This window comes from Acartia tonsa, chromosome 3, assembly GCF_053477335.1.
Source record: "Acartia tonsa isolate MP-2025a chromosome 3, ASM5347733v1, whole genome shotgun sequence".
In the NCBI taxonomy this organism is placed as follows: domain Eukaryota; kingdom Metazoa; phylum Arthropoda; class Copepoda; order Calanoida; family Acartiidae; genus Acartia; species Acartia tonsa.
In genome coordinates, this window is record NC_137262.1 from 8,744,388 (window position 1) to 8,805,335 (window position 60,948).

At 31.6% G+C, this 60,948-nt stretch overlaps 2 protein-coding genes across 2 annotated transcripts; one reads left to right on the top strand and one right to left on the bottom strand.

Moving 5' to 3' along the window:
• Positions 1–28,708: 28,708 nt before the first annotated feature.
• Positions 28,709–41,115, top strand: LOC145313220 (platelet-activating factor acetylhydrolase 2, cytoplasmic-like). The gene is made up of 16 exons (XM_080152518.1): positions 28,709–28,903; positions 29,286–29,366; positions 29,666–29,721; positions 30,141–30,216; positions 31,913–31,991; positions 33,253–33,382; positions 33,707–33,770; positions 34,135–34,239; positions 34,768–34,874; positions 35,579–35,649; positions 35,960–36,051; positions 36,422–36,474; positions 37,164–37,227; positions 37,710–37,811; positions 40,342–40,424; positions 40,952–41,115. The coding sequence occupies exons 2-16, from the start codon at positions 29,289–29,291 to the stop codon at positions 40,998–41,000; spliced, it is 1,209 nt and encodes a 402-aa protein (XP_080008644.1). The 5' UTR covers positions 28,709–28,903; positions 29,286–29,288; the 3' UTR covers positions 41,001–41,115.
• Positions 41,116–41,601: 486 nt separating this feature from the next.
• LOC145313487 (outer dynein arm-docking complex subunit 4-like) lies at positions 41,602–60,435 on the bottom strand. Its single transcript, XM_080152922.1, has 9 exons — positions 60,383–60,435; positions 59,756–59,845; positions 51,672–51,728; positions 49,126–49,190; positions 48,124–48,168; positions 47,922–47,977; positions 43,096–43,243; positions 42,546–42,629; positions 41,602–41,694 (listed from the first exon to the last, which is right to left on the bottom strand). The coding sequence occupies exons 2-9, from the start codon at positions 59,810–59,812 to the stop codon at positions 41,613–41,615; spliced, it is 594 nt and encodes a 197-aa protein (XP_080009048.1). The 5' UTR covers positions 59,813–59,845; positions 60,383–60,435; the 3' UTR covers positions 41,602–41,612.
• Positions 60,436–60,948: the final 513 nt, after the last annotated feature.

Below are 60,948 nucleotides of genomic sequence, written 5' to 3' on the forward strand. Positions count from 1 at the left end.
ACAGCAGTAAGCGTTTTTCTTAACGTCTCTATTATGACGCATGTGTGTTAGGCTCGAACCTGATAACTTAATACCCTTATTTTACTACAAGCTGCGCCTCCAACATCTGGGGACTCTAAAAAATATGTTATACTATACCAATACTTAATTGTAAAATTAAGTAGCCTAAAAACATCCAGGACCAATTTGAATCTTTCCTAAAATGGAAAACTTTATTGATTCAGGGGTTAGTAAGATTTTAATGAATTATATAGGAGGATGACAAATTATTTTAGAATCAGAGGTTAGCAGAAAATAAAATTTGCAAAAAAAATTATTTGCAACAACGAATGCACAGTTAGACTGTCTGGCACCCTCAAAAAGAGATGGATGTCTTTTGGTTATATGAACTTTCCTGTTATGACCTGGTAAAAAGTTGTATGTGTTATGTAATATCAAAATACCGTTTCCCTCATTTTTACCAAAAAATTTCTCGCGGATTTTTTTTGTATTTTATTTTACATTAAACGTACTGTTATAAAGTTTTAAAACCATTATAATATTTGTTACATGATCAATAATGGGTTTTCAGTGATTGTTCATTTTAGTTTTTGCAAGTAAGTGATATATAAGTATTATGAATGGGCCTTTCATTGGTTTAAATCAAAAATTTCAACTTTGTAGTAGAATGTAAATCAATAGGTTGAAAGCAGAATAACAGCGTTTTCTTATTCCTTAGCTTTACAACTTTGGTGAATTTTGATAGTTTGGTAAATTAATTGATTGTCAAACGTTTTAAACACTAATTGTAATCTACAGTTTGGGTAATTTTGTGTAACATAATTATTTACCAAAAAGGTATGTCAATTTATAATCTTTAAAATTTACTGCTATCAATCTATCCATCTATTGTTTGTTTATGTATCTATTTGAATTACATCTGCCTGACATAACATTACATAACCTCTGTGCGACACATAAACTGAAAACAATGGCACCCAAAAACAATTCCATACATTCTTTTCAAATGTAATATTTTTACAGTTTTAAACTAGAATGATTTTATTCATAGCTAGGAACGTACAAGATTTTTATTTTTAAGTGGGGTAAAATAAGGGGTTTAAAAGGTTAAAAGGGGAATCTAATTGATTGTATTTACAACAATATTCAATAAAGGGCAAGCTAGTAATAACACAATGCAGATAATTTGTCAACATAAACAATTTAAATTCGAAGTCAACACATTTCTACAATTCAACACCACCCTTTAAAATAAAATTAAAATTGGGAAGGCCTGTCTGGCCAGCCTGTCCTCCCAATGGTTTCAGTCCCCACCCTGGTGAATTACTGCAAACGCCACTGATTTAAATACTTCAAAGTCTTTTTTTGTGGCCCATATGCGATATGAGTGAAACCACCAACTTATGTCCATTTTAAGCGTCTTTTTTTATGTTTGACTAAAATAAACTAAAACTAAAGTGATGTTTTCTCGGATAAATTGAATTAAAATTCAGTCTGAAGTAATTGTTTCCCAGTGGGTAGCAGGATTTATGCCTTTTTACGTCAGCTTATCCATTTATCATCAAGGTCTTTTTTATTGTTTTTGGATTTCTTGTGTAGAACAAATTTATTACCTATAATGTATATTTTTAAAACCGAAGCTTTTCTATAATTAGGGTCGTTCCGTCCGTCCGTCCGTATGTGATTTTATGTGATCTAATCATCCGATTGATCTGATTTTTGGTATATTGATTTCTGGAACAACAAAGTATAATGTTATAAGCGAAGCAACTCTTTATTTAAGTTCTAAATATGTAAGTATGTCCATAAACATTATCCTGTATAAAGCAGTTTTCCAACAAATTTACTTACAATTTTGCTTCGACTCCTATACATTTATATTTTGATTATTCAGTTCTGACACTATATAAGTGTTTATGTCCGTTTGTCCTACCGTTTTAATGCTTCGCTTTTATGGATGTTGTCATCCTTGTTTGTATGGTTTTACAGAGAGTTTTAGAGAATATCAATATTTTACCTAATAAAGCAACGAAAATTAGTTCCAGTATGGCTTCGAAACCGATTATTATCCAATGGATTAAAATTGGTTCTCAAAAATTCTGAACAATCATGTATATCATCGTATTATAGACAATTTTCAACGATTATAAAAATAAAAACATAAGTTTAATACCAGTTTTGTTAGTTTGGGCCTTGGGTCCCTCGGTCTAATAAAACTGGTTTTAATCTCATATTTAATAATATTCGCGGAAAGCTGTCTATAATACGATGCGATAAATAACTATTAAAATTTGAAGAGTTTTCTTTTCAATAAGCTTTGAAAGTGCATGATAATATACAATATACAATACATACTTATGGGTAGTTATGCCTTTAAAATATGCATATTTTCTCATAGAAATTCTTTTTATATATACACATAAAATATTTATTTATAAGAATCGTTTTATGGAGAGATAAAAATTCGTGAGATTCTCATCTGATAATATGAGTTTGATGGCCACTTCTTTATTCAATGAGACTCAATATCAAAAGCCGCATTTCTATGTGTGTGTGTGTGTTTGTGTATGTGTGTGTATGTGTGTCTGAAACGAGTGTAAATCAAAGACTACCGCCTCGAGATTTATGATTTTTTTCATGGCATAAATGGAAATTGAATTTCTCTTAAATTGTGGAAAATATGTATATACAGATATTATACATGCTAGCATAACATAGATATATACTTTTTGACAAAAAATTATAACAAATGTAAGTTTGATACAATATGATAAATCCTTATGATAAAGTAACAGGATGTCTGTTTGTCTGTCTGTCTATCTGTTTGTCTGTCTGTTTGTGTGTACCAAAGGATCTCGCTAACCGCTAAACCGATCGGGTTCTCCTTAACAGGGTAGCTTCTCATAGATCCCAAGAAGGTTTATAAATATTTGTGGGGAAGGATACCACCAACTGCACAAGAAATATCACAAAAAATCGAAAAAATAATTTTCACCTAGATACTTTAACGCAACAAAAAGAAGTCTTAGAGACTTGAACAAAAAACATTTAAAGTGCCATTAGAGGCCTCTAGGGGCGTAGCCGCTAGTATAAGTTAAAATTTAAAAAAAATCTGTCCTCAAATTTGATAAGCTTTACAAGCCATAATATTGCACATTTATTTCAACGTCATTAAAATATCGATTGATTTGTTTAAAAAAACTTAGCTATTGTAAGTAGATTTTTTTAACAAATTTTTTATTCAAAGTATTGTAATTTGCTTAAAGAGGTATAATTTTCACCCTATTAGGTAAAGTCGAGGAGAAAGAAGCTATTTCAGATAATTTTATAGGCATTTTGCATTGAGAGAAAATTGATTTTATTCATCTTGTAATCGACTATATTGATAGATCTTTTACTTTTGCAAATTTCAACTTATTTTTAAGAAAATTCATTATGAAAGTTCATTAAAACATTTTATTTTTTGTGTAAAAAAGCATAAAAAGTACCAAACATAATCTCTGTCATAAAAAGTTTAGCTATTAATCATAATCATAAGATCTCTTCTAAGATTCAGCAAAAAATGTAGCAAACAATATTATCAGCTAATATATAAAACAAATCAAAACATCATAAATTAGATTTTTCCTTTCTGTAAATAAACTTTATTTGAAGCTCATAAGTTTATCTATATTATCTAAGATACTCTGTTTGTTAAGATTTAATATTTAGCATGTTTCAAAGTTAGGAAATGTTTTCCCAGTTTCATATGAACACCAAAACTAAATACTAAAAGGACATCTATGAATAAAACCCATCATTTGACCAAAAACTTATTTACTTTTTAAGGTTTTAATAGCACAAACTTTTAAATCTACGGTTTGTCCTTAAGTTTGTAAGTCAGTCCACAGTTAAATTTAGCAGCTTTTGATTAGATTTATCTGAAAGTGCTAGGAAATCTAGAAATCATTATCTTTTTTAAATGTTTAAATTGTTTTTTTTTAAGATATGAAAAAATGTTTTAAAGAAAAGAGCATTATAACATGTTGCATAAATTTGTTAGGCATAAATAAACATAAATATTTTATATTTAAATAACCTTTGAACCACATGCATACACAAAGCTTTGTTTAAAATTTTAGTGAAAAAATGCCTAAAAATTTGAAATAATGAGATAAATATGTACAAGTATAGTATAAACTAGTAATGTTTTTGCATAAGGATTTACGCTTTTTGCCCAAATCCGTAGAATAATGGATGGAGAATATAGATATTATGACAGGGAGAAAATGGCATCAATTTAGGTTGCTACTTTCCCTGTCATTTATTGGTTAGTTTGTTCATCCAGCTGCGTGTTTAACTTTATTAAAAAACATGAAAATTTGATGTAAGATCCAAGTAATAATATATACTTTCGTATAATTGACTCTAAAAGGTAAAGGCGGCGAAGCAACAAGCTGAAATATATAGATTCACAAAAAGGAATCAATTAAGAAATCTTTTAAAAATTTAATAGCTTTAAAAGTCAATTCCAAAAATTTCTTTGGCCAAAGAAAACTTTTGATAAAATCATTCTGCTTGTCCATTCAAATAAAGACATTTTTGTTAACATAGCAATGATGATGGCATTCATATGAGCGAAAGCCTAAAATTTAGAATTGAATCTAAAAGAAAAACTAGTCGGTTGTTCTAAGGTTAAACATGAAATTTAAGGTAGCTTTTTATAGTGCCTATAAAAAATGACGACATACTGGCCTACCATAAGTCAATTAAAATGTATACTGGCATGCCATGAGAAAGACTAAACTACATAACTTTTGTGTCACTTTTGAGGAAGACGATTCCTATATGACGTCATATAAAGGGAAAAGAAAAAGGGAAGGGGGGAAGAAAATCTCTTCAAAAGAGATGGGAGAAAAGGGACTCGTCTTCCTCAAAAGTGACACAAAAGTTATGTAGTTTAGTCTTTCTCGCATGCCATTGGTGATTTAGTCTGTGTATTTGCCTATAGTTGGTATTTTGTATTGTATGAAGTAATATTAAATAGGCAAAATATAGAGCTTCAAGTTAAGCCTTTTGCTATAAAGTATCTATATATATGTATAAAAGCTTCGCTTTAAAAGAGAGATCTAGAAAGGAGATGGGCCTACTATCTAATGTCCATAGATCACTGATCAAGAAAAGGTGAAATGGACCATTTTTTTGACAATTGAAAACGCCCCTTTAATAGTTGCTGGTAATAGTACATAAGGTCACTCATTTTATCCCTTTAAAAAGATAAAATTTTAAAGGTTTTGCTTAGATGTTTAATTAAATTAAAAATGGATATTTAAAAGTGTAAGTTAGATATTGTATATTAACCAAAAATATGTGAAATGTATCTGTAATCAGTGCACAGGTCTTTGCCAAGGGTGTGCGCGAAGCATACCTGAAATTTTGACACCCTTCTTAGCCCAAAATCGAGGGTGTGTAAACTGTAAAGGGGTGTGAGTTTTAGGGAGGTGTAATTCAGAGGAGGTGATATACCCTCCTATTGCCCATTCCCATACATAATCAGCAGACTCAAAAGTCCAAAAAGCGTCTTTGACTTTTAAACTTACGCTGAAAGCTCGCAACTTCTTTTTTTGTGTGGCGTTTATTTGCTATAAAACCCTCTTTATATTTAGGGTGCTGTTTTCCCGAGTCAAGGGGTTTTACCCAAATTAGGATGCATCTCCCCTTTTGCTATATGGGGTGGATACAACCCCCTTTTGCACGCCTCTATCTGTAATAAACTATATTATTGATAAAATAAGATATATCTATTGTAAACTATTTTACTATATCATTTCTATGCTTTACAAGGACTGTTTATTCTAAATTTTGAATATTTTTTTTAATTAGTCAAGAAATCACTGTAAGATATTTCATATGTATATAACAAATTGATTTATTCATATGTAGCCTAGCTTTGTGAGGCTAAAAATACTTAAAATTAAAAATAAGAACATTAAGCTTTCCAGAAATGATAAAGAACATATTAGAGACTGAAAAAATATATACTGAAACTATATAGGAAGTTAACTCACCAAGAAATTATGAATGTGAAAATCACAATATCCTCGTGTTCTATATCTATTATACTAGAGGAAATATCTATATCTTGTTGAAATTTAAAATAAAAATCTAATACCAACAGTCCTGTTACGATATGCCTTGGTGTAAATTAAATTGATTTTGCATGCGGTAGATTTACTATAAGCTGCCGACACAATATTTTTATCTGTATGAGATATGTATGTTAGATGAACATTCATAAATAATACAAATGTGTACTACATATGCATAGAAAAAGTCAGTGGCGTGCCCTGGGTTTTACAAAAAAAAAATTACACCCCCTTAACCATAATCTAAGGGAGTGTTTTTATTATCATGAAGTATCCACCACACCTACTTTGGCTTTTTTTGAGGGGGTGTAGACCCTTATCAAGGGGGGTTGTAGGGATATGTATTCAATACAATCCAAATATTTTTTCCAGTGGGCTTGAAACACACCCTTTTGTATGCCTCTAGTATAAAGTGACTTCATTTTATAAAAGAAAGGTATCGTAAATGTAAAAACATATTTTGGAGGAAAAAGTAAAGTAAATAGTTGTACAGTAACAAAATAAAATAACACACGCATCACTAGAATGTAGGTGCGCTATTTCTATAAGAGAGTGAAAGAATCAAAGAGAAAAGAATGGAAAAGGAAGAGAGAATAATTCTTTCTCATAATTTTAGTATGCATTTAAAAGTAACTATTCTTAAAATAATCCAAAAGGCTTATAAAAGAATGAAATAATAAAATATGTACATTTATTTACAAGGTATTATGAATGAATCACTAAAGCTTATATTGTTAGTAGATAACAATCAATGTATTTTAATATTTAAAATCCGTCTTAATTCTTAGTTTAATATTAAAGATATCATTTGCGTTCTTTAATGAATTGGGCCTTGATTGAAAATTTCCAAATATTAAATAGTTAAACAGAACTGCCCTTTGATTGAGTTCGATTAGATACTTACATATAAACATTTCTAGGTACAGAGTTACTCTTTAACTCTATTTTCTTATCCGCTGTCTTTTTTTTACTTTTTCACACAATAATAATAATACGACCTTAACGATTTAGTCAGTATTAGTAAATTCTAATCCAACAATTTTTACCATATAGTTTTCAAATTATGGAGATTTGACCAAACATACCAATATTAAATTATTGTAATTTCTGCATTTTACCATTTTTCTGAAAATAATAGTTTTAATGATCACAAACAAAGCATTTGATAATGGGAAATCGAAATTTTTATTTAAAAAATTCACCTAATCTAAAAAAATAAGTTCCTATCAGAGAGAGAATAAAACAATTGGCTCTTTATTACACACGTTCCCAAAGTTTTAAGCTAACGTTTTCTAATTCGTTGGCTTGGAAACTTTAGGGACTTTAGTGAATTTTGACGGGTTGATTCGTTAAGTTAAGTGTTTAAATGTTTCAACAATTACAATCTCCAGAAGTGGTAATTTTTTGTATCAGCATTGAGGATGTACTTCCATTTATCGGCAAATGTTCAAAGGTTGAAAAGGCTTCAATGGACGTTGTTATCCCTGTTTAAATTTGCATGATATCTATAAATAAATGCATATTGCATTTTAATATTTTGTCTATAACAAAATAGTTGTCTTATTTCCTTATTGGATATAGATTGGTGAGTTTCCAAAGTACAACATGAAAATACGTAATCAATTATTTTATTATTAAGAAGTGGCTATGCCTGAAGATGCCTCTAGGGACACTTGAGGGACTATGAGAGAGGGGTCCACCTTAAACTTACAATTTAGTTTTAAAAGAAAAAATCTCTGAAAAAAAATCGACAGGGTTCATTTTATTCCAGGTGCGATATCTCTTCAGATGATTAAGGTACCATCAAAAATGTTACTAACTTTTCCTGGATCTATGAGAAGCTTCACTGTAAAGGAGAACCGTATCAGTTTAGCGGTTAGCGCGATCCTTTGCCACAGATAGACAGACACTCAGAAATACTGTTACTTTGGACGATTTTTTTTATCACCTCTGTCAATGTTTTATAATAGGAGTGGAAGGATAAGCCGCATTTAACTTTCTAAGATTGACAGACAGACGAGAATGACTTTTGGAGCAACTTCGCTATTTGCAACAAACATAAAGTTTATCATTAATATAATGGCAACATTTAAATCTATTTTTAATTGCAGAAAGGTTATAATTGGCGCTCTATAAATGAAATACTCACTAATTGGGTCTCAGGATTATTTCAACACTTTAGCACCTATTCAAGATTATTTATCGAAGAAAAAACAATGTTGAAATCAAAAGGGGAGGGGACATTCAACTGAAAATGAGACTGACTCTCAAAGTTTATAAATACATTAGGTCGATGTACAATTTGTATGTACAGTGTACCAGTGTCCAAACTTTTCAAATAATGATTTAAAAATATATATGACGGATAATAGTATTTACCATAAATGGGTGTTGAATATATTCATCATCCCTTTGCTTTTATTCCTGATCGTCCTGGGAAACACTGGATAATAGGTCAATTAAAATATCAAAAGCTAACCATAAAAACTTTAAAAATGAACGCAACTGCTATGGTCATACAGACGTACCCAAAATGCAAAGAAGCTTTGCTTTTGAAAAGTATAGGGTGTATATGAGCATATACATATGTACATATATATGCTAGTATGTAATTATATACTTGTATTCCGGAAAGGGAAGCTAAGTTGCTACGACACACACAGACACACAAGTTTTAAGATATATGATGAGTTAGAGATAGAGAAGATGTATCACACAAAGTACCCTCTTGAGCAATGATAAACCCACCACCACCTTTTTTTGAAACAAGTTAAGGGTAGTTTTTCGATAGTTTATTTATTAATGTAAAACAGGCTAGGTTAAGCTTCATTGGATATTTGGAAGCCCAACAGGGCTTAGGGGTGGGGGAAAAACTACCCCTCTCCCTTTTGTTTTCAATTTATTTTATAAAGAGGGGGGTGGTATTAGTGCTCAACCGTCCATTTGTGAAAAAACACCATGAAGAGACACAAAAAAAAAGAAAAAAGAGAAGTAGATTTTTAAAGAATTTAAAAAGTTAATTACAAAAAAATTATTTTCATTTAACCTTTTCTAAAGCTTTGAAAATCAACAATAGAAAAAAGAGATTGGGGAAAGACAAAATTATAATTCAGTGTCCTATTCCTTGGTAATGAGTGATGCACTTTACTAATGTTCACAATTGCATTTCTGTTAAAGAAGGGACAATAAAATGATATATTGCTCACTCTTTACATTTGTACTAGTAACTAAATTAATAATTTACAAAAAAAAATATTCATCTGTATACGTAATCGATATATTATAACCTAGATGTTGCACCAGATTTTCATGTACTTAGAAATACTCGCAGCTGGCTAAAATAACACCACACCCTTTACCCAATCCCCTCCCCTCCTTCTGGATGAACGAAAAGGTCAGTAAATGAGGTCCATATTAGCAAGCTAAATTGATGTATAAGTAGACTTCTAAGACCAAGCATTCAAATGACACAGCTTAAATTTATTTAAGTCAAGGACCGAAAATTAAATTTAGACAGTTATGGCTAATAGATCAATAAATAATCAAATGTGAATTTTTTGATAGAAAGTATTTTTAACTTATTTGGACTGAAAAAAAGCTCGGAAATGTCACGTAAGATAAGTAGCTTAGTTGGTATACACATTTTCAAGTAAATTAAGTATAGACATAGTAGTTTTGTATTATTTGTTATCGTTTTATTTAATCTTTTCTATTGGCCAATTAAAAATTATAATTTTCATTGCTCTGAATAATGTAAGAAAGCCTGAAGTAAACACACCCTTAAAAGGTATAAGTTGCTACTTGCATTATTGCTTTTAGGTGCAAAGTACCCTTTACCAGATTATCTTTTCATAGATTTATACACTTTTTACTAACATATAATGGCCTCTTCAGTTTCAGCCCTCCCTGGAAATAGATTTTCAAAACTCTGAAATAACCTAAGTTTATGGTTTTTGAAAGCAAAGCTTTTTCATTTAGGGAAGCTTTTATCTGTTATTTCAACATGATGAAATTTCCTTTCTAATTAAAACTTTGCATGATGTAATAGTATTAAAAGTGTAGTCATTCTGTAATTAATACCAGAAAGTATGTATTTTTATACATTATGAGAATTTAGCTGTTTAACTACAACTTTTTAAACGATTCACTATATTTTTTTATATTGATTCATTGAACGATAAGGCACCATGTTTTAAGCGAGTCTTAAAGAAAATACACAAGGCTCTAACCCAGGTTCTTTTGGTGTTTTGAAACTCTAGTTGCAGAGAGAAGTGGCCCGTGCATCCAACTAACATAAAACACTGATAAGGATTGCAATGTAAGACATAATGCACTAAAGTTAATAAATTGCCGGTTAAAACTGGTGTATAATATAAACTCATTGAAAAAAGGTTATTTAAAGCTCAATCCTCATTAATTTAGATTATCAGGTGCGTAGTATATCTATAAATGTATCTCTTTCCCTAAAATAATTATTAGACAACGTTAATCTATAATACAAAGTAGAACGATGTCTCTCTGTCTGTTTGTTTGTAGCGAAGGATCTCGCTAACCGCTGAACCGATCGGATTCTCCTTTACAGGGTAGCTTCTCATAGGTCCCGGGAAGGCTTATAATTATTTTCTTTGGGGGTGGGACACCCCAAACTCCCAAAAAAAATGAAAAATACCCTCCCCCCCCAAAAAAAAATTTTTAAATTTTTCTTTTAAATCTAAAATACGAAAAATTGGCTTCATCAAACCTCTAGGCTAGGGGCGAAGTATTGTATAATCTATGATGTAGTAATTATTTATATAAAAAAACGAAGAAAGGGCAAATTGGTAAATCTAAACTCGTACTCTACAATCACGTTCACTCATTTGTTGGCTCTCTCATTATTTGATCTTGATTTGTTCCAAAATGCAGTTCAGTGTCTAGCCAATAATCTTAATTTGCAGTAAGGGTAAATATGTTTAGCATCATTGGGGATGTTGTTTTTTAATTTTTTTTCCCTAAGACTGATAAGCAACACTTTTAATTTGCTCATTAACTGATTTGGCGTTAATTTACCCCCCAAAAATAAGAACTAAATCTGAACTTAATATATAGGTATACAATACATAGATAATATGAACTTAAACAGAGCTATATCCGTTGCTTTTCCTGTTGATTATAATGAGTTTTTTGACAATTTTTAGTTCCTCATTCTTACGCCACACACATACACACAGAGATTATCGTCACATTTATACTTTTTGTTTCTTCTGACTAATTACTATTGCATCGCAGGTTTGATAATTCATTTTTAATTTCCAGACATCTTTCCCTTCCTAGCAACTCAAAGCTTCATATGAGAAGGAATAATAAATCCAATAATAAAAAGTACAAAATAAAATTTTTATGTTTGTTCATGTAACCAAATATATGATTATTTTTTATTTTTGGGAAGCTTCACTTTTGTCCCAGAATGGTTTTGAGCTGTTTAATTCATTGCTTTATGCCATGAGTTTTAAAATGATATTTTTCTACCTATACCTTTTTCATTGGAATCCAGGTTCACAGTCGCTAGTGGTGTAAAATAAAATAAATATTGAAAACACAAAAGATATTTAAATTTTAAAAAACAAACATTAATTGATGATTGTTTTTTTTTAATTCTTATGTCTTGATGTAAGAGGCCGTCGGACAGACAAATTTAAAAATTTGTAGAGAGAATTAGCCATTATAACTTTAAGATGCATTTACTAAATATTTTCGACTCACCTAAACCCAAGTTTAACAATTTATGTGGTAAAAACTTCTGGTTTTTCATTGGTTTCCACAATATTACGCGTTCACTCCCTTTTGCCACATTTTCCCAGTTTGCTTTATTTTTATAGGGACACTTGTTGAAAACGGCGGAGGGGAATTCGACCCTCAACTTCCCGTTAAATTTTAAAAAGAAAATGTTTACAGGAGTCATTTTTTCTAGGAACGATTTTCTCAACAAAAAAAAATAATTATATACCTTCCATGACCTATGAGACGCTTCACTGTAAAGAAGAAAAATATAGGTTCAGCAGCTAGTGAGGTCCTTCAATACTCACAGATAGACATCCTGTTACTTTTATATAAGGGTATTTTTTTTAGGACCATAATTTAGCATTTGAAACATGTTATTAGTATTATCAGTTTAAAATATTAAAATCAAAAAGACTTACTATGCCACTTATTATTTGAGGTAGGCTTTAGAACATTTTGTTTTAGCAATTACGATGTTTCTATCTTTTTCATTAAAGGCCCTTAATCTTTTTGATCATTTCTATTTACAGCAACAAATCTACTCTATATATTTCAAACTGCCTGTCCATCTACAGGTGCAGTAGCGCGGAAAGAGGTTATCCAAGCTCTTCTCTATAGGTTATTTTCTCAGCTGTTATATAAGATAGACTTACAATTTATAGCAAAGAGCGCCTAACCTTTAATACTTTTTTTTCTATTTTTCTTTACTAATGCATTTTATCATTCTTGTTAAAAACGTAGCCAGTGTTAGGTAGGAAGTTGTTTTTACATGTGTTATGTGAAATATTATTTGGGTACTAATATTTGGGTGTTTTACTGGTTGAGGTGTCAAAATAAGAACCATTGTTAGCAACATATAATGTCACCAAGCTACAACACAAACAAAATTGTCACACGTTTTAACAAGGATAACAACATTCAAGGGAGCCATTTTTTTCAACTTAGTCATCTTTTTTAAACAGACGGACGGACAAAAATTTCAAGAAATAAATTCACAAATAGAAGATTTAACAGATAGACAGACAGACTAACAAATAGAAAAAAATATAGGCAGGCGCAATAAAGTAGGCAGATTAAAGATAGGCATGTAAGAGACAAACAGATGGACCAACGGACAGAAAGACAGACATCGTGCTACTTTATTGTATTTATAGAGAAGCTTCGCTCCTTACAACTAAAGTCATAACCACAGAAACAAACTCTAAAACATATAGGCGTAGCTCAACCCCCTCTGGCTCTCATTTGCATGTGTGTGTGTGATTTAGTGTGTGTTTGTTTGATTTAGTGTGTGTGTGTGTGTGTGTAGCAGTAGGTGATTAGATGTGAATCTCAAAAACTAAAAACAACGTCCATGCACAAAAAATCATGGATAAATAAAGTGATGTAAAGAGCAGATGTTTAATAGTCATAAAACATAATGTATTTTTATCCGGACTGACGGACTACGGGGCAGATGAATTATAGAATAACTTTGCAAATAAAACACAGAATCTAAAGTAAAGGTTGAAAAATTTAGTTTATTTTACTTTGATAATTCCAACCAAGTCTTTTATTTTTATGTTTCAATTTGTAAGTTTTCATTTCTTACTCCTTTTCCATGCAAATTATTAATAATCACTTATGGACTTTGTCATCCTTGTTATTTTAGTGTGTGTTTGTGTGTGTGTCTCTGTGTGTGTGTCTGTGTGTGTGTGTGTGTGTGTGTGTTGGTACATGTGTATGATGACTACAAGGGTACATTCATCTTTGTATAGGAAACATATTTGTGAATTTGTACATACCACAGGCATAGGGATAGGGCAACTCAAAATATTTTTTAAAAGCTAAGATTTTCTATAATTAGTGTCGGTCCGTACGTCCGTCCGTCACAAACGGATAGCTTTTTTTCGTTAATTTAGGCATGTTAGAGTTGTCCTATCGATTTCAAACTTTGCATGGTGATTCCTTTAGTAGTTAGGTACGATTTAGAAGGCGTAGCATTTCTATAATCATAACGAGAATGTCCGTACGTCCATTTTAAACATGTTGATTTTTTTTGATTTTTTTAGCATCAAATTTTTAAGTGATCTAATTATCCAGTTGATCTGATTTTTGGTATGTTGATTCCTGGAACGACAAAGTACAATGTTAAAAGCAAAGCCACTCTATAATCAAGTTCTAAAAATGTAAGTATGTCCATAAACATTATCCTGTATCAAGCAGTTTTTAAACAAATTTACTTACAATTTTGCTTTTACTCTTATACATTTATATTTTGATTATTCAGTTAGTTATAAGTGTTAATTTCCGTTTCATTGCTTCGTTTTTATGGATGTTGTCATCCTTGTTTTATTGCAATTAACATAAATACTAGCGTAAAGCCTGCCCTGAACTAATACTAAACTTCACTGAAATTATGTTATACACCTTTAGTCTTTTAGATTAAATACTAACATGTAGAATAGAGAGATAGTGTTTGTGGGTATAAATAGCCTAAAACCATCCTAGAACATCCATAAAGCTTCCTTGAAACCATTATCTGATCTGGCCAACCATGTCAGAGATCTTAAGCTTCAGACACAAAAACTTACTGCTTTATCAAGATATTCTGTTAATAAGAAGTAGCATATAGATTTTTTATTAGTTTGTAAGACAAATAATTCTGATTTGTATTAGATGCAGAAAAGTTTTTTAGAATTGCCAAATCCTTGTTCCTAATTCTACATCTTTCTATGTATCGAGGTATGATCTCTTTGAAAGGTATTACAAAAGAGTTAAAACTTTAATTTGAATCAGTGAATAAAACAATTTTGAATTTATGAATTTAATTGTGTCTATATTTTTTTATTAAAATCAGTAGCATCTACCTGTCCTACATATATGTGGTACTTTCACCCAATATTAATATTAATCTTCTCTGGACATATAAGAAGCTACATTGTAAAGGAGAACCATTTCAGTTAGGCAGTTAACGAGATCTTACGGTACAGACAGACCTACACATAACCTGTCACTTTATATGAATAGGGTAGAACATTTATGAATTGGATTGTATTTTTTAGAAAGTTCAGTTGCCTCAAACTTTTCCGACAGTCAAAAATAACTGTTCCTATTAGATGCGTGAACAGAAATTTAGGTGTTTGAGCCTTTTTTTTTCTTATTATGTTTCTAACTCTGTTTATGTTTGATAGTGTTAATATTGAATTACTTTTTTGAAGTTTTCTTCATTTCTATTCATGATATGTGAATATTTTTAAAAATCATAAACGAAATGACAATTATTTAGAAATTTAACTGTAATTTTGTAACTTACCCAGCCAAGTATAACTATCAGGGATCCTAAGAGATAAGACATTGAATGTACATCCATAATTATGGTCGACAAAATAATACCTTGCTTAGATTATAATTTTGTATTAAGCAGTTAGGATTTGATAAAAGTTCCCAAAGTTTTAAACAATCCAAAGACAAACGTGTCTATGAAAGTTTGGGTACCAATTTAAATTGACATTCCCCATCCTCCCTGATAGCTATACATATTTGAAAGCACGACATTGTTAAAGCAACAACATGGCAATGTTTGTTTGTCTCTTGGCGCATTATACTTTAGAGGAGAGACAGAAAAACGAATTTGACAACATCCAGAAGAAAAAAAATTATAAATGTATTAAATCAGTGAGTTAGATGATATGTTCAGTGGTCATAAAAAAGTAGAGGGAGGTATTTGATAAAATTTATCTTGACAAAAAAATCAGAATCTTAAAACATCAAATTTCTGCTATATCGTTACGGACGTACAAAGCGAATTATAGAGTAGCTCCGCTACTAAGAACTAGACAGATAGATGAAAAGACAGAAATATAGACAGCTAGACAGACTTGCTAATAAGGAAGACACAAATTTAACAAGGATGGTAATTTTGTTTTTGGTTGGCGCAGCAAAAAATTGAAAAAAAATAGATTCTTTCCATTAATCAAAGAGCAAACTGTAAAATAAAAGACAACAAAAACTTCTCGAATCGCTTCGAAACCGATTAATATCCGTTTGATTAGAACCGGTTCTCAGTCATACTGAAAAATCATGTATATCATCGTATTACAGACAATTTTCCACGAATAATAAAATAAAAATTTAAAAATATATACTAGTTTTGTTATCCCGAGCCTTCGGTCCCTCGCCGCTAACAAAATTGGTTTTAATCTTATAATTCTTAATTCAAATATCCGCGGAAAGCTGTCTATGATTTGATGCGACAAATAACTATTCCAAAACGCACACAACAAACAAAAATAAGCACAGATTGAACATTTTGTACGCACCAATGATATATTAAAATTTTGGGGTCATAGGACTCTGCTTTTTATATGCATTTAATATGAACTAAATGGAGACACAACTTATGAGCAATTGGCACAGCTTTTTATAAGGAAAAATAACTTAATATTAAGATATCTTTAAAGGGAGACTACTTAGATTTTCAAAAAAAAATTTAATTTGAAATTTAAAAAAGTAAAGCCTATATATCTTCAAAATGGTAAGCCTGTGTATCATAAAATTGTTTCAATTAAAATTTATAAATAATTGTGATATTTCTTAGTCACTTTTGCGTCAGAAAAAATAGTTATATTTTTCTGTATACATATAAAAACAAGATAAAGTAGAGGACTTTCCTTTAACACTGCAATCTTAGTTTATTAGAGTAAGAAAATGAATATGGTGATTACAAAATTACAAGATCATTATAAATAGATCTGTATGATGTCTGTGTGTGTGTGTGTAGGTTGGAATTGTCTGGGGCTCACTTTTTATCCTACCTTCGAACATTATGCCATTTGATTTGAGAAAAAGAACAGTCAAAACCTTTTATGACAAAAGTAATAGAATGTATGTCTATGTTTGTACCGAAAGATCTAGCTGAACGCTAGACCAATATGACTCTTCATTTCAGTGAAGGATGGTTTATATCCACTTAGAGGGGGTGATGTATTCCCACTCCAAGATAAGTTGGTTAAAAAAAAAAATTCTGTTTAGAGTTTTGATTGATTTTTTAAATATGTGTTGTTTTGGTAATTGGGTAAAAAAAGATCAATGACTTTATAATATATTGAATAGTGCCATCCTTCACAAAAACAGTTAACTGTCTTATTGTTTGTCTGTCTGTATGTACAGTTTGTGTCTGTCTATACAGTAAGTGTGTGTGTGTGTGTGACACCTTCAATCAAAATGTTAACAGAAAGGTACAACAAAAACAGCCATAGCAAAGAACATTTTACAAATCCATTTATGGCGATTTTAATTAGACCATCTTTTTTATCTTTTTGTCAATGTGTCTTATCTTTTTTAAGCCTTTTAACAGAACTTTGAAGATTTTAAAGATAAAAATCATAAAAAGAAAAGGCTTTTGGGTATAGTCCCCTTCGTGGCAACGCTCCTTAAGGGGCGTTTCTTCGTATTTTTACAGTAGCTTTTCTCCTATTTCTAACCCCTGCGGGGGGCTCTAACCCTACGGGGCAATCACCTAAACCAATATAGCCTAACCTGGCCTAAAATAACCAATCAAAAGCATTTTTCAAAACACGACGAATCGCCCCTTAAGGGGCGTTGCTACGAAAAGGACTATACACAAGCTTTTTATAGAAAACTAAAACTTAACTTATTCTAAAAATTGTAAAGATGCTACGATACTTAAATTATAGTAATAATTATAAAGATAAAACTCCTCTTTATAATGCCTAGAACGACCATTAATGGGGCCATCTATATTCTCTCTAAGATGGTATATCAAACAATTTTAATTAACTTTTAAATATCAAGGAGGCCATTTCAGAATTAATTATTTTAGACTATTTCCGACTTTGAATTGGATGAATTTTGATGCTCAACTAAGATTAAATTTAAAATGTGGCTGTATCATTCCGTAGACTATGATACATATATTGATAAATATTGTAGTTTTAAATAACATATAAGGGTAGAGGGTTGAGATAAGTAGTTAAAAACCTTCCCTATTCCTATAAGAAGCATCAAATTATAGAAAAACCATATTGGTTTAACTGTTTGTGAGATTCTATGCTACAGACCAAAAAAGATTACCACTTTATATAATAAGATTGAGCACTAAAGAGTAACTAATTAGACTGCTATAGATAGATTTTACGTTCAAATGTTGCCTGTCCATAGACAAGAACTTATATCCAATAATTCTAATCCATTTTAGAAATCATTTGTTTTTTAGTGTTAAACTAAAATGTAAGAATGATAGCTGACTTAAAATGGAGGAGTGTTATATGGGTTAGGTATTATAAAAACATGAGTTAAATCGATTAAAATATCTGAATATCTGCCCCTTTTCAGAGATAGATATTTAAGAATGACATTTAGCATTCTTCTGCTTAATATGTGAGAGGTTAGACTCAAAGTGTCCACGCACAAAAGAGAAAAAAATATAAACAGCAAAAATCATTTTCAATAATTTGAATTATTCTGATAACATTGCGGATTAACTTGAGGTAATATTCCCAAAAAACGAAAGTGGCTGCGATTTTTAAAGAACATTTAGAGAAAAAAATCTTCGAACTGAAGAAAAAAATCCTCTAATTGACATTCATTAATGTTAATGCTAATCTTTTTAGTACTCCGTGTAAAAATGCAAATTTTTCCATTGTTTACATTTGTTAATCTTTAGCTGTTTTTTTTTCATACAATTATGTTTGTCTGTATGTAGGAACGTTTAAGGAAGGCTTGCGCTAGCTGGTGAAGTAGGAACAAGATGTGATTAGTATAGTGAGTTGTTACTTTTCAATCTGATTAAACATAACATTCCCCATACATCAACTACAAGGATAATTATGTCCACACTCAGCGAAGCAAAAGCATTAAAGATGAAAGGAAAAAACCCAATGTGTAATCTTACTATAAATAAAATTAATTTAAGAATCTACCAATAAGTAAAAAAGTTTTTTAAGTAACTTTTTAAAATGGATATAGAAAATACGTGGATATTATGAAAGTGTAAAAATTGTCATCATTGTAGTTTGCTAATATGGACATTATTTATTGGTAAGTTTGTCTTTCCAGTATATAGGGGAGGGTATGGGGTATGGAGTAAAGGGGTAAATGGGGGGAACCGTTATTGCAGCTAGCTACATGTTTCACTTTACTAGAGTATATAATAATCTGGTGTAAGATTCAAGTACTAAAAAATCCATTCTTTTGGGTATACATCAAATATGCAGCATACCATATCATATAGTTGCTTCGCTACAAACAACTGTTGCCCATCTTAAACCCTTCAATCACTCCCCTACCCCCAACTTCCAGTTAAACGATTTTTGATTAATTGAATCTTCAGTAAAGGGCAACTAAATTTGTTAATATATGTTTCAAAAATTGAAAACTATCAATTCAAAAGAACATAAGAATATTAATTGATTTGAAAATTTACTATTTTAAATCAAAATGAACATAATAAATTATTAAAAGTTTTAAGGAGTAATCCTAGCTTCTGTAAGGTATCATAACCTTGCGGGACACCAATAAATTATTTGAACCTAACCAAATATACTCTTAAACAATATAGAAAATTTATACTATATTATAAGGCTTTACATGTTTTAGAGAAAAAAATGGAATGTCAACACTCCCTTTTCCGTTTTTTAGCCCCTCATAGCTCACAACCCTCTGAAATATCTCAGTTCACGCACCTAATCAATATATGTGATGAGAAATGAATAATTCGTGCATTGGTATTTTTTGATATTCAGTTATGTTTGACTACTTTAACAAATTAAGTATAAACATAACATCATCCATACACTATAAAAAAATTAATCTTATATTTTTAAATTTTGTAGTTTATTTTATTAGAATATTTATTTCATTAAATGAAACAATATACAAAGAAAAAAAGTGTTAGAGTTTAGGTTATTTTAGTAAATTTTTAACTAATACTATATTAATAGTTAAAGATAGTATTATAGTTAAAGTTTGTAAATTTTTGCATTTGATTTAACATGATAAAACAGTCCGATTAAACTAAAACTTTACATATAGCCCTTCAAATTTAGTATCTTTCATATGATAAATTTAAAGAAAAACTCTTTTAAAATTTAAATTAGATGCATGGCTTTTCTAACACTTTTAACTTAACCAAAATAAAGTAAAACAAGCATGATAAAAATATTTTCCAGTATAGCTTCGAAACCGATTATTATCCGTTGAATTAGAACCAGTTATCAGCCATACTAAAAACCCATGTACAACATTGTATTACTGACAATTTTCCACAAATATATGTTAAATAAAAATCATAAAATTAATAGCAGTTTTAATATTTTAATCAGTTTTCATTTTAATATCCGCGGATAGCTGTCTATAATACGATGCGATTAATAAGTATTCTTAAATTGTTTTTTTTTGTGATCCATATTGAAAGTGATGGAACCCGCCCATATTTTTAACAGTAAATAAAGATGTTTTGGTGCGATATCCTTTTTTGGGGTAGTGGACAGTTGGACTCAGTTACTCACGAATATCGTTTACTCTTCTCCGCACATTCAAGAGGTGCTTAAGTCGGGCTACAAAACAATGAGAAAGAAAGGTTGAAAAGCATACTAACTTTAAATAAAATAAAGAAAGAAACACATCCTTTTAATTGTTTTTTGCACAATTTTCAATCTTATGAAGTAAATAGAAAAACTTAATTTTACTTTTAATAATTATTCATCCTATGTCATATAACGAAAAAGCAGTGGTTTCCCCAAAAAAGCATTTGGACCACAAAAAGACAAAGAAAATACGTGTTTTTTATGCTTATTTTAGGTTAGGTTATGTAAAAGTTACAAAAGCCCTCTAGTGATAGTACCACACAGGTTTACAGCCCCCAACCAGTTGTTCTTTAGGTAATAGAATCATGCCATGTATAAAAGTTAGAAATATGAATTTATAGAGAAAGGCCATGTGCCTAGGTTAACATCAATAGATACGATTTATATCGACTTTCAGGCTTATCACTTTTCCCTTAAAAAAACGCAAAACACTTTTCGTTTTTATGGTATATTTTCTTTAAAAATATTGTATCACCCTTCACATATTGTATATCGTACCGCATCAGAGCATATAACAGTATAATTCAAATATATTATGTCAACATTTATACAACTATTTGTCAAATTTGGAATTCAAAACATCACGAATCAATTTCATACAAAAGGCCAGTTTTTTTTTAAAGCGTAGAAACTATGCATATTTTTGTTATTTTTGGGGGGCATCGGATTGGGTTCTCCAATTTAGAGAAGCTTTATAATGGTCCTTTAATGGTTTTAGGCTATTTTTTAGCTTACTCCTTCATCCTTTGCATACAGAGCCCCTATATGCAAGGAGCTAAACCACTAGTTGGGTATTAAAATAATTCTATATTTATCAGATCAATTTTGTGGACATTTTACGACAGAATCATCCTTTTTCACCATATAGTTTTCTATAGTTTGTCAAATTTTTAATTTTACGACACTTAAACTAATAGGACAATGGTCGATAAATTAATATCAACCCTGACCTAAATTCATTGGGGGAAAAATCAACTAAGGCAGAAACTACTTCATAAATAATTAGCTGAAGACTAATTTATGGTATCTGAGCTGGGCAAAGCCAATTTTTCGAAGTACTTGCATGACGTTAAAATCACCCAATTCCATATAAACATATAAATGTAAATAAACTTTGATAACTTATTAAAGGGCATGATTTATGAATTAGTACTCTGTAAATATTTACCCAATGAAATGCGCGTGCACGCCCTAAATATTTCATTTAGAATCATTACTGTAAAGGGAGGATGAATTAAGTAATATAAATCTTATTTATCTAAAGGTACAGTCTTCTATTTTATTTTATCTATAACTTTCAAACCTAATTTTTCCTAAAAAAAAGTTCATCAAAATCTAATCTGTATGTTCAGTAAAAATTTAAGCACCTAAACATAACAAATCGCTTTATTCATTAAAGGACATTAGTTCTGTATAAGGAACAGTAAAAGTGATTAACAAGTAGTGAAAATTTTCTTACATCGCGTCGTACAGATTAAAATGTAAAATTTATGAACTATCAAACTTACAAACTTGCAATTGGGTAAATTCTCATTACGTAGAATTTAAATGTAAACATTATCATATATACATACATATGTATTAAAATAGTTATCAAGAAAAATCATTAAACCAAATACTTGATAACTTTTATTATCTTAATATGTAAAGGCATAAAATTAAGTTATATAGATAATTGTCTGATTTTAACATTATACTATCCACAAAAGTAAATTATTTTCCTTCGCATTCCTAATTTTAAACCAATATTTCTCTCAATTTATCACTAACTAGCGGCTAGAGGCCTCTAGTGGCACTTTTAATGTTTTTTGTTCAAGTCTCTCCGATACCTAGCTATGTTGCTTTCAAGTTTCTTTTCAAGTCACTTAAAATAAAAAATTTCGATTTATTGTGATTTCTCTTGGGAGGTTGTTTGTACCCTCCCCCAAAATAGTTATAAACCTTCCCGGGATCTATGAGAAGCTACCCTGTTAAGGTGAACCATATCGGTTCAGCGGTTACCGAGATCATTCGGTACAAACAAACAGACAAACAGACACACAGACAGACCAAAATCCTTTTACTTTATTTTAAGGATTAAAAATTTCAAAGCAAAATTGTAAGTTTATTTGTTGAAAAACTGCTTGATACAGGATAATATTTATGGACATACTTACATTTTTAGGACTTGATTATATAGTTGCTTTGCCTATAGTATTGTACTTTGTTGTCCCAGAAATCAATATACCAAAAATCAGATCAATCGGATAATTAGATCACATAAAAATTTGTTTGTCACGGACGTACGGACCGACCCTAATTATAGAAAAGCTTCGCTTTTAAAAATATGTGTCTTTGAAAATATGACCTAGGTATGAAAAAAATATGATCATGAATTTATTTTGAATTTGAACTTGCATATATTTTGAATAGCAGTGTTAATGTAAATCATTTTGTATTGGTAACTTTTATTCAAATTACATAAAATATCACCATTTAAGTCTTACCAATTTATAAAATAACACTTTTTATTATATTTTTTAATGAACACTAAATTTTATTGATATTTAAGTCTTTAAATGTCACAATTTAATAATAAAATTATTTGAAAAAAAATTTAACATAATTCACTTAGTATCACCATCCGTATCCATACGCAACTGATAAGAAATACGCAAACGTGAGAAGATGTTTTGCGTCAAATAATCCGATTCAAAGCTGCGTATTCTGCGTACAGGCCCCGCGTAGATCGCTCACCGATTCGCCGGCAACGCTAGGATGGGAAGGACAGACAGACAGACGCGCGTGCACGGGCGCACACTCAAATCTTACTGTTGATCTTTGCTACAAACTAAATATCCTTAGAATCTCATACATACATAATACATATATCGTAGTCAGGGCGTTAAAAGGTTTGTTAGTTAGAGAGAGATAGAGAGAGAGAGAGAGAGAGAGAGAGAGAGAGAGAAAGAGAGAGAGAGAGAGAGAGAGAGAGAGAGAGAGAGAGAGAGAGAGAGAGAGAGAGAGAGAGAGAGAGAGATAAGAGGAGGGATGAGTTTAAAAACAAAAAGATGTTAAAAAGAGGGGTGGGGGGATCTTTTAAGTAGCATCTTCAATTTGTGTGTTTCAAAATATTTTTGTGGTTTTGAACGTTGAATAATTTTAGAAACAAAAAGTTTAATACAAAAATAATAGGAATGGAATCATAAAGATGTTGATATCGTTAAAATCATTTTAAAAACTGTGCTTCGTAATTAAAGTATGCTTTTCCTCCTTATATTTACTTCTAAGCTTTCCCTGTGCATCATTGGATCTTTGCTATTCCAGATTATTTTTAGGCATTTTTATGCGGCTAAAAACGGTATGCGGGTATGATATGTACGTTCAGCTATTTGGCATCTAGCAGCCTCTAAATTTCATAGATTTTTTGGAAATAATCGTTACCAGGAACATTTTACTGTGAACTGCACTAGATCCTAATACGATTTTACATCAATTCTATAATAAAAAGTAGAACGATGTCTCTGTGTCTTTGTTTCTGTTTGTCTGTTTGTTTGTTTGTAGAGAAGGATCTCGCTAACCGCTAACCCGATCGGGATTTCCTTTACAGGGTAGCTTCTCATAGGTCCCGGGAAGGTTTATAACTATTTTCTTGAGGGGTGGGACACCCCCAACCCCCCAAAAAAATAAATATACCCCCCCCAAAAAATAAAAAAAATTTCTTCTTAAATTAAAATTAAAATAGTGGGCTCGACTACCCCCCCCCGGGGCCCAGGCCCCCCCATGCAAAAAAAATTCCTCCCCCCCCCAAAAAAAAAATTTTTTTTTAGATTTTTTTAAAATCTTAATTACGAAAAATTGGTTTGATCAACCCTCTAGAGGCAAAGCGAAGGGCGAAGCCGCTAGTTTATTATAACAAGCCATCCCTTTCACTGGTTGCATTTTGTCAACATGCAAATTTATTGGTTTATTTATTTTATTTTATTACTGACTTTTATATATTTATTTTTTTGACGAAATAAAACATGTAATAAAAAATTTCAATGCTGCTTTTGAATTGAATTGTACTTGTTTGACTGTGCTGCATAATATAATTCTTGATTTCTGAGCTTTATTTATAATAACAAAATAACAATTAACATAAATAATAATGCACATTATTGCATTCATTTACCACAAGAAACTCGACTTTCACAAAAATTTATCTTCTTTGACAAATTTACAAATACTATAATTATTGGCATTTTATTTCATACCTTCTTAAACTTTTTCTATCCAGGTTGCGTGATTTTAAAATGCAATAATATAGCACTATCTAACATAAAACATGATCAGAAGAAATATAGAAATAGCTGGTATGCATTTCTTACAGGTTCGTAGCTACTCTAGAAATCACATGTCGGTGTGTCCGTCTCTTTGTTTAGAAATTTATAATATCTGTAACAGTTAGAGTAATTATTATGTAAAGTTTATAATCAATAGTACAATTCTATCATGCCTTAATCAACAATAGTGGGTTCTAGGACAAACGGAGGAGTCCCAAACGTCGGAGTGGACAAACGCAGGAGTATGAATATACAAATAGGCCCCCCGGTTAAGCATTTAAAAACCTAAAATATGGTCTAAAATAAGTTAGGTAAGGTTAAGTGTCCACTCCCACCTTTGTCCTAGGACCAAGAATAGAAGCTATCCGTCATAGATTGACTGCAGTACATACAAATAAAGTGAAGCTTCGCTGTTAATTGGTGTGTAATTTTGTGAACAAGAATGACAACATTCATAGGTAGCCAAGCACAAATATCATTGAATGGAACAAGTGAGTTATAGTTATCACAACTATGAAAAGGGAATCTTCACTAAAAATAGCTGTCTATCTTTGATAACAGCCGAAAAAAATCACATTTTATCCATATTACGTTATGGACTGACTGAGTGACCGAATGACTGACGGATGGACAGACAAAGTTAATTATATGGTGGCTTCGCTACTTCAAATAGCACAAAAATAACAACTAACCTTTGAACAGGTTGAAGGAAAAAAAATATTTTTTACTGGAGAAATCCCTTCTGGTATGAAAATGTACCAAAATATTTTAAAATTTCTATTGATTTGTTATTGGTTATATAAATAATAATAGTTATTTCTCGCATCGTATTATAAACGGCTTTCCGCGGATATAGAGCCTGTGCCTTAAAGGTTAAAGGTAAAAAAAATATTTTTTTACGGGGAAAATACCTTTTGGCTTGAAAATGTACTAAAATATTTAAAAATTTCTATTGATTTGTTATTGGTTATATAAATAATAAATATGTATATTTTCTAGAGATAGATGTTATCATGAAAATCAAGGTTGAACAATTTATTGTTCCAATATGGGTTTATACTCAGAGAGTAATATTTTGTAGAACAAGGATGACAACATCCACAAAAACGAATCTCCTAATTCAACAAACGAAAATGGTCTATTGTAGAGTGTTAAACTTAATAAGCAGAAAATTAATTTAATATTTATTGGGTTGGTTTTATGCTACTACGTTATTTAATTTAGACCGCAACTAAGCCTTGGAAAACAGAGCCCCTAAGATACTAAGAGCGCAGCCGCAAGTTATAATTTCAAAGAACAGCCACCGAAATCCATTTGTTTAAATCCAAAATCTGGTAGATTTATTTTCTCAGCAAGATATTTTTATTAAAATTTCTCCTAATAGTTGAACCATGATATTGAAATTGTTTTTACTTTGATTCAAGATTCAAAGATAAGTAAATTTATAATTAGCAGCTGCGCTCCTAGCATCTAGGAGCTCTGTATTAGAAGGAGTAAGGAAATTGGACTGAAATAAAACTTAAATATATAAATTAAATAGCCTTAAACCATCCATTGACCTGTAAGAAGCTTTCTTAAAATGGAGAAATCATTTGGTTCAGTAGTTATCGAAATCTTAAGCTACAGACAATAAGAACCTTACTACTTTATATAATAACTAGCGGTTACGCCCCTAGAGGCCTCTAGAGGCACTTAAGGAGGGGAGAGTCTAATCTATTATTCTAGGTTTTAAAAGAAAAAGTAAAAAAAAATTTGGGGGGAAGGAATTTTTTTTGGAGGGGTGGGTTTTAATTTTAGTTTTAAAAAATTTTAATTTTTTTTTTTGAGGGGGGGGGGTTATTTTCTTCTAGGGGGGGTAATTTTCTTCTAGGGGTGATTTCTCTTGGGAGGGTGGTGGTACCCTCCCAAACAATAGTTATAAACCTTCTCGGGACCTATGAGAAGCTATCCTGTTAAGGAGAACCCGATCGGTTTAGCGGTTAGCGAGGTCCTTCAGTACAAACACACAGACATCCTGTTACTTTAGTATAAGGATATAATCATAATTCCACCAAGGATGATAACATTCCTAAAAGCGAAGCCCAACAAAATTCTGCGTAGATTATTTTAATACTTGAATACAGGTTGTTTATTAGGATTGTATATAAGCTTCTAGTTGTCCTAGGGAGGGAGGGGACATGGGGCTGTTTATCACACTAGTCCCCAAAGTTTTATAATAACGTTTTCTGATTTGTTTGCGAAACAACTTTGGGGACTTCAACTGAGTTTTGATTGGTTGGTTAATTATGCTGGGTGTCCAAACATATATCCGGTAATTGTTTAAGAGTTACACAATAAATTGAATTGACATCTAAATTTTTCTATAATAAGCGTCTGTCCATTCGTAACAGTTAGCTCTTATTGTTAATTTAAGCATGTTAGAATTGTCCTATTGACTAAATACTTTGCATTATGATTCATGTATCAATAAGGTACGATATAGAAAGCGTAGCAACTATAAATTTACTACCAGTAAGAAGTACGTTCAAGTTAAACATGACAAACACATTACATTTCAATTACAGACAAAAAAGAACTAATCTTTTGAATTATATTGATTGAAAACCTTTACGTCTAATGTTATAAAATAATCGCGCTTCTAATGTATATGTTTAATCATGCATGGGCAGTTAAAAGAATATTCAAATACCCCTTCAGTATTTTCATATCCGACCCCTTCTTATATATAACTCAGGAATTTAGGATTTTCAAAATTTCCACAAATTTTATTTAGTAAAATGAATAAATTTTAGCAAAATTACAAGCTTTATAAAGTAACTTAGACTGGCATTAGTATAAACGGACAGTCCCTAGATATATAGTAGCTACGCTACTTAAGAAATACCATAACATACATGTAGTTGTAGACAACCAATTGTTGGGCAGAATTGCTAATTTTTATCATTTTAACACTTCCCCAGTCCGTGAAAGTAAACCACAATAAAACGACTTCGAAGGTCAGGACATAAAAGTCCATAAAAACCCCCTTTAATTGTATGTGCTATCATAATATAACATAAATTATGTATTATTCATATTCATATAAGATTGTGCCATATGGAAATATATTAATAGTAACCTCTATTTCTACGTCGGGCGCTAGAATAATTGCAATTGTATTTTAGAAAAACAAATTTAAATTAAAATTTTATGTATGTTCAGGTAGTTAAATTAATGATTATTTAAATTACTTCTGAAGTACAAATAATGATATTTTTTAATATTGGGGGGGAAAGTTTAATTTATTGTTCATTGTCTTATCCCTCCAATAATAATTCTTTTAAAAATTGACATAGATATTTTATCTTCGTAAAATTTTCTTGTTTGAATACAAAGTATATTTTTGAGTGTAAAGAATGGATAAAAGAGACAATTGTATTGAGTATTTATACTTGCTTTGATGTATTTGTGTATTTTCATCTTTTAACTTTCTTTTCAATTTTTTTTGTTGCCTTGAATTGCAAACATTCAGAGAGAGAGGGGACCATGGACTGTTTATTACCTTAGTCCCCAAAGTTTTATAATACCATTTTATTCGTAGGCTAATTATCTTTGAGGACTTCAGTGAATTTTGATTGGTTGTTGAGTGTTCAAACTTTTCAACCACTTATTTTAATCAACAGAAGGGAAACTTTTGTGTATCATCATTGGGGATGTACATATATTTATTGGCTATTGTCTTATCCCTTTAGATCCCTGGCAAACATGACCTTTTTGAGATTTTGGAATGCAAATGCATTTTTAAGGACAACTATGTAAAATTTAAAGAAATTATTTGCAATTCAAATCATTTTATTTTATTTTTTAACCATATTATTGAGAACCCCCAAGAAATATCGACAATCCTGCTAAGTAAAAACGAATGAATTAAAAGTAAAATGTAATCTACTGCATAATTGTACTTTTAGGTGTATACTTTTATCATTAAAAGGAATAAAAAAATCTAAAAAGTATATTAATTTTATTTCTAAAAACTTGTTACAATATGTTGAAATGTACAGCAATTAGGTTAGTCTAGTGACCACGGTCGTCCTGTGAAGTGCTTGCTTCAGTTTTAGATTTTATTGTATTATTGTTAGGGCTATTAGAGGTAAGCTTTAGTAATTAGTTTTGTCAGCAAAGCTTTTCTAAAATTATGGTTTGTTCATAACGGATCACTCTAATATTTAATTTCTAAATGTTTGAAGTGTTCTAACTATTTATAACGTTGTCTGGTGATTCCTGTAACAACTCTATAAGCGTTACCTGAAAATCTTTATTTCATACATGTTTGCTTTTTTTTTCGAGTATAAAAATATGTTTGTGATATTTTATGTTTGAAATGTCTTTAGTCTACTCTTATTTCAAATTAAATAATTTGTTTTCCGAAATGAAATAAATTATAAGTGTCCACTTAGGCCAACTTCGAGTCAGATATGCTGGTTCGGATAAATTGTAGGGATTTCTTGCACATGTAGTTTATTCTATTGTAGAGAATGCTGTATAAACTTGACGAAATTTCCAACTACCTGAAAGAAACAAGCTGGTTGCCAGAGCCTGCTGGCAAATATGAGGTACCAATTCTTGCGCCATAAATTTTTGTTACCTTGTTTGTTAACATATTTGTTAGGTTATTTCACGCAAATTGTTACTTAAATGTTGATTTATGAAATTTAAAGTTTCAATGTTGTCAATTAACCAGTATTACATAATTAAAACACCTAATGGAATAATTTTAAAGAAAATTTCTCGTCATTCTATGCAGAAATTGGATATTTATTTTTAGAGGGATGTATATGTGTCTTTATAGAAAAATTAGAGGATATTTGTTATGTTTACCTTTTTTACTTGTATGAAATGAATTGTATTTAAGGTCGGCTATGTAGATATTATGACAGAAGGCCTCCCAGCACAGTCTGACTATTTAAGGTAAACTACCACCAGCAGTAATAATTCTGTTATTTTTAGAGTCGAAGGATTTATATCTATCTACCTTTGGCCGTAGCATAGCGCAGCCACTCTTTGTCTAGAAAGTCATTGGTTCAATTTTTAGGTTAACCCTGCGTCATAATAAAGGACGTCAAAAGTGGTTCCTGGTGCTGTTTATAATGCGCGAAAATAATCGTTCAATTACCTTTGCGTACCTTATTACAATATAGTTAAGTCTTCCAGACAAAGGTCGTGCAATCAAAGAGTTGGTTGTCTGTAGATCTCCAATTAATTACCTATATTATACCTGATTCCGTCCTATAGATGTTATCCAGTCTAAGTCAATAATTTTAGGCTTAAATTTTTCTTTTAGCACCCCTTTCTTTAAAAAGCTATTCTAAATTAAGTTTGTGTCGTAGGTTATTTTATCCAACAATGCAGAAGCACACAGATTTACCAGAAAGATGCCACATTTGGAGTAGCCATGATACTAAGGTTAAGTATTTTTTAGTTGCGTAGCTACTCTATTATAATCAGTCTGTCTTAGTTGGGGGAAACGTGATTTTCTCTGCTCCTATTCAAGATAGCTGAATTTTTTTAGTGTAGATTCCTTTGACATATGCTTATCTAATTTATACATTGTTTTGTACATCTGTCTGTTTGGGATGCTAGATCGTTTCCTAGATTTTCAATTTTCGTGATTTTTTTTCAATCCCTTTTCAAGATAGAGGGCTGAAATTGTCAGGGATTAATTAAATTTACATTCTACATATTTTTAAGTTTTATTAAGGTTTGTTCATTAAGGGTGCTAGATCGATTCCTAGATTTCTAAGTTTTCGTGGTTTTCTCCATTCCTATTCAGGATTGACTACTGAAATCATCAGGGATAGATATGCTCATATTCTACATATTTCCATAAAGTTTCATTAAGATTTGTCCATTAATTGTGGTGCTGGATCGATTCATAGATTTTAATTTTTCGTGTTTTAAAGGTTGCGTGATTTTGAAGTTTACGTCAGTTCCCTAATTCATCAAATATATTGGATGACACAGCTCTAGTAAATTTATTCACGCTATGCGTTTATAATTTTTGAGCCTCGCTACTTATGGATGTTGTCATCCTTGTTTAGTTATAGATAAAATTATGTGAACTATCAAAAATAAAGTCTAGAAAATTGTTGTTTTAGCAGATCTACAGTATTTACAGAACTCCCTCCCTCCCATTTTTAATGACCTTTTTTGTTTGCTAGCAAATTGTTTTCTGCTACTTGACTGTGTTAATATTCTCGACACCTTTGGTTGATTTTTTAATGACTCAATTGTCTGCACAAGGACGTTTGGATCAAGTGGATAAAGTTCTCTAACCCCTTCCCCTTTTAATGTTTTACTCTGATGTTATTCTTAAAGATTTGAGATTGGATAATACTGAATATATCCAATTTTTAAGTCGCAGCTGAAATAGGATTGAGTTGTGTCAAGTTTTTTTTCCTCCAATAGTTAATATAAGGTGGGGGGGGGGGGGGTTTAATGCAACCATCTCGTAATCAGTGAGCAAATGGCACTTAGAATTCGAATTTCCATCTAAAATTTTGCATGAGTAATCCTTGGTAGGTCTATTTTCCCTAAATTCGAATTTCGATCTAAACTTTTGCATGAGTAATCCTTGGTAGGTCTATTTTCCCTAAATCGAACAAAAAGTTGGAAAAGTAACGGCTGGCAGCTCAGCCGTTTAGCCGTTTTTTGCCTATTTTCAGGGTAAATTCATCATCAATTACGTAGGAATCAACTATTTAAAACATATTTTTGGTTTAATTCATGTTAAATAATAGCAATAACCATTTTTGAAACTTCTAGTACCAACAGCTACCGTCTAGAACCGTTTGATAGCGTTTTGGAGTAGCAACGAGAATAAGGTGGAGATAGGTTTCGTGAATAATTTGTACTATAGATATCCAAAAAATGGCAAAACTGCTGAGCCGCCAGCCGTTAGCCGTTACTTTTCCAACTTTTTGTTCGATTTAGGGAAAATAGACCTACAAAGGATTACTCATGCAAAAGTTTAGATCGAAATTCGAATTCTAAGTGCCATTTGCTCACTGATTACGAGATGGTTGCATTAAACCCCCCCCCCCCCTTTGTGTATTATATTGATTGTCGTATTTCTTAGTATTTAAAAATTGTTTTATTTTAGCATGGCTTTATTGATTTTATCAAAGCACAAATCCACCACTGGCCATCATGGGCACACAATTCAGAATATGGACTTCTAGGTACATTTTAATATTTTGGGTATAGTCCCTTTCGTGGCAACGCCCCATGAGGGTCGTTTCTTCGTAGCGTTTTACAGTAGCTTTTCTCCTATTTATAGCCCCTGTGGATGGGGGGGGGGGCTCTAACGCTGCGTGGACAATTGCCTAACTCTGCGAGGCATTCACATAACCTAATCTAAAATGACCTATCTAAAGCCATTCTGAAAATATGACGAATCGCCCCTTAAGAGGCGTTGCCACGAAAGGTAACATATCCAATATTTTTTTATTCGCAAAGGTTTCGTGATTGTTTTGCAAGATTTCTGTTCTGTAGTATAGATTACGGAAATAGATGTAGAATACGTGGATATTGTTTGAGATTCTTCAATAAAGTTTTTGTTTGTTCTCAGCTGTCTTATATTTTAACTCCCTCCCTATATTTACTTTACCCCATCCACTCCCATCATCATAGAGGAACGTTTTGACTAATATCTGAAGACTATAAATTATCAACTTCAATTAACAGAAACATTCCCCTGTAACAATAATTCCGTATACTATATATATTTTTAAGGGCTATGTGAATGAAATAATTGCCCAAAAAAAACTCTGCAACTATTAATACAATGTGTGCATAGGTATTCCCTCGAGGGTTTGTAATCTTATGGGGGTAACTGACTGAAAAGACTATCCTACCAAATTTCTTCAAGTTGGGCGCTGACACCCCTCTATCCTAATATATAAAGTAACAAACTCTTTTTGTCTGTAGCGAAGGATCTCGCTAACCACTGAACCGATATTGTCCTCCTTTACATTGAAGCTACTTATAGGTCTCGGGATGGTTTTAGGCTATTTTATTTTTATAAAAAGTCTGGGTAGGTATGGTTTTAGTCTATTTTTCTGACCTTTCATATTCTTTAGAGCCCCTAGATGCTAGGGACGCAGTCGCTAGTCTATAATACAAAGTAGAATGATGTCTGTCTGTCCGTCCGTCCCCTAAGATTTCGGTAATCACTGAACCGTTCGGATTCTACTCTTCAGGGAATATAACTACTGGTCCTGTGGCGGTTTTAGTATATTTTCTTGGAGGGTGGGATACCCACAACCCCCCAAAAAATGAAAAAAATCCCTTCCGATTTTTTTGTAATTGTTTAAAATTAGTGGTGGAGTGGGGGCATCTCCACAGGTACTTAATTTTTTTCATTAATTACCTCTTGGGGCAAAGCCCCTAGAGGCTAGGGGCGAAGCCGCTAGTATGTATTTAAATCTTTTGATTATCTAGGTTTTGGAAAATTCCTGGATCGATTTTGCTCCTGGGGATTCAATCCAATCTTCAGTATTGGTTGGAACTTCATGTGCAAGAATACAAAGATTCCAGTTGTACATCAGGCCCAGCCTGTTGCCCCTCCCAGGTTATTATTTTGAACATTTTGGAGATTATTTGATATATATTTAAAAGTTTTATAAAGCTTAGGGTTAAATTCAAACTGCAGGATTTTGAAAAAGTTTTTAATTCTAAAGGTCTAGTAAAGTCAAATGTATATTTCTAATCTTCAACAAAGCATTTAAATGATAATATCTAAATATGAAAAAGTCTTTAGCTTATTCTGATTGTATCCTATAACAACAATTTTCTACTTTTTTATGTCTAAAAAAAATTAATTAAAATGCCTAAGCATTTTTTTCGTAGTTCGTAGACCACTTTTTGTTTTAAATTTTAAATTCCTTGTTTTCAGTGGTAAATGGCCAGTTGTAGTGTTCTCTCATGGAATGGGTTGCAACAGATATGCTTATTCAAAGGTAATATATTTTTCGCATTGAATTTTAAAACAATGGAAAGATTAGCATTAACATTTTTGTATCTTTTCATTTAAGGATTTTTTGAAACTGTTTTAATCAGTTGGAATTGTTTTCTTAATATATTCATCAATGTTTTTTAATAGTATTTCTAAATGTTAGTGCGGGATCATGGTGTTTTTACAACCGGCAGAAATACAGCTAGATGTTTATTTGTCAAATGTAAAATTCTCTGCCAAAAATAGTCATACTTAAAGAAACTGCCATAAATATATCTAACATAACATTTTTACATATAAAATTGTCAATTAAACTTCCTTTTCTTTCCAAATTGTAGGTAAAAAGTAAAATAATTTATGATTATTAGATCTGTTATGACCTGTGCAGTGAAGGTTACATTGTAGCTGCTGTGGAGCACAGAGATGGATCTGCCTGCCATTCCAAATTCTTCCAGGATGGGAAAATGGAGCAGGTAAGTTTATTTTTATCTCAATAAAACTGAATTTTTCATTTCTTTAACTGTATGCTTTATTGCTTAATTAAATTATTTTTAAAATATTTGTATTTGCCCTTAAAAATACATTTACTCTTTAAATAAGAAAAAGTTTTATTTAATAAAATAAATTTCTTCAAAATTATGATCTGTTTTCTTAACAATTAATTAGAACTGTTAAGAATAGACCTTTTCAGAATTTCTACTATTCAGAAAATCTACAAGTATGCAAAATCTACGCATGACCTTCAACATAAAAGTATTAATTATACGTGGATATTTTATCTATGCACAATCTGATAAAATATTTCTCTCTGCTGGCTAATATAACTATACTCTCAATCCCCTTCCCTTATAGTGTTAACCCCATCCCTTTACCACGAGGGAACGTATTGACCAATATATGAGTATTATATTAGCAACCTAAATTGAAGACAAAATTCCTTTGTCACAATATCCACAAATTCTATATCTATTAACTTAGGTTTAAATTTTGTTTATTTTCAGATTGTACATCTTCAACTAGAGCCAACCGATTGTGAGGAAACTATTAGGAGTAGACAAATTCTACAGCGTGCCCAGGAGGCTGAAGGGTGTATTAAGTTGCTTCAAAAGTAAGTTAGTTTTTTGGCTGGCGTGTATAACGAGGCTTCTGTAAACTTTTTAAAAGGGTAAATGTAGGTTGCGGGTAAAATCTGTAAAGGTGTGTGTTCTAAGGCTTAAAAATGGTAGTAGAACGATAATATTCACTAAATAGGTGTATTTCTTATTGAAAAGAATGGACAAAATTAAAAAAAAAAAATTAACATAACTTTTTATCGTTCTACTACTGTTTTTAACTTAAAACTCACAACCTTTACGGATTTTACCCGCAACCTACTTTTCCCTTTATATTTTCCTGTATTTTCTGATTTTTAAATAAAATGTTTAGAATTTTAATTTGAATTTAACACTAATCAAAGTTATGCTTTTACCTGCGGTCCCCTTAGAGGCCTTTAGCAAAAAATTTGATTTTTTTGTGGGGAAGGGGGGGGCAATATCCCTACAATTTTAGTCTTTAAAAGTAAAAAAATAAAATGTGGGATAATTTTTTCTAGAGGCGACCTCTCTTGGGAGGGTGGAGGTAACCTCTTCCAAAATAGTTATAAACCTTCCCTGGACCTATCAGAAGCTACTCTGTGAAAATTAACCATATCAGTTCAGCGGCTAGCGGGATCCTTCGAAATAAACATCCTGTTACTTTATAAAGGATAAAGTTTTAAGATCTTTTTGTGTTTTAAATAGATTATTTTCCTTAAAAATTATTATTTTATTTTAGTTTAAATAATGGCATTGAACCTGTAAATATTCTGAATACTGAACAAGGACATAGTTTATCTAATTTCGCAGGTATAAACTAAAGCCCCTTTTAATAGTGAGGCTTCTCGACACTGTTATTGCGGTTTAAGTTGGATTAAAATATTTCCTGCATATCAATTACTGATTCTTTTGATCTATAGTAGTATTTAAAAAAAAACATTTTAAGTTAGTTTTATTTCATATTTTATTGCTTAAAGGAAATATGATTTACTCAGCAGTTTAAAAAAAGATTTTGTTTAAGCAACTATTAACTCTATTAGTCCGCTTACTTAACTTTAATTTTATCAATATTTGTTTCATTATTAGGACAATTCGCTAATAGTATTTTGTATTGTTTCAGGACGACTTGACATGGATAAAATTTACATGATGGGCCACTCTTTCGGTGGCTGTACAGCATTATTAACTGCTAGTAGAAACGAACTTATTAAGGTAACTTTAGCTTCTTAAAATCTTCTACTAGATTAATGATTAGAAGAGATAAAGGACCAGGATTTTGACACTGACTTAAGTTGCACTTTAATTACATCTTTAAAAATGTTCACTAAAAAGTTATTTCCACTTTTAAAAGTAATTAATTTGCAAAATTACTGCCCAATGATTGGTTTCTATTCAAGCTGCACTATGGTATTCTATTCAATATAGGTCTTCCAGTACAAAGGCCGTTTAATCAAAGTGTTGACAGTCGACTTATGGTGCACAAAAAAAGTGTAAAGGGAGTTTGTTGAACATAAGTAAAACACTTTGGTCGTAGTTTTTAAAATGTTTGAAAATAATCTTAAATGTTACAATTAATTTTCAGGGAGTAATTTGCATGGACCCCTGGATGTTTCCAGTTAGCAAACTACAATTTAGGTAATAGTTATTTCTTTCATCGTATTATATACAGCTTTCCGAGGATATAGAATGAACAATTTATGGTTAAAGAAACTGGTTTTAATCTTATGATTGTACATTTTTATATTCGTAGAAAGCTGGATATAATACGATGCTAGACATAGTTTTTTTCGTATGGATGAGAACCGGTTCCTATCCACCAGATTCAAATGAATACGAGAATAGTTATTTCTCGCATCGTATTATAAACGGCTTTCCGCGGATATAGAATGTACAATTATAAGATTAAAACCAGTTTTTTAGCCCCGAGATGCCGAAGGCACGGGCTAAAAAAACTGGTTTTAATCTTATGATTGTACATTTCTATATTCGTAGAAAACTGGATATAATACGATGCTAGACATAGTTTTTTCGTATTGATGAGAACCGGTTCCTATCCACCGGATTCGAATGAATACGAGAAAAATTATTCTTAGTATTTGGGGCTAAAAAAACTTTTTTAAAATTTATAATTGTTATTGTAATATTCGTTAAATATACAATGCTATAGGACTTTTCAGTGTAACTGAACCGGTTTTAATCCTACGAATATTAATCGGTTTCGAAGCCATACTGGAAAAATATAACTTGATGGTTACTTTATTCTATTTGTTTCGTATAACTTTATTTAGACTGTTCGGTATTGCACCAATTTTGTTTATTTTTAGTGTAAACCAACCAGTTCTACTTATACACAACGAAAAATTTGCACATGAGAAGAATGTTAATAAGGTAATCTTTTCCTTTGCGTTTTATTGCTGTTCTTTTACTTTACCTCTAGCCTCAAGGTTCTTTATATAGCTACTAGCCTCTAGGGGTATTCTTAATCTAGGAATGAAGTAGAATCCTACTAAAGGAAGGCGTAGGTTGTGCTAAAAATCCGTAAAGGTGTGAGTTTTAAGGCTTAAAAATACTAAATAAGTGTATTTCTTATAAAAAGAACTATAGACAATTTTTTTTAAGTTAACAAAATTTTGTTTCGTTCTACTACTGTTTTTAACTTAAAACCTTTACGGATTTTTAGCGCAACCTGCTCCTCCCTTTACCAATTTAGTGTTCAGCGAATTTTAACTAATCTGTATTTTATTTACCAAATTTCTTATTTTTTTGACTTCCAATATTGTTTTCCTCTAAAAATGCATTAAAGCTATAATAACCTACTTTTTAAGAAACTAACTCTTATTTTGGTTTATAAAACTGATCATCTATTATAGGTCCAAGAGGTTTGTACCGACGTGAACGCGAAGGTTCTTCATGGTGCTGTTCATCTTGTACATACTGATGCTCCTCTACTAATGGAGAATGATCTATATAAGGTAATATAATTGTTCATCTTGTACATACTGATGCTCCTCTACTAATGGAGAATGATCTATATAAAGTAATATAATTGTACATCTTGTACATACTGATGCTTCTTTACTAATGGAGAATAATCTATACAAGGTAATATAATTGTTCATCTTGTACATACTGATGCTCCTTTACTAATGGAGAATGATCTATACAAGGTAATATAATTGTTCATCTTGTACATACTGATGCTCCTTTACTAATGGAGAATAACCTATACAAGGTAATATAATTGTTCATCTTGTACATACTGATGCTCCTTTACTAATGGAGAATGATCTATACAAGGTAATATAATTGTTCATCTTGTACATACTGATGCTCTTTTACTAATGGAGAATGATCTATACAAGGTAATATAATTATTCATCTTGTACATACTGATGCTCCTCTACTAATGGAGAATGATCTATACAAGGCAATATAATTGTTCATCTTGTACATACTGATGCTCTTTTACTAATGGAGAATGATCTATACAAGGTAATATAATTATTCATCTTGTACATACTGATGCTCCTCTACTAATGGAGAATGATCTATACAAGGCAATATAATTGTTCATCTTGTACATACTGATGCTCCTCTACTAATGGAGAATGATCTATACAAGGTAATATAATTGTTCATCTTGTACATACTGATGCCTCTCTACTAATGGAGAATGATCTATACAAGGTAATATAATTGTTTATCTTGTACATACTGATGCTCCTCTACTAATGGAGAATGATCTATACAAGGTAATATATTTGTTCATCTTGTACATACTGATGTTCCTTTACTAATGGAGAATGATCTATATAAGGTAATACAATTAAGCTGGCTGATAACAACTTTACATGCAGAATCCTCATAAAGTCATGAGTTTGAAACAAAAAAGGGGGGGGGGGGTTAATGCAACCATCTCGTAATCGATGTATAAATGGCACTTAGAATTCTAATTTCGATCTGAAATTTTGCATGAGTAATCCTTGGTAGGTAAATGATTTAAAAGACATTTTTAGATTTCTAGTACTAGCAACTGTCGGCTAGAACCGTTTAAAACGTTTTGGAGCAGCAAAGAGTATTATGTGGAGATAGGTTTTGTGATGATTTGCCTTGAAAATAACCAAAAAATGGCTAAACGGCTGAGACGCCAGCCGTTACTTTTCCAACTTTTTGTTCGATTTAGGGAAAATAGACCTACCAAGGATTATTCATGCAAAATTTCTGATCGAAATTCGAATTCTAAGTGCCATTTAATCACTGATAACGAGATGGTTGCATTAAAAACCCCCCCTTAATTCTCGTCTTGGTTGAATAGTATCAGGATTTCTATCTGCATCTAATAAGATCTTTGTAACTTATCCCTAGATTAAATATACTTTAGTTGCAATACAGGTTTCTTGGGTACTAAAGTATATGAATAGTAGACTGGCCCAAAAAAAACATGAATTTTTAAATCTTTACCATATCAATTTGCGGATACCTTGAAGTTGTTACCGGCCCAAATGTAGACCTTTTAGTGAAAACTAGACCTCTCTACAATGAAAATTGATCTCGAAATTTCAATCTTAAGCTTTTTATCAAAAACTTCATATTTTCATGATTTTAACAAGAAATAATTAAAGAACTGCCAACATAAAATAATGTAACAAGAGTTCAAATATAAAGCAATCATAAAAAGTAGGCAGAACCGCCATTCCTGCCGAATAATTCCGAAAAACGTCTAAAAACATTGTTTTATTTAAATTGATAATTTGTGTAAGAAATTGAACTAAAACAGTAGCTATTAGTCTTATGAGAAGAGAAATGATGAAAAACTCTAAAAAATATACATTTTAAAGACATAAAATAGGAAAAAGTGTTAATAAATTTCATGGCTCAACAGACATTGTCGCCAATAAAGAGACAATTTACTTAAATAAAAAATTAAATGAAGGTAAAAAAATATGTAATATACTTATTCTCATATTCAACTTTAAAAAAAAGCATACTAATAAAAAAATTTATATTGCAAAAAATAATTTGATTGTTTTTTATTAAACCAGGAATAAAGAGTAAGGCTTATCTTTAATTATTTTTCTTCAATAATTTTGCAGTATGAATTAGCTTTCCCAAATTATTGTAATTGTACACAAATTAATTTTTATACTTTCTTCATATGTTTATTCCTGGTGATTTTAATATTTTATTTCAATGTTTGTAAACAGACAGAAAATTTGATGTTTTGCTTTATATCTGGTGTAAGGCTTTCATAATTTGAGGAATTAAAGGTGAAAATAAATATGCATTTGACGAGATAGCAATAGATTTTTTCTTAAAATCATTTATAGGGCTAAAATCTACAAACAATACATAACCTATTTTTACATAACGCACATTAAAAAGCGATTTAGACCTTCATTTGGGCCACACTAATGAATAGTCTATTAACTTCTACTGAAGTATTTAATTGGAGTATTTAAATTCTGTATTATACTTGGGTGTTCAACCTCTGTCAATTTTTAGAGTGGGCTCGGCATGTTGTGTTCAAGAGACACTGAAGAAGTTCTTCAAGAGAATCACGAATACATCAAATCTTGGATGTTAAGGTATTAAAGTTTTTTTCGTAGAGACACTCCTTAAAGCCTTTTCTGGCTGTAGCTTTTAATTTTTAGCTTTTTATTTTAAATTTAACAAGCTTACACGAACCTCTGTACTTTCCCCTTCCTTCATGTTAATTTTCCATTTCTAGTAAATAGATATTGTAGTATAGATCGTCAATCTAGTTCTTCAATCCATCAAAGGGATTCTAAGAGAAGCCATTTTATGTATATTAGTTGTAAACGATCTTTTCTATTAAGATATTTTAAATATATTTGCATGAAATAAGATGGAAGAATTTTTTAGAAAGCTTAATCCATAGAATTTAAACTATTTATAGCAAACTCCTTATTTGAATGAAATAAGGTGTACTGTCCTTTAGTTCCAAAATTTGTACTTTTTCTAACCAATATTATTGGCAGATTGTCTCTCGACTATTTTCCCATTCGCTGACTTCTAGAGCTAGTTTCCAGATTATTCACCTACTCTTTAACTTTAAGATTAGGTTTTGATGATTATTATGAATATTTTTTAGTACATTGAATGGAGAAGAAATTGAGAAGACCCAGAACTGGGGTTTATAACCTAAATTTACTTACAATTACAGTTGATCTAGTTTGACCAAATTAAGTTTTTACTTATTTGAAATTATGTAATAAAATACTTATGTAAGAAACTTTAATAAAATTTATAATTAAATCTTTATTGTTTTGAATTTTACTTTTCGATAGATTTATTTTAAAGACTCTTATAATTTATACCGGATAGGCCGTAGTTCCATAAATAAAACCTATTTATACTTGACTATATATTTTAAATATGTATCCCATTGTACATATCAATTCGATTTTTAAAATTATATGATTGTAATGTAGCGAAGCGTATCTATAAATAAGATATAAAGAGAAAGAAGTTTAAACAGATATTTTTGGACTTCATCAAATATGCTGATACACATTTGTCAATATAATTGTTTCTCTATTTTTTTTATAAGTGTTGTCTCTATATGAACAAAGCTTTTAATACTTTTTAGATTTTAATATTTCTATTTATTACAAGTAAGAAAACAATCAACAAGATTGGACAAATACTTAAATAGGCGAGCAAAGCCCTTTGTCGATTAATTAAAACTATTTTAAGTAAGATGCAGTTTAGTTGTTAGGGAGATGGGTGCAATTGTCTCGACACGCCACTGATTATTTTGATGGAGCTTGTTGTCTCCAGAACTTTTCCTTTTCTCTGATAAATCTTATACTAGATTCTGCTTCTTCAGCCACTCTGAAAATTACAGACAATAAATTTTCTCGTATTTATTCGAATCCGGTGGATAGGAACCGGTCATCCATACGAAAATACTATGTCTAGCATCTATATCCGCGGAAAGCTGTTTATAATACGATGTGAGAAATAACTATTCTAGATCTAAATCCCGAATCAGTGGAAAGTGTATGAACAATCCAGCCATAATATTAGATATGTACACATTTTGGTACGAAAAGTAGTTATTTTTTTAATATACTTAGATTATATATCTCTCCCACTTCCCTACAATATTTATTTACTTAGACCTACTTCGTTACCAGGGATCTGAAGTGATAAGACAATAGTAGATATATTGGTATATATTCCAAAAAGAAAACTTACAAAAATATCCCCTGTAGATTACAATTAGTGGTTGAAACGATTCGACACTCACCTTAATTAACAACCCAATGTCTCCTCCCTTCCTGCTTTGTTACATAACTAGCGGCTTCGCCTCTAGCCTGTAGGGGCTTGGCCCCAAGAGGTAAATAAAAAAAGTACCCCCACTAAGGTACACCCACTACTTTCTGATTTTTTTTGTTTTTTGGGGGGTTGGGGGTGTCCCACCCCCCAAGAAAATAGCCTAAAACCACCACAGGACCAGTATTCTGAAGAGTAGAATCCGATCGGTTCAGTGGTTACCAAGATCTTAAGGGACAGACAAACGGACAGACAGGCAGACATCAAGCTACTTTGTATTATAGAAAGATACACAGTCGATTCTAATCTGATTTTTGGTTTTTATACTTTTGTTTTGTTTAAGTTGCTTGAAAAGCTGTTGTCTGTTATTTTGTTTTCTAAATCCTGTTTGAATCCAATAACTGTACCTGTCAAGACCTTGTTCCTTTGCTTTACCATCCAATTGTTTTAGAAATATTAGATCATCAAAAAGTGGTCCAAGAATTTTCTTGCTGAAAATATTATTCAGTAAAATGTCTGTGGGATGCAAAAGATCTCCGTAACATCATAAAAGGTTATCTTTAGCTTTTTCAGGAAAGCCTCCAATTGAACATTCAATGATTTCACCCCCAACCATTTAGGAGGTGGTATTTACCCCCCCAAACAATTTTAGGGGGGGGAAATACCCTAAAAAAATTTTACCCCGGGGGTAAATTTTTTTTTTGGGGAGGGGTAAACAAAATTTACCCCTGCCAACAGATTTCAGGGGGGGTAATTACCCCCCCCCCAAGCAAATTTTAACCCCGGGGTAAAAATATTGGGGGGGGGGGGTAAAAAAAATTTGCGGCGCCCCCCTTAAAAACAATTTACCCCCCCAAATAAAAAAGCTTGGACGCCCCTGCCACCAACCCCAAGTATTGTTTTATATTTACTTCGCTTGTTAGCTATACCTTTTTCCTGGTTAAATAAATACAATACCTTTTAGTATTCTTCATTTTTGTAACTCGTTCCGCCTTCTTTTTCTCTAGTTTCCTAGTTTTAATAGAATGTTGGGAGTTAGATCTGGGTGCTGGTTTAGGGAGTCGGCCCACATACTCTTGCATAGCCCCGAATATCCACATCAACCCTACACAATAAATAACACGTCCATTAGTAGCGAAGCTGTTTGAAAGTATTAACTAAACATTATAGATGGATAAAAAGAAAGGTAAATTAAGAGTAAGAAAAAATGGTAGGGGAAGGGATGTGTCACTAACGGAAAGTAAATTTTCTAAAAATCTACTAAATAAAAATCGGGCCATCCTGACATCACCGACAGAAGAACAGCTACAGCCATAAGTACAGAACACACCTATGGTAGCTAAGTTTCCAAGTAGGACATAGGAAACTAATAAAGCTTAAAAATGTAAATGCCTCTATTTATTAATTTAATCTTGTTAATTAAAAACATCTTGATAAGTTTAAAATTGATAAAATAGATTAAAATCATAAATTCGACATATATGTCTACAGAACTTATATCTAACTCTCCAAAATTATGTGAATTTTATTTTTATCTGAGATGGCGTTTTATAAAAATTTTCTACATTTTTTAGACATTGATTGATTGAACGAAGACAATGGGATTTCAACAGAGTATACAACTTAAGCATTCAAACAGTGGCGTGCGAACCGAAGGGGGCGTTTGGGGCAATCGCCCCCCCCTAGCGACCAAAACGCCCTCCCCTGCCCCCCCCTAGCGACCGCCCCCCCTGCCCCCCCCTAAATGTTGAAAAATGCCCCGTTTTGCCCCCCCCTGGTAATATAAATGCCCCTTTTTGCCCCCTACCCTACAAAAAGCAAAACTCTCCCAATTTCCAAAAAAAAAGATCAAGAAATACACAACAAAAAAATTTTTTGGCGCTTCGCGCCAAACAGACAGTTACTATTCATTTAACCTTAATAGGAAGTATCTTTTTTTTGTATAATATAAACTTTTTACCAAAGAAATTTTGTACATCCCCAATGATGATACACAAAATTACCCCTTATATAGATTACAATTAGTGGATGAAACGTATGGAAACTCAACTTAATTAACCAACCAATCAATATTCCATTTTAGTCCCAAAAGATGTTGAGCTAACGAATAAGAAAATGTTTATATGAAATATTGGGGACTAGTGTAATAAATAGCCTAAAACACCTTCCCTCCTCCCTGCATATTTGAAGAAAAAAATTTGCGCTTCGCGCCCTTCCAATTGGTTTCTGCTTTTTATTACATTGTATAAAAACATTTGTAAAAATCAAATATTTAATCAAAAAGTTATTTAAATAAAAATGAAACAGCGTTGATATTTATCTAAGCCTTTTTTCAACATTGTATGTCTGTCTAAAGGGGGGGTTTTTTAATGCAACCATCTCGTAATCAGTGAGCAAATGACACTTAGAATTCGAATTTCGATCTGAACTTTTGCATGAGTAATCTTTGTTAGTTCTATTTTCCCTAAATCGAACAAAAAGTTGGAAAAGTAACGGCTAGCGGCTCAGCCGTTCAGCCGTTTTTTGCCTATTTTCAGGGTAAATCCATCATCAATTACGTAGGAATCAACTTTTTAAAACATATTTTTGGTTTAATTCATGTTAAATGATAGCAATAACCAATTTTAAAACTTCTAGTACCAACAGCTACCGTCTAGAACATACCCTTACAAAAAGACATGTTTTTTTATGGCAATTTTCATTAAAGAGCCTTAAAACTAACTACACTCTATATTCCTAACTTGTTAAAATACGTCACTCTTGTTGTAGTTAATTGATTTTAGTTCAAAGAGGAAATAAATATTTTTCGGTGCGCTTTGCACACTGCCCTAATAAATCCTTGAAAACACCACTTCATGAAAAATTGACATGTTGTTAAATTGCCATTTGAAGAGGGTAGGATATGTTGATATAACTTTTTATCTTCTCTATAATAACTATGGCTGTCAGTTTGTAATGCTAATGGGGAAATGTAATTTTCTTAACTGCAATTAAAGATAGAAGGCTAAAACTTAATGTTAACACTCCCAACATTATGGAGTATAATTAAATATTAGAAATTTCTGGAGGTCGGACTGCTTTTTAGGACGTTTTTGGCAATTTTGTATCTTTCACAATTCCCCCATTGTTTGGTCCAATTCACAAAATTTTTGTAGCTATAAGGGTATCAAAATCAAATTTCGGGTATAGTCCCTTTCGTGACATTGCCTCTTAATTTCTTCATATTTTCACAGTAGCTTTTCCCCTATTTATAGCCCCTGTGGGGCCAATTGCCTAACCCTGCGGGAAAATCACCTAACCTAACTTAACCTATAATAAACTATTAAAAGCTACTATGAAAATACGACGAAATGCCCCTAAGAGGCGTTGCCACAAAAGAGACTATACCCCAAAGTTTTCCATATTTCTAAGAGATTTTCATATCTGTAGATGAAAGGACAAGTATTTTTTTTTGTTTTTTACAAAGTTCTTTATATCTTTGGATTTTATAGCACAATAATTTTTTTTGTGGATTATAATATCAAAAAAATAAAATCTCTCGTTGTTCCGAGCATCTACTATGTAATTTATTTTGACTGTCATCACACAACATACAAGAAAAAGGATTTGTGACTTTTTCTACCTAAAATATATATTTATTTAAACTAATGCTCTTCAAATCTTCTTGTCTATATTCTTATTAATGATTTTTTGTGCTTTGCTACTTATAGATGTTGTCATCCTTGTTGTCATACAATAAAGAAATATTTAAAATCAGTTCTACATATTAGGTTTATTTTTGGTAAATTATTTCCAAAATGAGTGTTTTTATCTCCCCCCCCCCAAATTTTTTTAATGGGGTTATTCATCCTTCCTCCTGAGATTTTATAACATCCCCTTTCTCCCATAAAAAATGTTTTGTGGTGGGGGGAGGGGGGGGGGAAAAAGGTTAAATTATCTTCTGTACTTTTTTTTCGAAGATCTTTCTAGCTCCCTTCCCTTCGGTCATTGTAGGGTGGGGAGAAGGGATGGGGGAGAAGAGAGGGGTGGAAGAGATGGGGGATATAAATGGGAAATAGGGATGGGGAAGAAGGGATAAGGACTAGAAGGCCCATAATCAAATAATCCCACCCCTTAAAACGCCCTTATTTAAAATTAGTATATATAATCAAAATGCCCCCCCCTAAAGCAAAGTGCCCCCCCGGGGCACTTTGATTTAGGGGGGGGGCAAAATTTTACAAAATCTTCAAAATGCCCCCCCCTAGACAAAGTGCTTCGCACGCCACTGCATTCAAAATTTTAAAATTATTATTTTAGCCATTTGTATATACAACTTAAATCCATGTTCGCTGCATATTTATTAATTAGACATTATACAAATGGCTAAAATAATAATTTTAAAATTTTGAATTCTTAAGTTGTATACTCTGTTAAAATCCTTATTTGATCGTTGAAGATCAATGCCCCATATGATTTCAACAGAGTATACAACCTAAGAATTCAAAAGAAGGTGTATCAACTATTTTTTTTATAGCTAGCCGGTTCTTTTAGTAAGTAGTAGATGTAAAATTTTTCATAGAATTCAGATATGCAATCGGTTTTTTTGTAGACCTCTTATTTTTTAAGTAATTTAAGTTTAAAAAAAAAAAAATTAAGTCGATTTTAAGGTACTAAAATGCAACAAAAAAAAGAAAGAAAATGGTCATTATGAACAAAAATAGTAAGATCTTTAATTTGACACCTTACTTTTTCAATTCTGTCAGGTAACTATTGAAAAAATCGATTTTTTTAAACCCACGAGAATAAAAACTTTGAACTTAATTTTATTATTTCACAAATAAAAAAATATGGGTTCATATATACCATTAGAATCAGAAAAATATTACGAATCCATTGTAAGCAAAATTGAAAAAAAAAGTTTACAATATAGTATATAAACTACAATAAAAGGAATTATATGAAAATATCATATTATGTTGTACAGGCAACGTCTTAATTCTTCAATTGAGTATAAAAATGTGAAGGGGGTAAAGAGGGGGTAAAGAGGGGGTAAAAAAGGGAAGACAATAGTGTTGTCTGAACAAAAAAAATAATTGGCCATTTCTGTAATTTTTTAATTTTTTAATTTTTTTCAATTTTGCTTACAATGGATTCGTAATATTTTTCTGATTCTAATGGTATATATGAACCCATGTTTTTTATGTCTGTTTGAGAAAATATTTAGGTCTAAAGTTTTTATTATACCGAGGTTAAAAAAATAGATTTTTTCAATAATTACTCAACAGAATTTTAAAAGTAAGGTGTCAAATTAAAGATCTTACTATTTTTGTTCTTACTGACCATTTTCTTCTTTTATTTTGTTGCGTTTTAGTACCTTAAAACCGACTTAATTATTTTTTTTAAAAACTTAAATTACTTAAAAAATAAGAGGTCTACAAAAAAACCGATTGCATATTTGAATTCTATGAAAAATTTTACATCTACTACTTACTAAAAGAACCGGCTAGCTATAAAAAAAAAAGTTGATACAACTTCTTTTAAAGTTATTATTTTAGCCATTTGTATAATGTCTAATACAGCTCTAAAAAGATGCATTAATTAATATGCAGCAAAAATGGATTTAAGATCATTTGTTTTTCTTCTATGAAAAGCGAAATAATTAAATAAATAGTTGTATACTCTGTTTAATCAATTAATCAATCAAGAAACGCGGCATTCATCTTTCAAAAACCCATCTCGGGTATTATATTTTAGAAGGTCGCACAACTAGCAGAACTAAACAATTGACTTAATAAATAAATTACCTACAATAAAGTGGGTCATTTCTATGTCCACAGCATAATCAATGGCTCTCAAAGCCCTGAAAAAAATAATTTAAAAAACTAAGGCTAGTTATAGGATAAATTAATATAATTTGTTGAGAGTGCTCGTAATACACGAAAACAAAATTGTCAAAACAAATAAAAGCAACAGAAGAATTGTACAGAATAAAATGAAAGAACTTACCTTTTAATTCCAAACTTGATTTTGTCAATGTATTGGCCCGGTCTCCTAAGATGAAATTAATAATAGTGTGAAAAGGACAAAACTAGAAATTATTTAGAATAATGAAAATTTTCATTTGGAGTGGTGCTTTCCCTCAAAATGCCACACAGTGCCTTCGTAGGTGCTTTGACTTTAGTGTCAGAACCTAAATTGGGACATAGTGCATTTCATTACCCTAGGTTAGGTAACTTCATTTCACTTTTCAATAAAATCTAAAATGCAGCGGTTTTTGAGAAAATTAGATTTAAAAATTTCAAGTTCAATTTTCACCCACTAGGAGTTACCGCATAATCATGACAAGAAAAGCAAAGATTATTTATTTAAAATTTTGAACAACTTTGCTTTTATAAAGTCAGTCATAAAACCTCTATATATATGATTTATTTAAGGCTGGATTTCCGTGACCTTAGCAAAGCAATTGATAAAAATGGCCATTATTTAACTCACTTCAGGAGTGGTTTCATGAAGAACTTTATAAAAGCAAAGTTGTTCAAAATTTTAAATAAATAATTTTTGCTTTTCTTGTCATGATTATGCGGTAACTCCTAGTGGGTGAAAATTGAACTTGAAAATTTTAAATTTAATTTTCTGAAAAACCGCTGCATTTTAGATTTTATTGAAAAGTGAAATGAAGTTACCTAACCTAGGGTAATGAAATGCACTATGTCCCAATTTAGGTTCTGACACTAAAGTCAAAGCACCTTCGAAGGCACTGTGGCCAGTTGATATCAATATTAAAAACAAGGAAATGTTTTTTTTTCTACGGGGCCTAAATTTGCGGTGCTCTATCCTTTTGGGGCTACACAGTAATTATTTAAACTTACTTGACCTGACTTAAATTTTTATCAAAGAAGCGAAAAACTACCTAATCCCCTTGGTTTTTTTTCTTCAAAATAAGGGTATCTACTAGTGCTCCACAAGTCACTTTGAGGGAAAAACGCCTCCAGAGTTGTAAAATGTTACCTTAATGCTCTGTAATAATGTATAAGTGCATGTTCGAATGATCCAGTAAAATACAAAGCATCTCCCTGTGTAGTTAAAAATGTTAAAATTATAATTTTATTTTTTTAAATTCTTATCAGAGCTAAGCAAGGCAGAATAGTTATTTCTCGCATCGTATTAAAAACAGCTTTCCGCGGATATTAAACCAGTTTTTTTAGTCCTGAGATGCCGAAGGCACGGTGTTTTGGGAATGATTTGTTGTTTGTTTTCAGAAAAGATGAAAATTGTTTCTGATATTTTAATGAGACTTCTTGTTTAAGGGTTGTGTGATGAAAGCGCGGCATTTTTTCCTTTTTCTCTGGGAGGTAAGGGGAAGGGGGACGGAAGTGGAAGCGTGGCATTGTGTTCTCCGATGCGCTCTGCGCATGCGGGACCATGAGTTAGAGTCAGTTGTTGTGTTTATTTTGAGGAGAAAAGAACAGATTATTTTCTTATCATTTTCGAGGGGTATAATGCCTCTAGAAGCATAGATCTGGTAATGGTTTGGGTGCTTAATAAATGTGTCTAAGAGGTGAGAGTTTGTGATTTATTTTAACCCTCCCTAAGTATGAAAAATTGTGTGTTTTGTGTGGCAAAAAAAAGAGAGATATTTTGGTGTAATAAAATGTTTTTTATATGAAAAAACTAGTGAATCGGTGGTGCAGGCACCACCTAAAAAATTATATTCTACGTTATCTCACTTCTGAATATTAACCCTATTCTTCCATTGACCTATCCCCGACTATTAAACTTTTTTCTTCTATTGACCTATCCCCGACTATTAACCTTTTTTCTTCTGTTGACCTATCCCCGACTATTAACCTTTTTTCTTCTGTTGACCTATCCCCGACTATTAACCTTTTTTCTTCTGTTGACCTATCCCCGACTATTAACCTTTTTTCTTCTGTTGACCTATCCCCGACTATTAACCTTTTTTCTTCTATTGACCTATCCCCGACTATTAACCTTTTTTCTTCTGTTGACCTATCCCCGACTATTAACCTTTTTTCTTCTGTTGACCTATCCCCGACTATTAACCTTTTTTCTTCTATTGACCTATCCCCGACTATTAACCTTTTTTCTTTCATTGACCTATCCCTGACTTTTAACCTTTTTTTCATCCATTGACCTATCCCCAACTATTAACTTTTTTCTTCCATTGACCTATCCCCGACTATTAATCATTTTTCTTCCATTGACCTATCCCCGACTATTAATCATTTTTCTTCCATTGACCTATCCCCGACTATTAATCTTATTTCTTCCATTGACCTATCCCTCAATTTCTATCTCTCTCCGAACCGTACTACAAATCAAGTTACTCATAAAGATTACTACGACTTTTATAGTTTCGTTTATTCATCATTTTTTAAAGATTTAATGTCCCTCTCTCACTTCCCTTTTCTTCCGTCTTTATTTTAATTTCATTATTTTTATTTAAAACCGTATTTATAATTTTGTCTCTCTTTCTTTAAAATATTTTAGGATCCCAATGTTTTTTGTTTAAAATTATCGTCCTGAAAGGGTTAAACTATTTAGCTAAATGTTAAATTTTAGTTTAATATCTGAACACATTCGGGGGCGTCGCTAGTATCATATTACATTAAAACTTAGTTTTCCTTGATTTACTATATTATAAACTTAAATTTTCTATTTTATGAATAGAAATTTAATACTTCAATATAATTTGAATAGCAACATGAAATAAAAAATTTAATTTATTCTTCATAGAGTAAAATAATGGGTCTTATCATGCTGGTCATTGAGAGTTTATTATTGATTATTGAACCAGTATGAGTTTTTAACATCTGACCTTTGGAAAACTTGAGCTCATATATAGACATTTATTTCCTATATAGATCTGTCATGGATCTTGATGCAATACAGCAGGCCGTTTTGTAAATGTTAAAAATTGGAAGATTTCATTCAATAAAAGTAATCGCAAATATAAGTATTAAATAATAAAATCAAATGAAGTAACTATTGAAAAAGATATTTTTTTAGATATTCCTAAACCTCAGAGTTTTGTTATTGAGTAAATATTTTCTTTAAAAAGCTTAGATGTCTTTTTATTTGTCAAATACCTGAAGATTTGATTTAAATCTTTAAAAATTAAACAGAGTCCAATCGGTCATAACATCGGATATTTTTTTTAGTAGGAATAAGCAATTGATATCATATTATATAATTTAAATGTACTAATTATGTATATCTTTTTTTAGGATTGTCAACTGCTTTTATAGAGTTTAATAAAACTTGACAACCACCTTCTTGATCATTCATCCCATACCTGGCCAGTTATTCTATAATTTGGCGTGCATTCGCCGTAAATCGGGCTTTCCAGCATAGAGTCCGTAACACACGGGCAACAAAAACTGGCTTTAATGTTATATGATTGTACATTTTTATATTTGTAGAAAACTGGATATAATACTAGACAATTTAAAACTTACAAATCTCATTTCAAATTAGCAGAATGACAGATTAAAATTGTAGAGTAGCTCTGCAACTAAAACAAACAAAATTACCTTGACCATGAGGGCGTAGGTGTGACCTTTATTATATTTTAATACTTCTGTTAGTGCCTAAAAACAGGTAAAGTTTTTATCAGGATTTTATGAATAAATAAAGTTGAGTTAATACAATAAAATGAGTATATAGGTTTTAAAAAACGACGTTTTAATGCAAATTGTTTTTCCCTTAATTTTTGTCTACAATATTTTGTTTTGCAGCGCGGGACAAAGTGTCAAAAAAATTCACCACGTGACGTCATAAAAATGAGGGAGATGAGGGGAGTAGTGAGAAAGAAAACCCCTAATAAAGAGATGGATAATCACTCATTTTTAACGTTACATGACTGATTTTTGAGACATTTTGTCGCGCTACTTTTGTTTTATTTCCGAAAAAAAGTTTGGATCTACTGCAGTTCACGGTAAAATATTGCTGGTAACGAATATTGCCAAAAAGCTATGAATTTTAAAGGCTGCTAGCTGCCAAACGGTTGAACGTACAGATCATACCCGCACACCATTTTAAGCGGTATAAGAAGGCCTACAAATAATCTGGAATAGCCAAGATCCAATGATGCACAGGGAAAGCTTCACTGAAGAAAAAGCGCGTAAAATAGGCCTTTTTCGCGCATTTCTCTGCACTGCGAGATAATTACAGACTGGCCAGCCAATTTTGAAAATAAAAAACGTACAAAACGTACACAAAAAAAAGTTAAAAAACGTACAAAAACGTACATTCCTAATAAAAATAACTTAAATAATTTCCTAGTTATCATTATCAATACATTTAAGTCTACTAGCGGCTACCTGTAAAGGAAAACCATAGCGGACTGACAGACACAAGATATCCTATTACTCTATTTAAAAGAACTAACGTCTATGCTCCTAAAGGCCTCTAGGGGCACTTGAGGAGGGGAGAGTTGAATTCAATAACCAAATTTTTTTTATTTTAGATTTAAAAAGAAAAAGTAAACATGGATGACAACATAAATAAGTAGCGAAGCTCAAAGAGTCAAAAGTTATATATAGACATCTGGAAAAAAATTAACTTAAAATCAGTGAGCAATTAAAATTCATTTTTGGGGGGAGGAGGTAATTTTTTTTCTAAAGTCGATTCCTCTTGGGAGGGTGGATGGTGATACTCTTCCCCAAAATAGTTAAAAAACTTCCAAAAACCTATGAGAAGCTATCCTGTTAAGGAGAACCATATCGGTTCAGTGTTAGCGAGATCCTTTGGTACAAACAAACAGACATCCTGTTATTACGTACAAAGTTTATCCTATTATAAGGACCAGCGACTATGCCCTTAGAGGTCTCTAGAGGAACTTGATTAGGGGGGGAGTTGAATTTAAAAACCCATTTTTTTTATTTTTCATTTAAATATAAAAAGTAAAAAACAAGGATGACAACATCCTTAAGTAGCATAGCTCAAAAGTTATGGATGGAAATCTGGGAAAATAAATAAACTATAGAGTAGTGTCATAAAAAATAAGCATTTAACTTATTTAAATAAATCATTAAACCTTTTTAAAAATATATATTAACAACGTGAAAATCTAGGAATAAATTCAGCCCCCCAACAAATAAGCAAATCTCAATGAAACTTAGTGGAAGTATTAAGAATGAAAACTAATACAATCCCTGAAAATTACAACCGCCTTCAAGAATATGAGTAGAGAAAATCACAAAAACCTATACATCTAGGAATCGATCTAGCACTGCAACAAATAGACAAACCTTGAAGAAACTTTTTGAAAATATGTATAATGTGAATTTATTTATTCCCTGAAAATTTAAGCCGTCTATCTTGAATAGAAGTCGAGAAAACCATGAAAACTTGAAAATCTAGGAATAGATCTAGCACCCCAACCAAAAGGCAAATCTCAATGAAAATATGTAGAATGTGAACTTATTTAATCAAAAAACAGGAGCCGAGAAAATCACGTTTCTCCGATAGCATAACGGACTGACAAAGTGATTAGGTATAGAGTAGCTTTGCTAATAAATTTTTTAGTGAGGGAGGGGAGAGTAGACCACCCCCCTTTTTTTATTTCAATTTTAAAAAGAAAGAAAAAATAGGGAAAGGGTGGTGATTTTTTTCTAAGAGTAATTTTTCTTGGGAGGGTGGTTGTACCCTCTCCCAGGACCTATGAGAAGCTACCCTGTAAAGGAGAACCATATCAGTTTAGCGGTTAGCGAGAACCTTCGGTACAAATAAACTGACAGACATACATACATCCTATTATTACGTACTGAGTATATTCTATTATATAAAGTAGTAAGTTTTTTGTCTGATGCTTAAGATTTTCATTTCTGAACCGATTGATTACTCAATTTCAGGGAAACTTCACACAGTTACCGAGATGGTTTTAGGCTATTTTTCTACCATTTTGAATACAGGTTCTCGAAGGGATATGGAAGGACAGAGAAAATAGCCTACAACCTCACAAAGATCATGTCGGTTCAGCAGTTCGCGATATTCTTCGCAACAGAAAAAAAAGGATTTAGAGGATATACATACAATAGGATGTAGGGTTATTTTGTCTAATGCTAAAGATCTCAGAAAATACTAGTCTTTAATACAAAGTAAATCAAACAGATTGGGTTCTAATCTTCAGGGAATATATCTACTGGTCCTGTGGTGGTTTTAGGCTATTTTCTTGGAGTGTGGGAAACCCACCCCTCCAAAAAAAATCAACCACCCCTCAATTTATTTTTGTAAACTAATGCAAATAAGCGGGGTGGGAGAACCCCCACCGCACCCTGGGGCGAAACCTAAATGAAAAAAATCATCACAATCTTTTTTTTCGTTTTTTTTTGACAAATTTCGAACAAACGATTCTATAAAGGAGGGGATGAAGCCTCTAGAGGCTAGGGGCGAAGCCGCTAATCCTAGTAGTAAGTAAAAAGCTTTAAGTGTCCCTCCCCTCAAGACAATAGCTTAAAACCATCACAGGACTATTAGGTATATTCCCTGAAGAGTAGAGCCCAATAGGTTCAGTGGTTACTGAGATCTTAAGCTTCTGATAGACAGACGGACAAGGAGACGGATAGACATCATTCTACTTTGTATTATAGATAATATACTATTTTTGTAATACTTTTTGTACAAATACAAATACATATACATATACAAATACTTTTATAAGTACTCATACTTGATTCTTACTCTTTAATAACTGAAAATACAAAAAATAAGACTTTTTAATCCTAAACTGAGCACCATATGATATATCGGAAAATTTACCTAAGTATATACCTAGGTATATAAAGAATTTGAAAAAAAAATTTCGTAAAATCTATTAAAGGGGTAGTTGCATGAAGTGCATTTAAACTTGAGTTTAGTCAACTGCATATCTTTTTCTGTTCAATAGTTTCAACTAAATCTATAGAACATATATTTCAAATCCATAAATTTAAACTATAAGTTCTAATAACATAATTTACCTACATATTTATGTTCTATGAAAATTGAAGATATTATTGAATTTATCCTTATAATAAAGTAACAGGATGTGTGTTTGTCTGTGTGTTTGTGTGTGTGTTTGTATGTTTGTACCGAAGGATCTCGCTAACCGCTGAACCGATAGGGTTCTCCTTAACAGGATAGCTTCTCATAGGTCCCGGGAAGGTTTATAACTATTTTCTTGGGGGGTGGGACACCCCCAACCCCCCTAAAAAATGAAAAATCCCCCCCCCCAAAAAAAAAAATTTTGCCCCCCCCCAAAATAAATTTTTTTTAAAATCTAACTTAAGAAATTGAATTATTAAATTCGACTTTCTCTTTCCCATTTTTCTGATTTTACTATTAAACGCGTTGTAAATATCAAACTAACAAATATGAAGAAAAAACTTTTAATTACTTTGTCAACAAAGTTTGTTTTACATTATTTTGTTGATTATTTACTTAAGAAGTTTTTACTAATTATGTAAAACTATAATTTGATATTTTTTTAATTTCAATTTAGAAATCGTAGCATAATAATTACCAGAAAGTTTGTAATTCAATTTAAACATGATGATTTTTTTTATTTCTTTTTGTGATACAATTTAAAATTACATACATTAATTTTTTAATATTTATTCCTAGGCTAATAACTTAGGCTCAAAGAGAAGCTTTTTTTGATCAAGTCTTTTAGTGTAAACTTGTCTATAATGAATATTGAATGGTTGGTCAATAGATCTTTTCATGAAAATACCCTTTTTCGAATTTCAATCTTCTGCTAACCTAAAAAGTTACTTTAGGGGCCTAGAAATATATGTACAAAATTTCAGCTCTCTATCTCTACTGGCGACCTAGCGCCAGGCATGTAAAATATCAACAGATAACGGTAGCACGGCGGTTTTAACAATATCTCAGTAATGTGCAGGTTTTCAGCTCTTCTGCATATTTCAATTTAAACACATAAGGCCAAAGATATTTTATCCAAAAAATCTTTTGTCAAAGTCTACTCTAGACCTAGCGCCAGTCAGTTTTCTAAAATCATGCATTTTATACCTGTGAAAAATGAAATTGCCAGCGCTAGGTGTAGAGTAGACTTTGACAAAAGATTTTTGGGATATCATATCTTAGGCCTTATGTGTTTAAGTTGAAATATGCAGAACACCTAAATTCACCTTCCAAGCCATTCTCTAAGCATTTTAATTTTTTTTTTAAATAACGGGATTTCAAAACTGCCTTTTGAAAAGGCCTAAAAAATATCTTTTTTTGTCCCTTTTTTCACTGTATATAGTTACAACTTATTAAGATATTATTATCAGTTAAAAAAAAATTGGCGCTTCCAGCACCAAAACCGGCAAAAACAGGCAGTTAAACTTCTGAACCCCTACTTAACCCCCTGACAGACCCCCCCTCTATCTCAGCTCCTGTTACAGATAGAGACGTAAAACTTTTTTCTGGTTGTTCATGTGTATTTTTAGAGAATTACTTTTTCTAGTCAAAGCGGTCAGACCGCTCCTTATCCGCTTTTTAGCGTCAAGCCGCTAAATATTAAAACAGCTGTAGAGCGGCCAATTTTAAAGCTAAGAAAACCAAATTTTATGACAAACTATTATTTTTTATGATAAAAAAATACCTTTTTTGACCATCGCCAAAAAACGACATATAACGGAAACCGCCAATTTTGGCGGTAAAACGGCCAATTTTAAAGCTAAGAAACCCAAATTTTATGACAAACTATTATTTTTTATAATAAAAAAATACCTTTTTTGACCATCGCCGAAAAACGACAAATAACGGAAACCGGTAATTTTGGCGGTAAACGGCGGTTGGCGGCGCTAAATAATATTTTTATCTGTTTATAGTTACAACTTATTAAGATATTATTCTCAGTTTAAAAAAATTGGCGCTTCCAGCACCCAAACCGGCAAAAACAGGCAGTTAAACTTCTGTATCCCTACTTAACCCCATAACAGACCCCCCTCTATCTCGGCTCCTATTACAGATAGAGACATAAAACTTTTTTCTGTTGGTTCATGTGTATTTTTAGAGAAAATTACTTTTTCTAGTCATAGCGGTCAAACTGCTCCTTATCCGCTTTTTAGCAACCAGCCGCTAAATATTAAAAAAGCTGTAGAGCGGCCAATTTTAAAGCTAGGAAAACCAAATTTTATGACGAGCAATTATTTTTCATAACAAAAAAATGCTTTTTCTGACCCTCGCCAAAAAGCAACAAATAACAGAAACCGCCAATTTCGGTGGTAAAATGGCGGTTGGCGGCGCCAATTAATATTTTTATCTGTTTATGATCACAATAAAAGACTACATACAAAAATTGGCTGATTAGGGTCTGGAAAGGGTCAAGACAGTTAATTGTTTAAACTAATGTAATAGATTTTTATTTTAGTCAGATGCCAGACGCAGACAATTAAAAAAAATAACATTTAGAAATATTATCAATTTGTCTACAAAGGGTTAACAACAATATCAAAATATACAAATCTAATTATTAAAAACATCAAGATGATCTTCTCTATAAATTTTATTTGTAAAGCATTGATATTTTTATCAAATAATATGACAATGATGACAACATTAATAAGTGATTAAATACAGACAAAAAATAGGATGACAACATCCATAAAGACAAAGCTCTAAGATCAGAAGTAAGGACAACTCTCGTGTAATTACTTTTGTAATATTTAATCAACCTTAGTAAAAAATAAGATGAAAATTAGGTGTTCAGGTATGATCCAGCAGGATATAGTCCTCCTAGTCTTCAAATAACTTTGAATGGCTCCAGTGTATTTATTTTTTTACTCATAGACTTAAAATTGTAAAATTAAGCTTATCTTACATGCCTACATGACATATTAAATTTTTTTTTAAATCAGCTGTTGTTTCCAGCTGACCGCAGCCAGTGGCGGCAGTCCATGTAAGCTTCAAATCAATTAAATTTTTTGATAAATATATATTAATTCTTGAGTAATAATAAACTTCCGTGAATAGTAAGGCCATGACCGTTTGGCCACTCCTTGACCGATTTTTAACTCATTTTTTATTTCCTACCTGTAGTTTTGCCGTTTTTAAGCTGCCAGTAGCGGAATTCTAAAACAGCTCTAGACCAGCCAATTTTTGTATGTAGTCTTTTTTGTGATCATAAACAGATAAAACTAGCACTGCCAACCGCCGTTTTACCGCCGAAATTGGTGGTTTCAGTTATTTGTCGTTTTTAGCGATGGTCAGAAAAAGCATTTTTTTGTTATGAAAAATAATTGCTCGTCATAAAATTTGGTTTTCCTAGCTTTAAAATTGGCTGCTCTACTGCTTTTTTAATATTTAGCGGCTGGCTGCTAAAAAGCGGATAAGGAGCAGTCTGACCGCTATGACTAGAAAAAGTAATTTTCTCTAAAAATACACATGAACCAACAGAAAAAAGTTTTACGTCTCTATCTGTAACAGGAGCCGAGATAGAGGGGGTCTGTTATGGGGTTATGTAGGGATACAGAAGTTTAACTGCCTGTTTTTGCCGGTTTTGGTGCTGGAAGCGCCAATTTTTTTTTTAACTGAGAATAATATCTTAATAAGTTGTAACTATAAACAGATAAAAATATTATTTAGTGCCGCTAACCACCGTTTTACCGCCAAAATTAGCGGTTTCCGTTATATGTCATTTTTCGGCGATGGTCAGAAAAGGTATTTTTATATTATAAAAAATAATAGTTTGTCATAAAATTTGGTTTTCTTAGCTTTAAAATTGGCCGCTCTACAGCTGTTTTAATATTTAGCGACTGGCCGCTAAAAAGCGGATAAGGATCGGTCTGACCGCTATGACTAGAAAAAGCAATTCTCTAAAAATACACATGAACAACCAGAAAAAAGTTTTATGTCTCTATCTGTAACAGGAGCCGAGATAGAGGGGGGGTCTGTCAGGGGGTTAAGTAGGGGTTCAGAAGTTTAACTGCCTGTTTTTGCCGGTTTTGGTGCTGGAAGTGCCAATTTTTTTTTTAACTGAGAATAATATCTTAATAAGTTGTAACTATATACAGTGAAAAAAGGGACAAAAAAAGATATTTTTTAGGCCTTTTCAAAAGGCAGTTTTGAAATCCCGTTATTTCAAAAAAAAAATTAAAATGCTTAGAGAATGGCTTGGAAGGTGAATTTAGGTGTTCTGCATATTTCAACTTAAACACATAAGGCCTAAGATATGATATCCCAAAAATCTTTTGTCAAAGTCTACTCTACACCTAGCGCTGGTGATTTCATTTTTCACAGGTATAAAATGCATGATTTTAGAAAACTGACTGGCGCTAGGTCTAGAGTAGACTTTGACAAAAGATTTTTTGGATATAATATCTTTGGCCTTATGTGTTTAAATTGAAATATGCAGAAGAGCTGAAAACCTGCACATTACTGAGATATTGTTAAAACCGCCGTGCTACCGTTATCTGTTGATATTTTACATGCCTGGCGCTAGGTCGCCAGTAGAGATAGAGAGCTGAAATTTTGTACATATATTTCTAGGCCCCTAAAGTAACTTTTTAGGTTAGCAGAAGATTGAAATTCGAAAAATGGTATTTTCATGAAAAGATCTATTGGTCAATGGTTGTATGTCGTTTTTTGAGCTTCACTTTTATAGATGTTTTCATCCTTGTTTATATACCTCTAAGGCGTCCTCTGGTTGACCCATGAGAACAGAACTTCTGGCCTGTTCTATCATCACTATTGGCACATCTTTGCGGATTTCAAGTGCCTAAAATGTTTGAAAGCGCTCAAGTTTATTTGTTATACATCGATATTTTTCTGCATTGGTTGATGAAGTTCAAACTTTTTGGGCAAACTTAATATTTTTTAAAAAGGGAGAGGTAGGTTTCGGGTAAAATCCGTAAAGGTTATGTGTTATAAGTTAAAAACAGTAATAGAACGATAAAATTTATGTTAACTTAAAACAAAAATGTCTATAGTTCTTTTCAATAAGAAATACACATATTTAGAGAATATTATCGTTCTACTACTATTTTTAAGCCTTAAAACACACCATTACGGATTTTACCTATCCTATCCTATAACTAGCCTTTTAATTTGTGATTTGAATTTTAATTTGAGTTTTTTCATATCTATTTTCAACTTCCAAACTAAAATTCTTGAAGCAGCTTATATTGCATAAAAAGTTTATGTCATAAAATACAAATGATCAATGATAGGCCAGTATACATTTAAATTGGCCAATGGTAAAATGTAAAGTAGCATCGCTACGAAAAATACGCATGAAAACATTATTTTTGCATACCTGTTGTACATAAGAATTAGCAATATCTCCATGCTGCTTCAGTATTTCATATCTGGCCTATATATAATTTCGTATCCTTATAATAAAGTAACATGATCTGTGTCTGTATATAGATTCTCAGATCCAGGGAAGGTTTACAACTATTTTGGTGGAGGGTACTACTTCCCTTTCATGAGAAATAGCTCCTAGAAAAAAATTACCGCCCGCCCCCTCAAAAAAAAACTTTTTCTTTTTCAGACTAAAATTGAAAGAGGGGGTTGTCCTTGACCCCCCCCCCCCTACCTCCCCCATCTAGAAGCCTCTAGGGGCATTATCTTTAGTTCAGTATAAAGAAATATAAGTTTATTACTAATTCCAATTAAACTGTTTTTAGCCTATTTTTGAATGGGGGGTCAAAAATATACTATGACACTTATAGAATCAGACTGCAGAGCCCAAATTTGAATTAAGTCCCCAATAAACTTTTTTGGGGGGATTTAAAAATTAATTTTTAGTGTTGCTGTAATCATTTTGACCGAAGCAAAAACCCTTTTTTTACTTCGGGTAATATTGTGGCTTACAGAACA

Bases quoted from the DNA above. Each gene is read 5' to 3' on its own strand.
- LOC145313220 (XM_080152518.1), top strand. From the start codon at position 29,289: ATGCTGTATAAACTTGACGAAATTTCCAACTACCTGAAAGAAACAAGC. The intron at 29,367-29,665 runs GTACCAATTCTT...ATTGTATTTAAG, and splicing joins AGCCTGCTGGCAAATATGAG to GTCGGCTATGTAGATATTAT. The intron at 33,771-34,134 runs GTAATATATTTT...TATGATTATTAG, and splicing joins ACAGATATGCTTATTCAAAG to ATCTGTTATGACCTGTGCAG.
- LOC145313487 (XM_080152922.1), bottom strand. From the start codon at position 59,812: ATGATAGAACAGGCCAGAAGTTCTGTTCTCATGGGTCAACCAGAGGAC. The intron at 42,630-43,095 runs GTATTGTATTTA...TAATATTTTCAG, and splicing joins AAAATGAAGAATACTAAAAG to CAAGAAAATTCTTGGACCAC. The intron at 41,695-42,545 runs GTACAGTTATTG...TGTAATTTTCAG, and splicing joins AAGGAACAAGGTCTTGACAG to AGTGGCTGAAGAAGCAGAAT.